Source organism: Aedes aegypti, chromosome 2, assembly GCF_002204515.2.
Source record: "Aedes aegypti strain LVP_AGWG chromosome 2, AaegL5.0 Primary Assembly, whole genome shotgun sequence".
Classification (NCBI taxonomy): Eukaryota; Metazoa; Arthropoda; class Insecta; order Diptera; family Culicidae; genus Aedes; species Aedes aegypti.
The window spans coordinates 76878850-76950938 of NC_035108.1; the positions used below are offsets into that span (position 1 = coordinate 76878850).

The 72089-nt window shown below is 38.3% G+C and overlaps 1 protein-coding gene across 1 annotated transcript; it reads right to left on the reverse strand.

Moving 5' to 3' along the window:
• Positions 1–14157: 14157 nt before the first annotated feature.
• On the reverse strand, positions 14158–43915 carry LOC5568893 (protein anachronism). The gene is made up of 6 exons (XM_001658168.2): positions 43262–43915; positions 22529–22756; positions 22325–22452; positions 22024–22248; positions 15003–15081; positions 14158–14832 (listed from the first exon to the last, which is right to left on the reverse strand). The coding sequence occupies exons 1-6, from the start codon at positions 43576–43578 to the stop codon at positions 14388–14390; spliced, it is 1422 nt and encodes a 473-aa protein (XP_001658218.2). The 5' UTR covers positions 43579–43915; the 3' UTR covers positions 14158–14387.
• Between the last annotated feature and the right edge of the window lie 28174 nt (positions 43916–72089).

A 72089-nucleotide genomic window follows, 5' to 3' on the forward strand; every position in this document is an offset into this window, starting at 1 on the left:
ACCACTTTATGATTTAGTAAAAAAGGATAAAAAGGATTTCAGGTTTGCAAAAGAGGAAATGGCTTCCTTCGAAATCCTTCGAGAAAAACTTATTGCAGAACCAGTATTAAAAATTTATTCTCCTTTTGCTAGGACTGAACTGCACACAGATGCAAGTGCTCTTGGATTCGGTGGTGTTTTAATGCAGGAACAATCAGATGGAGTTTTACATCCAGTAATGTACTATAGCAAAAGAACAGATTCCCATGAATCAAAGCTACATTCTTTTGAACTTGAAACATTGGCAGTAGTAAACAGTATAAAGAGATTTCACATTTATTTACAGGGAATTAAATTTACCATAGTTACTGATTGTATTGCATTGAAAGAAACACTAAATAAAAAGGACATTAATGCGAAGATTGCTCGATGGGAAATTTTTCTTTCTGAATACGACTATGATATAATTCACCGTAGTTCTTCAAATATGAAGCATGTAGATGCCTTATCACGTTTGCCAATTATTTGTGCATTAGGGAATGAAAATAATAGTTTTGAAAGAGCATTATTGGCTAGCCAGATGTTGGATTCTAAAATTGAAGAAGTTAGAGCTCAGTTAGAAAATAGCGAAGATAAAAATTATGAGTTACGAGATGGAGTCGTGTATAGGAAAAGCAAAGATAATAAAATATTGTTCTATGTTCCACAAAATATGATAAGTCAAATTTTGAAAATATATCACGATGATTTCGGCCATTTTGGTGTAGAAAAAGTTTATGAACTTATTAACAAATCATACTGGTTTCCAAACATGAAAGAGCAAATTAAGAAGTATATAAATAATTGTTTAAAATGTATCGTATATTCTAAGAAAAATTTTAAGAAGGATGGCCCTTTGAATATAGAAGAGAAAGGAAATAGACCTTTTCATACGATACACATTGACCATTATGGACCAATAACGCTAAGAAATTGTAATTATAGATATATTTTTGTGGTAGTAGACGCCTTTACAAAATATTTAAAACTTTATCCTTGTAAAACAACAAACACGAGTGAAGTAATTAAGCATCTTAAACATTATTTTAGTGTATATTCAATACCTGATCAAATTATTTCTGATCGTGGAAGTTGTTTCACTTCGAATAGTTTTAGAGAATTTAATGTCGAATGTGAAATAAAACATATTTTAATAGCTACTGCATGTCCAAGAGCAAATGGTCAGGTAGAACGGTTTAACAGAGTTTTAACACCAGTAATAGCTAAACTTGTTGAAAGTTATCCTACAAGAGGTTTTGGTCCAATTTTATCAGATGCTGAACATTTTATTAATAATACTTTCTGTCGGTCAATAGGTAATACCCCTTCGCAAGTACTATTTGGAATAAACCAAAAGAAATCAACTATTAGTATTATCGAGAGAAGTATTAATGAAAATAAAGACATTGAAAGAGATTTGATTAAAGTTAGAGAAAAAGCAATTGCCATAAATAGAGCAATTCAAATTTACAACAAAAAGAAATACGACTCCGAATGTAAGATTAACACAAAATATCAAGAAGGTGACCTAGTTTATATACCACATCATGTTATACCTGGGAGTTCATCTAAGTTACAAGCACAATTCAAAGGTCCTTATATTGTCAGAAAAACGCTTCCAAATAATCGTTATGTTGTTAGTGATGTTGATGGTATTCAGCTTACACGTGTACCCTTTACCGGAGTTTTTGATCCTGTAAATATGAAGTTATGGGATATGAAAAACGAATTAAATGCACATCGGGACGATGTGAATGTCAGGATGGCCGAGTTGTAGGAGATTTAAGTAGGCAATGAGGTATTATATAATTGAAGCAGGCTATGATTAGCAGAATAGGGACATTCAATGTTTTGTTATTCATTAATCCTCGAGACGCCAAATATACAAGACGAATCACTCAAAGCTCTCCACTGTGTTTCAATACTTCACAGGGTAACTCCAATTCAAGGTGTCAAGCGAAAAACCGTGCTGAGGAATGAATGGCCGAAGGGGTGAAAAAGATGTTCGGCCATTTACGGAGCCTGTGGGGCACCTGGGCACCCCTCACAGTATCTTGTCCCTTACCACGTTAATGCAGGGCTCTGGCGTGGGGGACCTCTTTCCCGTGCTACTCGTGGGATCCAAAAATGAGTACAATTTCAAACATAAATCAGAATAGTAGTGGTAGTGCAGGTAGTAGCAGTAGTAGGGAAGCGAACCCCTTCGCAAGAAGTGGGCTAGCTAGATCTCCTTTGAGGAGAGTACGAGCAGGAGGAGGCAGCAGTGCACGTAGTGCCTGGAAACCATATTTCATCCCCGGCTAACGCATCGGATGAAGTTATGGATGGAGCGTGGTTGATGAGGGCCATCAATAAAAGCAGAGATGGGCTTTCTGCGATGGATGTGGCTGCACAGCAGCTCGACTCCATAATTGACTTTGCGTCCTCGAAGTCTACCATCAGCAAGGACCTCAAGCAGGCCCTGCTCAGACTTCGTAAGTCAATGTTGGCGGCCAAGCAGAACCATGCTGAACCCATGGTGACTGTGGCTGCGGCAGAACCCGTGGAATTGAAGGTGCCGAAGTCTACCCAGACGGAACCCTTCGTTTTCGCGGGTAGCCCCAAAAGCGTGGAAGCGAATGCTTACAACAAGCAATCGCAGAAGCGCGCGAGGCAGCCGTCAGGGGAGGAGCTACCCGGCGGCGCTCGTAAGGCCAGGCGGATACTAACCCCGAAAACCGGCAGAAATGCCGGAAAATCGGACCCCAGCCAGGCGTCCCGGAAAGCCGAGAAGGGTGGGCCTGAAAAGGCTGGCCCATCACGGAGTGATGGGAACAGGGGGTTGCGAACTTTGCGAGGTCCTCCATCACCACAGGTCAGAGCGGAACAGGGGGGGGGGGGTCGCCCCCTGGACAACCGTAGTGAGAAAGAAGAAGAAGAAGAAACAGGAGAATCAGGAGCGCAGGGATACCAGGCCTAAGAAAGGTAGGAGGGTAGGTGCCAAGCGCGAAAAGGGTGATGCGATCATCATCAAGACGGAAGAGTCCAAGTACTCGGAAGTCCTGAAGGCGATGCGCAGTGACGCGAAGCTTGCGGATCTAGGAGCCGACGTACGCAGTGTCAGACGCACTCGTACAGGTGAAATGATCCTCGAGCTTAAGCGCGACAAGGAGCGCAAGGGCGCCGCCTACAAAAGTTTGGCGGAAGAGGTCCTTGGCGCTGGTGTTGAAGTGAGGGCTCTGACGCAGTCAGTGACTCTGAAGGTGATGAACCTTGACGAGATCACCAACGCAGAAGAGCTCGTCACGGCACTGCGGCAATAGTGCGAAGTTTGTTGTACTGTGTAATCCGCCCCTCGTTGTCAGCACTCATAACAATAATACTGGCCACACTATACATACTCCCTATGACGTATTTTGTTTGATTTACATTCCATTGTCAATTCATTCTAAAATAAATCGGCAAGAAGTGCAGACGCGTTTGATTTAACAGAAACTGTTCCATGTGTTATTCCGCCTAATCCGTCCGATTCCGTCCCGACTAGTTTCCACCTCTGCCAACAGGTCATGGGCTCAGGCACGGGTGGCGCGAACGGATCGTGTGTTATACGGATTTGAGCTGCTGTTTTCAATCGCGATTTCTTTCGTTAGTGACGCGTTCGGAAGTTTCCTCGACGTTAGTGAACGACAGTCAAAATGTCGGAAAAAGTCGTGTTCGAAAAACCTCGGTGACCATAATTGGCCGCTCTGGAAATATAAAATCGGCTTGGTGCTTGGTGAAAAAGGATTGGCAGACGTCGTGAAGGGAAACGTTCCAGAAGTGCCGACGAAAGAATGGCTGCAACGCGATGGTATGGCGCAGTCTGTAATCGGCTTGGCTCTAGAAGATTCGCAGCTGTGTCATGTGATGGAAAAATCATCTGCGAAGGAAATGTGGGATTCCCTTCACCAATACCATGAAAGGCGATCTATGTGTGGCAAAGTGTTCCTTTTGCGGCGTTTGTTGTCAGTGCGATTGACAGACGACGGCAGTATGGCTGATCATTTGAGTCAGATATCAATGCTAATGAATCGCCTAGTCAGCATTGGGGAGAAGATGGCAGATCACTGGTTGGTGGCGATTATTCTATCAAGCCTTCCAGAATCCTATAACATGTTAATAATGTCGTTTGAATCGCGCTCGGAGGAGGAGCTGACACTAGATTTTGTGAAAGGACGACTTCTCGACGAGTGGCGTAGGCGGTGTGAAGAAAACCAGCTCCCAGAACAGTCACAGAAAGTGTTAATGAGTGGAAAATCGAAGAAAAATTGACATTACTGTGGAAAAGAGGGGCACTATCGGCGTGAATGCAGAAAGTTGAAACAAGATCAGGAGAGAAGAAAGAGTGAAGATTATGAAGAAGCAAACGCTAGAAGAAGTGATTATCGACAGAAAGCGAACAAAGTGGAATCAGTGAATGACGAAGTTTGTTTTGGTTTGCTGGATAAGGCATTCAAGGACGAATGGTATCTGGATTCCGGTTGTACATCCCATATGACTGGAGATGCCACAAAGCTTAGTTTTGTAGATGTGATGCGACGTGAAACGATTTGTCTTGCTGACGGCAATGAAGTGGTATCGGAAGGCGTTGGCAACGTTAAGGTTGATACCGTAAATGGTGATGGAAAGCGAGTGAATTTAACGGTGAAACATGTCCTACACGTACCTGCATTGAAGAACAATTTGTTGTCAGTCAGTAAAATCACTGACGAAGGGTTCGAGGTCGTGTTTGGCATATCTGCCTGCAGCATTGTGAAGGGAGAAAAAGTGGTTGTGTCAGGTGAGAGATGTGGAAATCTTTATCGTCTGAAGAAGCCAAACGAAAAGTCTATGTTGGCGGAGGCTGGCCATCGCGATGGCTGTCAGCATATTTGGCATCGCCGACTTGGCCATCGAAACCACGAAGACATCAATCGCATCGTTCAGGATGATTTGGGAAAAGATCTCATAATCCAAGACTGCGGCATCCGATCTGTGTGTACAACATGTTGTCAAGGTAAGCTAACACGTTTACCCTTTCCTAAACAATCTATGACAAGAATGGAACAAATACTAGATCTCGTGCACTCTGACCTATGCGGTCAAATGGAAGTTACTACTCCCAGCGGTAAACGATACGTTCTGACCCTAATTGACGATTATTCCCGCTACTGTACTGTATATTTGTTGGAACGTAAATCTCAAACTGCCGACTGCATCGAAGATTTCATTAAGTTGATGCAGACTCAGTTCGGCAAAGTGCCGAAAACGATTCGCACAGATGGTGGCGGAGAATTTTCGGGGTATGCGTTCAGGAACATGCTTAAAAACTATGGGATTGAACTGCAACAGACTGCGCCCTACAGTCCCCAACAAAATGGGCAGGCTGAACGTAAAAACCGATCGCTAATTGAAATGTCACGGTGCATGTTGATTGAAGCTAACATGAACAAGCGCTACTGGGGTGAAGCGATAAATACTGCTAATTATTTACTTAATCGTTTGCCAGCAAAAGCAACCGGTCGTACGCCTTATGAGCTTTGGTATGATAAGAAACCCAGTTATTCCCATATGAAAGTCTTCGGTTCACCAGCATACGTACATATCCCGAAAGAACGTCGTCGTAAGCTTGACGACAAGAGTGCACGTTTGATCTTTGTAGGCTATGCAGAAGGCAGAAAAGCTTACCGCTTTCTTAATCCTGAAACAGATACAGTGGTCATTAGTAGAGATGCAATGTTTTGCGAGGAGCTTACTGGTCAGGAAACAATTCGAAACGTGATTCCTGTGGATGCCGTTAGCATCAGCCGAGCAGAAAACGAGTTAAAAAAAGAGAGACCAGTACTCAGGATTGGAGAAGATGCGGAAATCCTTGCGAGCTGTTCACCTCAACATGACGTCGTGCCTGTGTTAGATAGTTCACAGGAATATGATAGTGCAGAGTCTCATATCGAGGAAATCGAACAGAGTGAATGTATGCAGCGACGCTCAAAACGGTCCAACAAGGGAAAGGCTCCAGTGCGATTGATTGAAGAAGTCAACGTGATGAGTGGCCAGGAGGAGGTTGAGCCGTCGACGTACCAGGAAGCGATGAGTTGTGAAATGAAGAAACAGTGGTTAAATGCAATGGAGGAAGAACTTAACTCACATCGACAACTTTGTACTTGGGAACTAACGGAACTACTAGCTGGACACAAGCTTGTAGGAAGCCGGTGGATCTACAAGATCAAGAAGGATGCGAGTGGTCAAATTATTAAGCGGAAAGCCCGCTTGGTAGCCCAGGGCTTCAATCAAAAGCCAGGTATTGATTTCATCGACGCTTATGCTCCGGTGGCTAAGCAAGCCACGCTTAAAGCACTGCTTGCCATAGCAAGTCAACGGAAAATGATCCTTAAACACCTTGACATAAAAACCGCATATTTGAACGGCGACCTCAGTGAAGTAGTACATATGCGGCAAGCACCCGGATTCACCGAACCAGGAAAGGAAGCGCTGGTGTGCCGTCTTCGAAAGAGCATATACGGTCTTCGTCAGTCGGCGAAATGTTGGAATGATCGTTTTGATGAGTCATTGAGAAAGATGGGGTTTCTTCCAACTGTAGCAGACCCGTGTTTGTACACCCGTGAGCGGAATAAGAAGAGGGTCTACATTGTAGTTTATGTAGATGATGTGATTGTGGCCAGTGACGATGAAAACGAACTTGACTCCGTGTATGAAGAATTTAACAGCTACTTCGAAACAACTGCACTCGGACAGCTAAAGTATTTTCTCGGTTTAGAAGTTGAAAGAGACAAAGGTGGAGTATACAGTGTCAGTTTGAAAGGATATATCAAGCAAACAGCCGAACGCTTCGGCCTTGGCGACAGCAAACCTGCTCGCACTCCCATGGATGAACAATACGCTCGAGGAGAATCAGAAATCATACTGCTGCCTAATAACATTGAGTTCCGCAGTCTGGTCGGTGCTCTTCTTTATGTAGCAGTGAACGCGCGCCCAGATATCGCTGCAGCAGTTTCTGTGTTAGGCCGTAAAGTTAATCAACCATCACAGGCTGACTGGGTGGCCGCTAAAAGAGTAGTGCGGTATCTTCGAGGTACAGTTGACAAGAAGCTTGAATTCTCCGGCTCATCGCTCGACCTGATTGGTTTCGTTGATGCAGATTGGGCCGGCGATCATACAACGCGCAAATCGACCTCCGGATACGTTTTTGTGATGTGCGGAGCAGCTATTTCATGGAAAAGTCAGCAGCAAAGTGTTGTCGCACTTTCATCTATGGAATCCGAATATATCGCCCTTTGTGAAGCTACAAGAGAAGCTATTTGGTTGCGGCAATTGCCACTAGATCTTGGAGTACCTCAGCTGAATCCAACTTTGCTATATGAGGACAACCAATCATGTATTGCCTTCGTGCGGTCGCAAAGAACGAGTAAGCGTACAAAACACATCAGTGTTCGAGAGATGTTCGTCAAGGATTCATGTGATAAAGGCATTGTTCAACTGCAATATTTGTGATCTGAGGAAATGATAGCTGATGCGCTGACGAAACCTATTGGGCCGACCAAGATCGGTCTATTTTCGCAGGCTATGGGACTAATAGGAAGTTCTAAAACAACGAGTGATGATTAAGGAGGAGTGTTGTACTGTGTAATCCGCCCCTCGTTGTCAGCACTCATAACAATAATACTGGCAACACTATACATACTTCCTATGACGTATTTTGTTTGATTTACATTCCATTGTCAATTCATTCTAAAATAAATCGGCAAGAAGTGCAGACGCGTTTGATTTAACAGAAACTGTTCCATGTGTTATTCCGCCTAATCCGTCCGATTCCGTCCCGACTAGTTTCCACCTCTGCCAACAAAGTTCAGGTGCCCACCACTGCCGTTCAGCTACGGAAAGGTCCGGCAGGTACTCAGGTGGCCTTAGCACACCTACCTGTGGCGGACGCAAATAAGTCCGCTAAGGTAGGTAAGATCAAGGTTGGTTGGTCAGTATGTTCACTGAACATACATGAGCAACCGGTGATCTGCTTTAGGTGTAGGGAACCTGGACACAAGTCCTGGGGCTGTAAAGGCCCTGATAGGACCAAGTTGTGCAGGCGTTGTGGTGAGGAAGGTCATAAGGCACTAGGCTGCAAGAACCCTCCCAAGTGCTTGATTTGTTCCGGCAAGTCCGTGAACAACAATCACCCAACGGGAGGCTCAAGGTGCCCGACCTTCAAACGAGCCATTAACGAAAAGTCACAGTGCAGGTAACGCAGCTGAACCTGAACCACTGTGACGCAGCTCAGCAACTGCTGTATCAGTCAGTTGCTGAGTGGGGGACGGACATCGCCATCATATCGGACCCATACCGAGTACCCGCCGGCAACGGCAACTGGGTCGTGGATGGATCCGGAAAAAATGGCGGCGATATGGATAACGGGTAAATACCCTGTCCAGCAGTTGGTGTCTACTACCTACGAGGGCTTCGTGATCGCCAAGGTAAACGGGGTCCTCTTCTGTAGCTGCTATGCGCCTCCGAGTTGGTCGACCGAGCGGTTCACGCAGATGCTGGACTGTATGACGACCGCGCTGACAGGGCGAAGGCCAGTTGTAATAGCGGGTGACTTCAATGCCTGGGCCGTGGAATGGGGAAGCCGTAACACGAACCAGCGAGGTCAAATCCTGCTATAGGCACTGGCCGTGCTAGATGTCGATCTGGCTAATGTTTGTACCAAAAGTACTTTCAGCCGTAACGGAGTGGAGTCGATTATCGACGTTACTTTTTGTAGTCCTGGCCTAACGAGTAGTTCGAACTGGAGGGTAGACAATGCCTACTCTCACAGCGACCACCTGGCGGTTCGCTACAGTATCGACTACAACAACAGCAGGCAGCGGGTTGAGGAAGCGGCTAGGTCAAGGCCAAGCCCTCGTAGGTGGAAGACATCGTACTTCAATGATGAAGTACTTAGGGAGGCGCTCCGCCGTGAGCGTAACCTACTCGGCCTAAGCGGGGACGAACTGGTAGCGGTGCTTACGCGTGCATGCGATGCGACCATGCCTAGAAAAGTCCACCCTAGGAATGGGAGACCACCGACGTACTGGTGGACTCAAGCTATTGCAGATGCTATAAACTCCTCGTTGTAGATCAGACGAGCTTCGGCATTTCCTACCTCTTCATTGCAATATGGTGTGGCCGGCCACATTGTAAGGCCATGCTTCGGGAATAGACCGTCGACGATGGCTCTCAGTTTGTTCGCACATGTTTCGACTGGCATCGACGAATCCTTGATTTTCGCCATTATTACTCAGTTGGCATCCCCCCAAGGATTAGCATCTGCTGCACGGCATAGCTCTTTGAAGCAGTTAGACTTGCTCAGCTTAATCTCACGTTTGAAAGCCACAATTCTCCGCTTTTCTCGAACTATCTCATGTCTCACTCTCTGTGTATTGTCTCCTGGCTTTAAGACAAGCGGTAAGAAGAGAGAGTGCTTCGTTCCACCAGTATACAGGACACCGGTTGTTTGATGGCTTCCGTTTTCTTGGCATTATTATGTCCCACGCCCTGACCACCGCCTTTGTCTTAGTGATAACGGTCTATAGAATATGCAGGTTGGCTACTGGAAAGGAAGGTCGACGGTGGGTGTCATCCGGACGGTTGTGAATACCTTGGAGACAGTAAAATAGGAAGAACGCAGATTTACTGCTTATGGATGGCATGGAAATCCTTGAATACCTCTGCCGAATTCTGTAGAACTACTTCCAGAACCAGATGAAGGAGTAAGGATTCTCTTGTTGCGTCCATTCTCTTGGGGATATGATGTATAGTGTTGTAAGAAATGTTGAAAATCAATCTTCCCAGAGGTGTAAAGATTGTTGATTCTTAAGTTGATTGTTGTCGATTCTCGGGTATACAGGTGGATGACTGCACTGAGGACCGAGAGACCACGATCTCTGCTATTGCTATTGCTGGAGACGATAGATGATAAATCATAGCTGAGAGATGAAAGCTAATGAAAGACTCTCAGATTCTAAGGAAAAATGTTGGAAATGTGATATTTCAATGCCAGTCTCCACAAAAATTCCGATTAAAATTTTATTTTCGACATGCTTACAACTTACACAGATAGGCAAAGCGTCATGATCGCTTCTTGAGACGCTTTCGCAGTAATACACATTTATACTCGGATAGGTATCACTACTGAGCTGCTCAGAAGTGCTACTCCTGCTCGTTTCGCAAACGGTTCGAAAGCCATGTACACCCTAATACTAGAATTGTGCTCTGTCGGACCGGTAAGGTCCGGAGAACTGCTCCTTATTACATCGAATATTTACAATCCATTGTACCCCGCACCACCCCGTCTAGGGTTTACAAATGCAGTAGGAAATAAATAAGTTACGATATCTAGAGTACAATCTACTTACTGTAGTGCCTAATGTATGCACCACGTGCCTAATTTTCATCGTTTTCCTCAGCTATATATACAAATCGAGACAGCGCCTGTCCGTTTCTACCGGAGACCTTACCGACTAAGAATCATTTAAAGCTCGTACTGTGCGCATCATTATTATAGACTTATTGAATAGTTGGCGGAAGCTTAGTGTCTAACATTTCATAAATAAATGCTATCGTATCCCACTAGCCACAAGTGCGAAACGGGAAAATCCCGTCGCACTTGCACGTTCTTATCAGAAACTGTCACTAGGTCTACATAAGAGTAAGGATGTAAAGAGGGATTATCTAAGCGTGTTCGTTTTCAAGAATTGTTTCTGTTTGAGGCAAAAAAAAAAAATCGACGCTTGAAATATCCGCTTAAGTACATAGTACACATATACAGTGGAAACGCCTACGTGCTAAGCTCACAGGAACTCTAGGACTTATATCAAAAAACGCACACTCACATACACATTCTTTTGTGAACATATTCGTAATCGATCGACATTTCACTGGTTTATCGTTATATTCGTTGCCGAGGTCTACGTCACAATACTTTTCGTTAAATTGGTAGGGAGATTTTGAATCACTTAGTTTTTCGAGACAAATTGTAAAAGGTACGTGAAATATATAAAATAAGAAACTGTGCTACGCCAAGACATATCATTCTATTTACTCAAACCATCTTACTGTTATTTGCGTTGGAAGAAATTTGCTGAAAGTTTTTTTTTGGGAAAAATTTTGAAACACCATTGCTACTTTTTCTACCTTCTGATCCCTTTTCCATACTTGGGCCAGTGCCTTCGAGTTTTCGTTGGACCCGTTAGCGAAAGCTAGCGGTGGTCATCCTTCTTGAACACCGTTATAGGAAAAAAGAAACTCTTAGAAGGTCACTTCTCTTATTCACTTAACATGGTTGTAACCACGAACAAAAGGAACGGTGAAGCACTGAATTTATAGCTTCCTTAAAAAAAGTGGATTTTAAAACGTTTCTCCAGGATGCACGCTTTCTTCCAAGGGTGAAATGGATAATGTTGATAATTGCATCGAAATGAGCAATCAGTTCGATGCTCTAGACAAATTTTCCGAACACCAAATCGAATCAGTCTCTAGCCCAGACTCTTTGATTCAAGTGAGGAAGCAAAGAGTGCCGCCTATCGTGGTCAGTTGTTTCGAATTGGGGGAATTTAGGCAGGAGATCTTGAACTCCATTAGGGGAATCAAGGTTTCCTTCCAAATCACAAAGAAAGGAGACTGTCGCGTTTTGCCGGAAACTACTAATGATCGCGATTTTCTTCTCTAACATTTTGAAGAGAAGAAGCACTTTACGTCACCTGAAGAGATCAAAAATGGAATAAATGATTTACTTGGATTACCCCAATTCAAGTAATCATTATGAAAAAGAGAACCCAATCTGGCATTGTTCGGAAAGAGCTTTCTCAAGAATATTATTTGATTCCCTTTAACAAAAAAGATCAAGATAATATTGAAGCTTTAGAAAAAGCAAGACTTATGTTCGATGTATGTGTGGCATGCGAAAATTTCCAGAAACCTGTGTCAAAAGTTAGAACATGGAACAAAACATTGCCGCATAGATTTGCGGAGGTTCTTCTCACGCTAAGGACGTCTGTCCTGAGAAGGAAGATACCGAAAAGTTTGCATGCGCAAATTGCGGGGGCGACCATAAGTCTAATTTTTTGGGATTGCCCTTCGTGTAGGCGAGTCGTAGAGGCTCGTGCCAGGCAGATAAACGGTAATGTTCGTTACGATAACGGTCGTTTCCAGAATTTCCCTGGTAGAGTATCGAACAATGCTCATTTTTTAGTTAACGATTGCTTGATTAAGAATCATACCCATCAGGAAGATGATAATCATGCTCATTCACAAACTAATTTTATTCCGTCGGGTAGCCGTTCAAATCTTTTATTTTCGAATGGATCTACCCAAGGAAAATCCTATTCCGTTATCGTGTCGCAGGTAATTGAAACTCCTCCCCTTTTCATACTATGAGTAACCGTGCTAACTGTTTCAAATCAAATGAAATAAAAAAAAACCTTGTCGCCACAGGGAACTTCGCCTCTTCGTCTACCGAAAATCCTAACGGAAAATCATCAGAAAATGTACCGACTTCAAGTGATATGTCTCCCTTTGATTTTATTTTTCTAACTGAAACATTGAATCAAATGATTGATGCAATGTTCAATACCACCACTATGACTGAAGCAGTCCAAGTTGGTGTAAAATTTACTAATCAAATTGTTATTAGATTACGTTTTTCTAATGGATCCAATAAATAATAATTTAAATATTATAAATTAGAATGCTCGTTTCTTGAATGGTAATGAAGACGAGCTGTTTAATTTTCTTACAGCTAATAACGTGAATATAGCAGTTATTATTGAAACATATTTAAAACCTGGATCAAAACTAAAAAAAAATCTCAATTTTTTTGTTTATCGTAATGATCGACTTGATGGGGCATGTAGGGGAGTTGCAATCATCATTCATAGGCGTATGAAACATTAACTGTTTTCGTCATTTGAAACTAAAGCTTTTGAAACTTTAGGTGTTTCAGTTGAAACACATCTCGATAAATATACTTTCATAGCTGCTATTTGCCTTTTCAATGCTCTGGACAGCAAGTGATTTGCTCCAAACTGAATTGCGAAAATTGACTCGCAATAAGTCAAATTTGTTCGTAATTGGTGACTTTAATGCCAAACATCGATCATGGAATAATTCGCAAAGTAATTCCAATGGCAGAATTTTATTTGATGAGTGCTCTTCAGGATATTTCTCAATTCAATACCCTGATATCCCTACATGTTTTTCCTCATCTAGAAAACCATCTACGATTGATTTGGTCTTAACCGACTCTAGTCATCTTTGTAGCCAATTAGTTACTCATGCTGATTTTGATTCTGATCATGTCCCTGTTACATTTAAAATATCCCATGAAGCGATTCTCAATCCTATCAGCTCCCCTTTCAATTATTTTCGAGCCGACTGGAATATATATCATTCTCAGTTGATATATTTAACAAATGTTTTCAGTTGGCATATTTTCCTGACAAATGGGAAAATGCTAAGGTTGTAGCAAATTTAAAACCAGACAAAAAACAGAATAATTCAAAGTTATCTGTCAAATCGTACACTGCAGGTTAATTATCAGAACTCCAGGTCTGAAAGACTTCCTGTAAGAGCTAGTGTCCCTCAAAGCAGCTTTCTGGGACCAATATTCTACAAAATTTTTACAGCTGACTTTCCTGAGTTAGCTCTGGGATGTCAAAAATCCTTGTTTGCGGTTGATACAGGCCACTCCGCCAAAAGACGAAGTCTGCGTTTCATATGTAGAAGATTGCAAATAAGTTTGGATATTTTTTTTTCATACTTGCAAAACTGGAAGATTTTTCCTAATGCTTCCAAAACTTAACTTATAACATTCCTACATAAACTCAAAGCTCTTTATTTGAATTTTTCAAGTAGATATGTTGTCACGATGAGAAGGGTTTCAAAAAATTGGTCAGATTAAGTATCTAGGGCTCATGCTAGATTAGCAAATTTTCAAATTTTTTTATCCACTTACTTTACTAGATTTTTTTTAGAAACTACTCAAAAAAAATGTTTTAATAATTTTCGTTGAACTCAAAAATATGACATCCCACACTAATTTTCAGCAAATTTCCTCACCTCCATTGGAATTACCTTCTACGCAATCACTCATCTTGCCGCACCTGATTCAACTCAGTCACAATAGAAAACATAAGAAAAACTGAAACTTCAACAAAAGAGAATAACGTTTGATAGCTAACTCCCTATGTCTAACACCTAATACTACTTGGAGAACCGCGCCACCAAACCCACACGGCGTGTCATGGCATTTCTACACACACTCACACTCACTCACAACTCACGTTCCCTTACTGCGCGTTCGCCTTCACCTCCAACGTGAATCAGAGCTTCCTCTCGAGCGCCTCGAGCGAGGCCGATGTCAGATAGTGTTCATCGCTTTCCGCCGAGTCTTCGACGTCCACCATTGTCTTCACTGCTTGATGATGCTGGTGCGAATGCTGCTGCTGTTGCTGCTGATTCAGGTGTCGCTTCTTGTGCGGCTTGGTCAGCGAGTGGTGTGCGTGAACCGACGGCTGGTGCTGCTTGATCTCGACCGTTTCGTCCATTTCGTACGAGTTGCCGAACGTGGACGATGACGCGGAGGTGGGCGCTCCGGAGCCGTTCTCCAGCCGGTAGCGGACGCTGCCTCCGTAGTGGAACTTCTGCTGCTGCTGGTGCTGGGGATGCGGACGGAACATGCGATGGTGCGGGTTGTGGTGGTGCGCGCTGAAGTAGTGCGGATGCTGCGGGATCGTCTTGTGCATCATGACGTCTATGCGTGGGACGCTGCAATGAGAATGGGATGGAGGGTTAGCCCAATAATAAGCGAGTTACCGAGCAGGGAACCGAAAAGCCGTGGATCTGACGGCTGATGTAAGGCTAATAAGCCTTCAAGTAGCTCTACATTAGCCGTACATTAGGCCCAATATACGGCTTGAATTAACCAGGACACTTACTGTGGCACATCGTCCATTTCATCAGAGGTCCATGAGAGTGAGTTTCGGAAAAAGTTCCATGGAAGTACGGCTGCTGTTGCTAGAAAGAAACGGATGACAAATAGGAAGATTAGTAACGACTAAAGTATTAGATTTCCGTAGGAACAATTAACGGGGCACAACAAACGAGCAAAACACAGTCATTCGGAAGCACTGCCGTGCTCTCCTTTTACGGTGGAGAAATATAGAAGCGTTTGCGCCAATAATCAAATGCAGCTGCGAACTCAAATCGGAAGCTTATTTGCTAAATCTGGTCGTGCTGGCAGGTTAGTTCAACAAACAAAATAAAAACGATCAAACGGAAGATTACATCCAAACAACAACACTACACGGCATAGGTATTATTAAACTTACAAACGATGGAGCGTGATTTAGTTAGTGCCGAAATCACACATCGAGCGGAGCAAATTAAAACTGAAAATTATGAGTAGTGTGGGGTTGGAATTTTCGACAATTACCTTTGGAGATTCATCGGAATGAGCTAGAACTGTATTGTAATGGAATTCGTTGGATAGGTGACTGACTTAGCTTGTTTTCATAAAAAATCGCAATTAGCCTTATTACGTTCTACGATGACCTACTTCTTCGGGGAAGTTTTAGATTTTGGTCATAGGGGCTGTTTTCGACGCAGGATTATACACTAAAATGGGTTATTATTGTTCAGAGAAGTATTGAAAAGACTTCTCGATGAGTTTTACTAGGGAAATTTACAGAACTTAAGTTAGAGTGACAAAGAATACCTGAAAGCATTCTTTCAGGAAAAATGAATACTCCGCGAAATTCAAAATTGATTTAGGAATTACTTCACAATTTGTGTATTTGTTTTTTAAGTAGTATCATAGAGTGATTTCTCAAGTAATTCTTTCTGGGATTCTTCCACACGCTCAAAAAAAGCGTTTTGGAAAACGTGAACTGTCAAAAATACACCGTGAACTAGTTCTAGTTCACGGTGTATTTTTGCTTGTGAGCGGTTCCATTTGAATTCGAATGTCGGTTTACTTTTGTATATTTTGATTTGGCTGAAATTTGGCATATGCTTTCTTTATACCCAAAAATGCCTATTTGCATCATCGGTTCGCCATTTTTACCCTAGCGTTACTTTTGAGAAGGGCCTAAGAAAAAAAGCCTTAACAATTTTCAAAAAATTAAAACTCAGAAACTATTTGTCTGATCGGTTTGGTGTCTTCCGCAAAGTTTAAGGTTATTGTTGGAACTATCTGGAAAAAAATATACACAGTAAAAAAAATTGTATTTTTTTACTTCGAAAATAAAGCTTAAAAATCCATTTTCACAAAAATCGTTTTCTTGATTTTTTTATATTTTTATATTTTAAAGTAGACAAAAAATGGAGTCTTTTGCACAGTGGGTCAAGATGGAGAAATCATGGATAAAAAAGTTATGATTTTTTGAAAAAAGGTGAATTTTTGAAAACGGTCATAATAAACTTTTTAAATATTTTTCAACTCGATTTTATGAAAGTACGCAAAATTTACAACAAAAAAAGGTATACGGAAAAATCAGGCTAACTTTTACCGTTTTAAAGATACAGCGATTTTAATACAAAATTATGATATAATTTTCAATTTTCGGTCATTATAATATAACTTAAAAACGGTTTGTCCGATCAGTTTGGTGTCTTCCGCAAAGTTTTAGGTTATTGTTGGGACTATCTGGAAAAAATATACACTGTAAAAAAATGTTGTAATGTTTTATATATCGAAAATACAGCTTAAAAATCAATTTTCTCAAAAATCGTATTTTTGCTTTTTTTTTTTATTGTTGAAGTAGACAAAAAATGAAGTCTTTTGTACAGTGGGTCAAGATGGAGAAATCATGGACAAAAAAGTTATGATTTAAAAAAAAGGTGAATTTGTTGAAAATGGTCATAATAAACTTTTCAAATGTTTTGGTAGCAATTAGCAAAATTTTCTCATAAACCTTTTTTGTTGAAAATTTTGCGTACTTTCATAAAATCGGGTCGAAAAGCATTCAAAAAGTTTATTTAGACCATATTGAAAAATCAACCTTCTATTTTTTAAAAAAATCATAACTTTTTTGTCCATGATTTCTCCATCTTGACCCACTGTGCAAAATACTTCATATTTTGTCTACTTTAACATATAAAAAATAAAAAAAAATCAGAAATAAGATTTTTGAGAAAATTGATTTTTAAGCTTTATTTTCGATATATGAAAAATTACAACATATTTTTTACAGTGTATATTTTTTTCCAGATAGTCCCAACAATAACCTAAAACTTTGCGGAAGACTCCAAACTGATCGGACAAACCGTTTCTAAGTTATATTATAATGACCGAAAATTGAAAATTATATCATAATTTTGTTTTAAAATCGCTGTATCTTTAAAACGGTAATAGTTAGCCTGATTTTTCCGTATACCTTTTTTGTTGTAAATTTTGCGTACTTTCATAAAATCGAGTTTAAAAATATTTAAAAAGTTTATTATGACCATTTTCAAAAATTCACATATTTTCAAAAAATCATAACTTTTTTGTCCATGATTTCTCCATCTTGACCCACTGTGCAAAAGACTTCATTTTCTGTCTTCTTCAACATCTAAAAAAAAAAAAATCAAAAATACGATTTTTGAGAAAATTGATTTTAAGCTTTATTTTCGATATATGTATAAAAAATTACAACATTTTTTTTGACAGTGTTTATTTTTTTCCCAGATAGTCCCAACAATAACCTAAAACTTTGCGGAAGGCACCAAACTGATCGGACAAACCGTTTCTATGTTATAATTTTTTGAAAATTATTAAGGATTTTTTTCTTGTTCTTGGTGAAATCCTTGATTGAGTTTCATTGAGATTTATGGCGAATTCTTAGTGAGATCAGTGCGGTAGTTCTTAGTGAGATCATGTAGATTTTATAACAGATTCTTGGCTGATTTTCATTTAAATTCTTAGCAGATTCCAAATGGTCACCGGGAAGCTAATATAAAACAATTGTTGGTACATTTTCTTGGGGGAACTTGATGTTTCCCTACTGAAAGCCTATGTTAAAATAAGTTAAGATTTTTCAAGAGTTCCTGTTTGGCGGATTCTTGGGTATACTCATTCTTAGTTAGAATTTGTGTGGATTACTAGTCTGACTAATACTTGATCTATGACAAAGGCCTTATAAGATCCTGAAGAGTCTTTGAACAGATAACTACATATTTGCAGCGAATTCCGACAGCCATTTTCTCTTAGGAGATCTCTAATGAATTCATGGCGAGATACTTTAGGTACCCTTAGGCAATGAGTTCTAAGGCGTTTAAACTTTGCTCTTATGTAGGACTATGGTTAATATTTAGATTTTTACCTAACAGAAAATAAATACCTAGTGGAAGATTATTATACCATGCTATTTTTTTTTTCTTTTCATCAGATTCACAAATTTTAAGTAATTGTTTTTAGCAAACATTTGGATTAATCTATCTAAAATATCGAAGACCTGCCTGTGAATTCCGGCGAACAACGACTTTGAAGAGAAGAAATTTTCTTTCATTACTCACCATCAGGAAAATTTTCTTTTCTTCGAAGAAAATACGTGCTGGAATTCGCCTACTGGTCTGAAAGTTATTTTTAATTCTGACAATTTTTGAAGTTTGCTATAAAGATCTTTAGTGTTGATCTTTTAGACTTTCCAATAAATCTTCCACATCTGTTTGTCCAAAACTGTTTCGAAATTCAAATCGATATTGTTTGGAACCTAAAGTATTTTAAAAGTATTTAAACATCATTTAAAAAATCATAAATGACTTAAAGTGACTTGTATTTTCGACAGATATGTTCTCTTCTTTATTAGTGGTTTTCTAACTACTATTGAGCTTAAAATTAGTATCAAAACTTTTATAATTTGAGCGCATCTTACTGCAGACTTCCAGAAGATTTGGCTGACGAATCCCCTAATGACGAAGGAAACAAATGGCCAAAAATTTGTAAATTTGCTTAGATCAAGTCCGGAATTCGAACATATGGTATGAAAAATAAACAATAAAGCTGCGAATGCTTTGCTTAATTCTGTAACATTCTAGAGCAAGGAGTTGCGGAATTTATCCCATTATTCTATCTGTTAGATTAGATTCTAATATCTGTTAAATTCTCTTCTTCATTTATTCCAATATATATGTAACTAAAATGGTATTGCTTATAAATTGTCAATTTTATACATAAAAAATGAAATGATATTCTAATGCGAAAAACAACAAATTTAAACACTTTTAAATTTATCGTTTACGGCTAATCAGCTGAATGGTCAGTCGTGTTACCCCTACACCATAAGGTAATGCGCTCTCGGCTAGGCATTGCATTTAAAATAGAAAGCGTATTGTTTGGATGGACGTCTTTCTTCCGATAGAGGTGCGCTTTGCGAAAAAGGGCCACGTAATTATTGAGTTGACATCGAATTCAGATTGACTTCTGCGCCCATGAGTCCTTTCCTGGTGTAAGGGTAATGCGCCATATCTAGTGAACAGAGAGTCGTAAGTTCGATTCTCACACAGAAGACGTGTAACTTTTTTTTGCTAATTTCACATCAATTGCGAATTTTATGTAATGTTTAGTTTTACGGTAGCTGTTCAACAATTTTTAAGTTAAATAAAATACGTAAGTGCTGGTATATACTTTACTAAAAAATTTCTGGAAAATGTCATGCCGAAGGATCATGATGTAACCCGGTTTGAAAGTTTTAGGCACCCGGGAAAAATCCGGGAATTGGAAAAATAATTTTGAATGGACACCCTGATAATGCGAAGATAGCTCGAGCCAGAGAAATCGATCATCGTAGACAAGCTTTAATGGTAAATCAATGTCGTAATAAGCTATACGTCCAATTTGAAAATGTTTCTAGTAATATTATGAATAGCAAGACGTAACACTAAAGAAATTTCCATTGAAAACTGTAATTTCAAATTCGTTCTGTTTCAAATCTAACAACCAGAGGCACGAGCATAGTTTTTCTTTGTATTTAACGTTTCATACTACCGCCATCTGCATGCCTTTTTGGCATCAAACAGTATATCGTGCCATATGCCCACCAGATGATGATGGTACGAACTGTGCGATGGAATTTGAATAAATGTGTTATAAGTGTTACGTCTGTCTGTCTGTGGTAGAACAGTCACTTTCCTGTAGGAACTATGTTTTTGGAATTTGACAAATGGCCTTGTTCAAAATTGAATACATGTCAAAACCTGATTTCTAATGCTGGGACCAAAATACCCTATTACAGTGTTGACCAGACTCATTTCCCCGAAATTCGAATTGTGAAGCCATGAACTGTTATAACTGTGCGTTGTATTCCTGAGATGGAGGGGGAGGTGGTTGGGCTTGAGTGTTGCACATGGTATCCGACAGTTTCGATCTCGGTGGGCCGCAATCCAAGTTTCGGTGAAATGATTCGCACTCACTCACTCACTCATTTCATTTCACCGAAACTTGAATTGTGGCTCTCTGGGATCAAAATTGATCGATTTTGTGTGCAGTACTCAAGCTTAACCATCTGCTTTTCTATCTTAGGAGGACAGAGCATGGTTGTAGTAGTTCGTAGCTTCGTAGTTCGGAAAATGTTATTTTCGGGGAAATGAGTCTGAACAACACTGCCCTATTATACTTTAGAGTGTACCAAAATCATGTATTGAAGATGATGTCCTGATAACCCGAGTATTTGGGAGCAATTGTTCCAAAATCGCTTAAATAGTGAGAAGACATGATTTTTTTGAATGCCTTACTGAAGATATTGCAACTATCATTAGATTGTCTTCTCTGAACTTTATCGTCTTATGACATTTCCGTCTGGAAACAAAGTCCGATACAGACTCAACACGTTACTACTGTTTTCCGAAACCAGACCGTTCTCAGACATAAACAACTGACCGTACGACCGGAGGTTATTGATTGATAAACCATCTCGCAACAAACAAGCGCCCTTGTTTGGTTTGGGGGGGCCACAAAGAGTATATCATTCACCTGTCTTCGCGTTCACGGCTGGGGTCAGCAGTTTCCAACTGGCAGCAGTCTAAACCATCGGCCGGACCAATAAAATGTGTTTGCCCGAAAGCATGGGCCCATAATGTGAATGAAAATTCCACACCGGTAGCGTAAACAAAGCCGAAAATATCGTTTCCTGCACCGGCGAGCACAATTTGCGCATGGCGGACGGCAATTAAGCAGGAGAAAAACTCGGAAGAGAAAGAAGCCATCGATCGACGTAAAACTGCATCGCACAGCGAATACGGTCGGAGGCCTTTGGCAGAGAGGACCACTGAAGTAACGCAACTTGGGCAACCGATTGACGGTTGTTGCCGTTTTCTATGCGAGACGTTTGGTCTACGGTAGCACAGCAGACTTTGAAGGAAATAAAACAGTGTGTTCGCGAACAAGGTCACACTTTCGATGATCACTGGTCAGAAATGATCAAGATCGTGGTTCAAAATCACCCAAATGTTCGGTAGACACCTCACCCCTGTGGCGTGTTCGATTTTTTTTTACCGAAATGTACAGAAAATGAAAAATAAGCTGTCGCATCGGATATTCAACACCTCTCGGCATTCGTCTCCGGGCACGGTAGAAGTTCCAGGTATGGAACGCCGGCTCCGTATCGTGCGCGCGGTAAACAATCGTGAGAACGTCCAAGCTCTGGAATGTGTTTTTGCACCGCACTTTGGCGGTGTCCGTTAGCAGGCAACTGAGTGAAGGCCGATCGCCACGCTACCTGACCCCAGGCTGAAGTCTCGTCTGACCGTTCGCCATTTCCGCGACACCCGAGGCGTTACCCAGTTCCCGTTTCACGTTATCGTTTACGGAAGAATCTGTCTTGAGAGAATGTGATCCCAACCCGGACGTCCCGGTTCGGTCACGTGGACTTCTCATCCCTATGCCCCTGTACGACGTAGTATACTTCTACTTGCGATCATCGAGGAGGAAGAAAGTATAAGAGTTATAATGAATGAAAAGCAGAAAGCTCACACACTTACCGTTTGCTTTACTTGCCTCGGAGCAATCGGTCGCTTGGAAGTACCGAGCCGCCGGCAATGGGTTGTCATCCTGATCCTGAACGTCGATGGCAATACCGAAGTTGCGGTTCGGTTTGTCCCACAGCTTGACGGCCAGCAGCGTATCAAGTGCGATCCAGCCTCGGAAGTTGCGGGTGATCGTGATGCTGCTGCAGATACGCTTCTTACGCTCGGTCGAAAGGTTGTCTGCAGGAGAGAAGAAGCGACCGATCGGCGCCTTAGTCGATCAAGTTCCACGTGACGATCGAATTTCTCCACTTACCCTTGCTCTTCTTGCGCCAGTACACGGAAACGGTAACACGAATCATCTGCTCGGCGGGGTTCTTGCAGTTGTCGGAGTCGCGACGGTTCCACGAATCGGTCGAATTGTCGCCGCCGATCATGTACAACCTGAAGAAGGGGAGAAGTCGCCATTGGTCGGCGTGTTAGATTACGGAATTACGTTCTGGATTGCGACGCAGCTTACCTCAACATTGCCGAATTAACCGAAGTGTAAGGCTTGCTATGGGGAAGACGAAAGTAAAGATTCCAGGTGTAGTCGTCGTCCCAGAAGCTCTGGTTGGTATGCTTGGGCAGGTCGCAAACCGCGGAAAATGCCATCTCGTGGGTGGCTCCGACGTGACCGAAGCTATCGTTACGCATCAGATTCGACTCGATGTTGTGCCTGATGTTGCCGATGATGTGCTTCTCGATGCTGAAAAGATCAAGAGAAAGAAGGGATTGTTGACAAGTAGAAAGTCATCTTCTTAAATTTAGTTAGATCCAGTTGAATCATCAAAAGTTCGTCACCACTTGAATCATATGATTTTCCACCTCAGAAAGTGGGAGGAACACACCCACCTGCGAAGCGAGTTATTTTTGGACAGAAATATCCTCACACGCTCAACCCATTTGCCTTGATTGAAATATGACCCCCACTTAGTGCTAACAGCAGGTATATCTACATACCAATCGATACAGCTGAGTGTGCTAGTCAGCTTTCCGATTAACGTTTTAACTTCACCCGGAGAAATTGCTGACCGGCCGACTGATTCGCTTGGTAACAGGCCGATCGTTTTATGGATGAACCCAGTTCATTTTCAAAATGGAAATCGCCCAATTCGCTCCATCTAGCAAAACTAACCTACGTCATCCGGTCACCATCCGGCCTCCTCTCTCAGATCGTAAATCTCTCGACGGGACAAACTGCTGACAAAACACGACTTTCACAGGTAATTTACGATCCGGCCCGGCTTCTTACTCACAGCTGATCTAACAGCAGTTTCCCATCGCATTCCACACCAACCTCACAAGATCGTCCTCTGTCGCAGTGTTGGCGGTAAAGCAACCTAATATTAGACCCGGGGCACGTTGATGGCCAAAAGATTCCACGCTCCTTGGACCAACACAGCAAAAAATGAACTGTAATATCACGTCATTTCAGTCATTTCAGCTGCACATAACTCCCGTTGCAAATACATATTCTAAACATATAAACCGATGACTGCTGAAAATTGTGGCCTAGCTATTGCCAAAATTGGTTTGAGAAGATCACAAGAAAAATGTAAAAGTTTGATTGGAACCCTGATGTCTAGCGAGTGAGAGTCGCGTTCGATACCTCTGGGTTATTTCATCATGCGTGGATGTGCAAGTTTCACGCAGCTGTCGAGAATTCTTTTGTTTTCAACGCAATTTTGCGTTATGACAGACCTACAAATTGATGATGTGTAGATCTACCATAACGCGAAATTGCGTAAAAAGACAAAATAATTCTTGATAACTGCCTAACAATTACACTTGCAATAAGAAACTGAAGTTAAGCATTTATTGGCATTTTATTTCTTTAAATTGCCAAAAATTACGTCGGCAGATATCAATTTATTTTTTGCAGTGCATTGCATGGCGTCACGCACGTTCTTAACCTAGGTAGGTACAGCACAAAGCGAGCGCGTCCAAATGTCTGCGCGAGCGTGGTTCTAATTTAGCGGACGAATCTGGCTTAGATAGTGCACCCGTGTTGGCACTAAACTGTTACCGTGAACCGGATTGCGGTGGATTTTAGTGTAGACGACGCCGACGGCGGTGATGAGCAAATTTTCCAATTTAGGATTGGTGGTTTGTCTCTATGGATGACTTAGGTGTAGATGACTGAATATGGCAAAACATTTGTACTAACAAAATAGATCTAATAGTCATTAATTTTCATTTGTTGCTTTCGTTTATCTGAAGATAATTCTAGTAATCAATCTATGTATAACACTCTGGAAGGTCAGTTGAATTTTGAAACTTCACAAATATGTTAAGAGATTCAGCATTATCGTAATATCCTATATCTTTCAGACACCATAATGTGTTAATGAGCGGCATGAAATTTATTCGCTTTTGGCTGTTTAATCGTCTCATTCAATGAGATCCCAAGAGTGCATTATTTTTGGCGCGGCCAGAACCTATGCTAAGGAATTTGCATGTGAAAAATGTGTCTGGGTACCACCAGATCATCATCGTGGCAAATTTATTGTAAAAATAATGCAATTTGATAAATTTTCACATTGTTTGTTTCAATAAATCTACGAGCTACATATCTTCTGAAATGGATGCACTCAGAAGTGCCCAAGTTCCCAAATAGCACTTTAATTCGCCCTGCATGCTACTGAGGTGCTATTATACAGCTGATATGCACTATATTAGCCGTAGAATAGCACTATAAGGCCAAAAAAGCGAATTACCGGGCTATTGGTTACTTGGGCGTTCACCTTTAATGCCATGGATAAGCCAGCTGTTAACACTTCATGCGCAAGAACGTTTTCAACCTGAAGAAATACTGAGAGACTACAACTTGAATCCAAACATTCTCATAATGATTGTGTTTCAATATTGTGGTCATTCCTCTAAGATTTAAAATGCTAAAAAGATTATCATTGAAGCAACGTCTTTGTGGGAAAGAAATTAATCAAGATATCGTTCAGATTCCATCAGGTATGCTTTGAGTTATTACTCTATGGTATATTTCAACAAATATTCGAGAGTCTTCGAATATTCTTTAATTAAGGTCCAATAATTTATTAAGAACCACTCTTTTAGAAATTCTTATGGGGAGATTAAAACTTCGATACACTTTACTGTATGCATTTAGTATGAAGTGGACGGAATTTGATTCATGTCTTAGATGTACGGATTTTGGTTCTGCCCTATATTTGAATCAAGAATTACTGCGGAAGAATGATTCTACACTGGAAAATGATCCTAAATTAGTCAATCAATAGCTTAGCCGTAATTTTGAAATATTATTTCGATAGTTAAATCAGAAGATGAAGATTAGGTAGGATTCAAAAATTTAGTTTCAATTATGATTAGTCGAAAGAGATCAGAAATTAGTGTAAACTATTTTCTGTAGTTATAACTATAAATTTAATCTAGTGTATTCACATGGGAGAATTAAGCTTATTTTTAGTTTCATACATCTAAGAATATATTTTAAAGAAACCGAGGTTAAATCTTTCCTCCATCTGAATTCTCAGCATTTTCGTTATCCTGAGGCATATCTGTGTCACTTAACATTAGATTCCCTTAATTGACCGTAATTCAGATTTTCATGAATAATCAGAATTGTTTTCTTTCAGTCAATCTAAATCTTCACAATGGATCATCGAAGGTAACTTATTCGACACTCACTGCATTAAAGCAGCGGCGCTACCATATATGCGATTTATCATTGTGACAGCATCGCTGTTGTGTCAAACAAACAAGACTACGGTGGCGCTATCTGTGCTTTTGATAGCGGCCGTTTTGGTCATTTTAATGATCCGTAATAATATATTGCTTATTTATTTTTTTCTAGGTGTCAAGTGAGTTGAGGTCTTCAGCAAAGTTGTCGCATTTGTTGTATCATACTACTCTACTTAAAAAAATGGTTTATGTCATACCCAGAATAAAAGAGGCATGGTAAAAATTGGCCACTTACTCTGGGCACCTATAACCTATCTTAATGTGGTCATAGCAGCTATTAATTCTGTACATCACCTGAAAGCATCACCTTGAAAAAAATTGATATGGTGCCGAGCTAATTCGGTCACATCCATCGAAGCACCTGAATACTACAAAAAAGTGAAAAAAAAAACGAATTAAGTACTATAGGGTCAGTGTTCCCTTAGTAGACAGTCCCCTATAGTCGCACTAGTGGCTTTTTACGACCGTTTCGCTATTAAACGTTTCAAAATATTTTTTGACATGAAGGTCAGGAGCTATTTATCTAAGTACCATTGATACACAGCTTGATTTTATTCAAAAAATGATCGAAATAATTAGTTTTGCTTAAAATTTGAGCTCCCTTGAGCCTATAGTAAACCTATTGTTCCTATAGTAGCACTACTGAGAGAAACTATTTTTTATTATACGAAATTATTGATAAATTAAGAACTTTTTATACACCAAACGAAAGCTTCCGATCCACACTTTAAAGGAAAAATATAAAAGTTTTGTAAAATACAGTTTTGATTTGTATTTTGCCAACGCTGTGGTGCTAGTGCTACTATAGGAACAAAAATTAGAAACAGTGCTTCTATAGGTACATTTGTTTCGCAGACAGACGTTCAAGTTAGACTCGACCGCTTGTGTAAAAACATGGCCGCCACAAATCGCCAAGGGGCAATAAGCTAACAGATGGCGTTAGTGGCGTATGCGTGCCGCCACTACCCCGATCACATTTCGTTGACAGCATGACAAAAAACCGCTCCTACAGCCGACGTGCTTGAGCTTGATTGGCCACCCGTACATGTTACTCCAGAATCGCCAGATCAGCTGCACTTACACAAGGAACCAACCGAATGACTGCTTGGGACTAACAGGCATCCTCAGTGTATAAGTGCTGGTGATTCTTCTTTTTAGGCAACAATGGCACCTGCCACGTCAGAATGCAGACCAATGAGGGGAAGGGGGAGGAATTGATGATGCATTGAACTGGCTCCCACGTAGACCGTATATTCCACTGCATCTACGCCAGTTCATGCGGGAGTGTATGGATTGAGGGAAAGGCATGGCAGAGAGGTTTGCTTTTGTGGTTAGCAGACTGCCTATGTACCAGGCGTAAGGAAGGCGAGCGCGTGGAAGTAGGAAGCGTTAGGGAAACGGTTTCTTGTCCGTCTCTGGTTCTAGCGTTTGCTATGAACGAATAGTTTGAGTGTGATATATTTAGAACGGAAGATAGAAGCAAGTGAGAGATATACAACTACAAAGTACGAGGAAAGGGACGGGCCTGGGATTGAACCCATGACCTTCTGCATATGAAGCAAGAGCGGTAGCCATCAGACTACCAACCCCGTCTTACTCCTACAGCCGACGTGCTCAACGCTAAAAACTATGCACCTCTCTTTTGCGCTGGGTGGGTGATGTTCCCTTTTGGATTTTATTTCTCATGTAAAAGTTAAGTTAAGTTTAATTTTTTCCACAAGTTGGCATTCAATTTACTCACAGATTCATGCTGGTATACACCCTTGAATGATCGTTACTCATGTAAAAGAAATTGGCGTGAATGTATCCCAATTGTGTGAATCATTTTTAAAGTGATTGTTTTTATATTTTTGTTCAGTGGATGGTGGACTGGGTGGTAAGCGAGAAGATGAAGCCACGTGCTTTTACGAACTGTCACTGTACTGCAGCAATTTGCTCCCTAGGTGACACCACGGTAGAATTTACACAGGAATTTTGAATAAATTTGTTCCTGCTTAAACGTCTGTCTGCGTTTGCTCCTTAAGTGGCATAAGCGATAATAAATACAAATATATCAGTTTTCGTAGTTTTCATATTTTTCCTACAAAACCAAGATAAAAAGCTCTCAGATGATGTATAAATAGTGTCGCTATCGTTATTTTTCGATTTCATATGAATATTTGTTCTTAGCTATGCGACTATTGGTACATCGACCCTACCATTTAATTGCACTAGAGTTTGCATCCTTTGACTGATACGCGTATTTCGACCTCAACTGTAAGGCCGTCTTCGGTGTCGTGTACTAGACTCGACTCGTCTAGTCAGCTGTCAAAGGATGCAAACTCTAGTGGAGTTAAATGGTATAGTACTAAATTCGTTTTTTTCATCTACTTATAGGTATTCTACTAAACAGCTCGAAGACTTATTAACAAAAAACTGGTCAATGCAATTGATGATACTGAATATGCTCTCGGGAGCATCTCGTTAATAATCTAGAAATCGATGATATGGATCATATGGTTTTGGAGAAACCATATACAATTGGAAAGAGAGACATGGTTGACCAAAATTTCCGAAACCAATTTCACGGAAGTGACCTTATTTACGAAGTTTTTAATGGATTTTAATGTGTACGTCAGAATTGAACTCCGCTGTCCGATGTATTTTGGGTCATGGTCATGCATAGTCAAGGGTGCAATATGGCAGCAACAATGAATAATGGTGAAAATTATCTTAAGCTAAGTAGGTAGCTTTGTTTTAGAAATGACGTGATGTCGAAAACGAAAATCACCTAAAATAGTACAAATGTACTTGCTGAAGACTCTCGCTAAATGAATTAATTCTGATGTGATACATCACTTCTCCAATATTTGAGCAGGGAACCCAATTAAATTCAGTATTAGTATTAAAAGGTGGACGTAGTTTGCGCTTAAGGGGAGTATCAACATACGCAAAAAATCCGTTCCCATTCTCATGAACAAAAATTCATGGTAAACGGAAGGCATTTCTTGTTCTATTCGTGATTCAGTTCCAAAAAGCATGATTCATCATATTCCGTTTTCATGAACGTAATCACCAATCCAGGAACACAGTTCATGAACAATTCTCTTGCACGCTTTCTATACCATGACACTGAACTCACGATATCAAGAAACCATCAAATCGTATTCATGATATAATTCCCGATAACTCTGTTTCAAGCTTAAGAATACCCGTTTGTTCTAATTTCCAGCACTATGGGCAAAACTTGATTTATGTTTACAGGAGGTAGAAAATGCATGATTTGTTATAAAGATAGTTAACGATTTAAATCCTTGCAACATTTCTAGAAGGATACTAAGGGATTCCAGGTTCTTAGGTATCTTGGTGAGATTGATGTTTGATTTCCATTTAGGTTCATGGCAAACTTTTTTTTTATGAGAATCAAAAATTAATGCAAATCGAGTTGATAATTAAGCAGTTTCTGAAAAAAAAAATTCTAGCAGATCACTGAAAAGATTATTAGTAGATTGCTTAAAAGGCTTCTATTGGATTCTAGAGAAGATCCTTGGCAGATTTGGCTTTAAACTTTCAGTAGATCCTTGGAGGTTTGCGAAAAGTAGAGCCAAACAAATATTTAGCAATTTCTTCAGAGATCTACTGAAATCTTGGATAGATTTATTAAGAATTCCCTGTGGTGGATTTGAGGTTATTGATGATACTGATTTTTGTGAAGTCTTGTATGGATTACTGGTTTAACTTGTCCTTGATATATGCCTAAGTTCTTATAAGACCCTTGACGCGATTTTGCATGGATTAACAGAGAATTCTTCCAATCATCCCAGCAAATTTCTTGTAAGATTATTTATGATTTTATGGCAAGAAAGGTCCTTTAGATATTCTTGGCCAGATTTGTGTAAAGTTCTTGGCGAGATTCTTGACCAAATCATTGATATATGGCTTGGAAGATGATTTTTAAATTTATTTCAAATTTTTTAGCCAGCTTTTTCGGAGAACAATGAAATGTTTACGGAGATATCGTTTCAGTTCCAACATGAGTTTCATCAGATCGAGGATTTCTCCATCAACCAGACATGGGCCATGTCTAACACATTATTCCGAAGGCATTCTTATAAAGTATTAGGTTTGTGACTGAACTTTGTCATTATGTTGGAATTTAGGCTAAATTTAGATACATAGAGCAAACATAGGATCTTATAATTCCAAAATCTCTCTGAACTTTCCATAAGTTCTAGGAGTCGGACGGTTTTTTAGATATTTCAACAAAAGGGGGAATTTACGTATTCTCGGCAGTATAAGTTGATGCAGCACTACTTTTGTAATTTTCTCGAGCATAAACAGATAAATTAAGTGATTGTCTGTTTACATTTAGCGCTGTTCAATTCTCTATCGATTCAAACCGTCAGACTTGACAAAAGCTTTTCAGAAATGTTTTTTCGACGATTAGAACATCTCTTCTCAGTGTGACTATTGTCAACAGTCTCATCCTCTTCAGCATAATTCATATAAGAACTGCAGGCGAATCTATTTGGCAGCTCCAAATCGGTTGTGCTACTTTTCCCCGAATGTCGGTTCCCCGAATGTCGATTCCCCGAACGCCAGTTCCCCGAATGCCAGTCCCCCAACTACCCCGTTTCCCCGAACAGCCCAGTTCCTCGAAAAATGTTTAGCACTCATAATTGTCATAACTTTTTGTATATCAAGGCGGTGAAAGAATCGGTCATCGGATATGCACCCTTCTTAATTTGATTGGCGGTTCTTTCTAGTTTTACCGTCCTCAGCATATTTGGCAATATGTGTTTTATCGAGAATGATCACACATATCTTTCTTTTGATTGGTGATCGTTCTTTCTAGTTCAGCACCCTGTCACTAATGACTATTCTTGAACTTTTTTAAACTGCAACATTTTTCGGGGAACCGAGTCATTCGGGGAAATGGATTTCTGGGAAACGGGTCATTCGGGGAACTGGCATTCGGGTAAATGGCATTTGGGGAAACGACATTCGGGGAAAAATAACAAAATCCTCCAAATCAGTGCATTTTGAGGCCTGTTCATTTGAGATGATGACATCTCTGCGATATTGTTTGTTCACTCTCGGAAATCTCGTCAGCGGGAAGCTGACGGAACAAAGTGCCGAATATCAGCGAAAACGTGTCGACTACCGAGATTGCTCACAACACTGACCGCTTATATATAAAGAAACTGACCATAGAGAGTTTTTGGCGTTATTTAAATTGAAGAGGTATTTTGTATAATGATCTTTGTTATATGGTTTTTTTTTGTTAATCATATAATTTCAAAAATTACATTAATGTCTTGGTGTTCTGTGCTAGGCAACACTATCATCCTAATTTGATAAAACTAAACTATGCCTTTATAAGCTTTTCATTAACATATTATGTAGCAATTCAGATTTTTTACAGGTGAGTTGATTTCACCTGCTTATAAGATAAAAAAAAAATCCTTTCAGTTAACTTAACGAAACATGAAAGTATAACCAAACATAAAATTATTAACCATGGTAATAGAAGATTGCAATGATTAATAGAAGATTGCAATATCTTAAATTATTAATATTTTTGTTCGACACTTGTCCCAATGTTTCAACATTAGATGTTTTATTTATCTCATTAGTACTATACCACGAGGTAGCTTAGGAATAATTTCCAGAATTTTATTTTGAATCCTCTGCAGATCTCTCTTTTTTACTTGTATTGCAACAGCATCATTACAGCATACAACATGGCTGATCTGGAAATTTGTTTGAAGATCAAAAGCTTGTTTTAAGGATTTTTGTTTTTGATTTTCTGTTAATAAGAGGATACAGACGTTTTATTTATTTGCTATATTTGGCTGGAATGCCCTCAATGTGATTTTTGAAAGTTACATTTTTATCTTGTATGAGCCCAACATATTCAACTTCTACTTGAAGGTTTCAAATAAAGAGCTTTTGGTTTATGTGGGAATATCATAAGTTGAGTTTTGGAAGCATTAGGAGATATTTTCCATTTTTGCAAGTAGGAAGAAAAAATATCAAATTTCTTTTGGAATCAACTATAGATGACACGCAGGATTCGTCCTTTGGCGTCCTTTAAGCATACAAAGATTTTTGACATCCCTGAGGTACCTCAGGTAAGTCAGATGTGAAAATATTGTATAATATTAATCCCAAAATGCTACCTTGAGGAACACCAGCTCTTATAGGAAGTGTTTCAGACTTGGAGTTCTGATAATTAACTTGAAGTGTACGTTTTGACAGAAAACTTTGGATTATTCTAACAATGTATGTATGTTCGATGTTGAGAGTCAAAGAATGAATGTTGCAAAAGCCATACGTCGTCACCACGCATCCAAAATTACCAATCGTTGGAAAAAAACATGAATCACTTGGCCTCCATAATGCATCCAGCCAGCGAGAACACCTTTCGGGAATGCAACCAGCCGCCAAACACCCGCTCTCTGTATGGTCTCTACGACGTGGTCGATTTTCTCACATATCCACATTCCACGGCATACCCCGCCGACAGAGACACTTGTCCTCCCTTCTCCCACACGCCACACCGCGTACAAGTAATGCTGTTCCACTTGTGGACCGCTGCCTTCACCAGCCGGCCGGATTCAAATTCGTCACATCAGCAGCCGCCAACAACGTCAATTCCCATTCATGATGTTGCTCCCAGACAGTGGCTAGACGACTACGCGGTAAATCCAGCGTAGACTGACTTCGCCGGCAGCCTCCCTGTCTGCCTTTTCTCCACCACGAGTCCCTCCAGACCGGACAGAAGGGGGGCTCGCAGTGAAGAACGGAAAAAATGAAACCAACATCGCCGCCCGGTTGAGCTATAAATACCCCGACTAGTTGGCCTATCGGAAACCTTTGGTTGGGCGTTGGAACGGGTGGAGGCTGCCCTCCGCGCGCAGACTGGTAGTTCTTCACGATTAGAGTGCGGGCAGGCAAACTATCGTCTGGAGCATGGCGTTGGACTAATCTGCACTTCTCGACGGCGAACAGCCTGCTGTCTGCAGTAGCCAGGGTTGTAGTCACTGGTGGAGGTGTTCTACGTGGGACGATGGCAGGAGCGTGCGGAAAATTCCATTGAAATGGCGACGACGCCCAACGAGTGGAGTTGAAACTATCCATTAACTAACGATGTCAAGCAGGCTCATTAGGAGTGCATTTATGCACACGGGAGCATGTACAAGAGTGTGAAAACTGCATACGTAAGTAGTCTGCTCTATTGCCGTCTGGCAGTGGGGACGATGTCTGGTCCCAATGATCAAACTAGTGCGACTCAGATATGATAGTTTCCATAGGACGACGATGGAAGACTCTCTTTGATGTCTTTGTCGGTCTTTGGCGATACTTCTCCAGTTGCCCCGAACGTGTAGAGTCGCCAGGTCCTCTTCCACTGCGTACAGCCAGTGTATTAGTGGTCTTCCACGAAGTTGCCGATCTCTACCTGGTTCACTGCTGAAAATTATTTTCGAAAATCTTTCTTCTGACATTCGAACTAACTGACCAGCCCACTGTAGTATGCCGTATTTGAAACGCTTAATCATATTCGCATATTTATACACTTCATACAACTCGTGAAATCGGATGGCCTCATACGCCAGGTATCTCCATATTACGCTCAGAATTATCGAAAATTGTCACCTTGATGGAAGTTGGTGTATACTGCCTTTTAGATCGTTCAATTTAACGCCACCCCCCTGATGAAAATCCTGGCTACTCCAATGTGCTCTCATCATGCTGAATTGCACCTGAAAGCAACGAGCGGACCAAATTCATCCCCCTGCAGTGTACATGGCTACTGTTGCGTCGTTTGCCATCGTCTGCTTCCCTAAACACACTCGAGCGACCTTGACATTGGAACTGCATTTCAACGAGCCGAAACAGCTTGCATCAGAATGCAGACCACGGCGACGATACGGATGATGCTGATGTTGCCTGCATACGTCGTGTCGACGACGACGGAAGGAAGAACGCTGATTACGGTCGGGCTGACAGACGATTGCCGGCTCAAAAACAAAACAGAAGAAAACCAAAGCAAGGGGTCTGTACAAGGCGGGGTGCAGACGGGGTCCGGGACAGGAGAAGCCCACTAAGTATGTTAATAAGAATCACGCTGTCTAGCCATCGTCTGGTTCGGAGGGGGTTCTCATACGAGTTTTGCTCCACATCCACCGCTCCCGGCATTCCGTAGCCCCAGTTTTTGCTCGCGGCATTCTCATCGTAGTAGTACAGATGAACGTCGAATGTTGCGACTTTCAGTTATGCGTATTGCGAGCGTTGTGGCTTTGAACATTTCAGTCCGGAGATTGGTTCCCATTGGGAAACGGCTGTAGATACCTACCAGCCGACTGTTGCATATTAAGTCGCATACCACGCGCGACTACAGCAGTCCTCTCGTTCCAACCCATCATAGTCCTCCTCTTGACTCTGGATATGCAACCTCTAGGGTGTCCCAGAAATAAGTAGGAAACCAATATATTTTTGAACAGTCATGGTACTCAACCCTAGACTGGAAGATATACTTATTCATTTAATCTCTTTATGCGATTGTTGAATGATTATTGAGCTGAAATCGAATTCAGGTTAACTTCTACGTCCATGAGTCCTCTTCGTGATGTAGGGGTAACGCGCCCTATCTAGTGAACAGGGAGTCGTGAATTCGATTCTCACCGAGAAGACGGGTAACTTTTTCGCAAATTTAACATCAATTTGTGCATTCGATCCAATTGCAAAGTATATGTAAAGTGTGTTCTGAAACACCCTAATGTCCAATCCATCCGTCCGTCTAAAACCGTTCGGGCTGCTTCAAATTGAAAATAAATCACACATCCTCAGGGAACACGCCTCCCAGACGATAACAGTAGTGTGCAGCAGCAGCAAAAAACGGCAATCTCTGGTTTCTTAGCGTGGGGCCATCTGGGGAGGAAATGTATGGCGATGGGGGCTGTTATGCAACTGTGATTCGCGAGCGGTATCTTCTCAAGGAATTTAACCAGCCGCGGCTTCTGATACGGGGAAGACAAGACGGGCGGTAGCAGACACAGATTGAGTGATTTAAATACGCAGACACGGCGATATGTGCAGTATGCATCCCAGAACTGGATGTGATGGAGGAGAACGATAGCAAGAAGTTGATGATGCAATTGTATATCTGCGCTGTGAGGCAGTTGATTAAGTTGTTGGCGTTGCCTTGACAATCAATTTGTAAGATTTGGGTTTTCCGTTGTTTTTTGATAGTCGTCCGAATGTGGAAGATGAAACGGTGAATTTGCCAAAAAAAATCCATTGGTATGTAATGACAATTTCAGTTAACAGGACGAATTCTCAGTTGAGTAAAGTGGGGCAAAAGATTGATCTTAGTGGAATAATCAATATTTCCAGAAAAAAAACTATAACTGTTGAAAAGAAATTAATACCGCACAGTGAACCGTCAACGTATTTGCTACAATTTTTCTGCACACACTTGTGTATTTACCAATTTTGCATTATAACAGTTTTGAAATTGATTGTCTTAAATAAAACTTTGCCCCACTGGTGGCTAAAACCGGGTTAGTTGTAATAAACACAAAAATATAAATTTTGCAAAATTAAATAAAACGAGAAAATTTAATGACTTTTTCAGCACATACTTTGCCAAATTTAAAGATAATATGTGGTGTTTTAGGCAATTTGTAAATTTTCCTGCGAGATAGTATTTGACTCGAACTTTTGCTCCACTGATTCAAACTTTTCCCCACAATAGGCCAAAAATGGTTTCCAATCAAATTTACCTCAAACGCCTTTACATAAGAATTCGAGTAACATTTTATTGTGTTCCATACAATGAAAGTTCGACCGAAAACTACAATTGTCACGGCCTAAAACAACAAATAGCCACTTTTCCAATTCTCAATCGATTTTTTTAATATTTGGAGCAAAAGTCTCTTGCTTGAATAACATTCGAACCACCATAACATTTGTAACATATGGTTTGAATTGAGCAAGAAATCTTGAAAAGAAAACATCTGCCGCAATTTATGGGTGTTACAAAATTTAAAAATAAGAAAACTAGCAATACCCAATAGCAGGAATTTGCTCTAGAAAGGTGAATAATTCCTATCAATTACATTGCAAGATTCTCAGCAAAAGATTAATTTTTTGTATGGTACGTGTCTTCAATCTAGTATAAAATAATCACTAAATAAGGATTTTTTTGGGATTCCGTTGTATATAAGTTTATCCTTTTAAAAAATGAACAACAAGACGGACTACTTTTCCCAACAACGAAAACTATAATAAAAAGTGCTACTTTTCAGCATTGTTTCATAACGTTGCTGTACAGTAGTACTTTTAAGTTCTGTTCTGTGAGTTGGCAAATTCAAATCTAAGTGCCATCGAATTGCTCTGAATTTCTCAATGACTAGCTCAGCAAGCTTCTAATCATGCATCCGTTGAACGACCTAAATTCAACTAAGTTGAGGGATTCTGAGTAAAAATAAGATCGATCAAAGGAAGTAATCCAACTAGGGGGGCTGGGGGCAAGAAGGACACCTTAAGATATATAGGTTCAAATCATGGTTGATTAGCATAATTTTTGAAGATCATTCCAGTGTAAAAGAAAGCTCACCTCTTGTTCTAAATGATGTTATCGATAGATTTCAAAAATATGAGAATTACATGATGATCTGAGATTTTTGAAAATGTCCCTTCTTATAAGGTTTTTCAACGAGGCACAGTAACAATAATAATAAAACATTTCAGAAACCGTTTTGAATGTCCAATATGATTTATTTTGATTTTATTTAGTAGGAAACATTGATTTATGGCAATATTAAACAAGAAAAATAAAAGTTCATTTGATTTTATATCAGAAAATTGGGGTGTCCCTCTTGCCCCATAAGACATACTGTTTTTATATATGTAAAACTCAATGTCAAAAGAACTTTTTTCGAAAAAATTTCCTCACAGCTATATTAAACAATTGAAAATCATCAATACTGTGCGGAAAAATATATATGTTTTGTATTTATTGGAAATCAAACCTTGTTTTCCAGTCTTACATTCTTATAATATTTCGCATTTTTTGCGTTGGTGAGTTAAATAATGAGTACTCAATTTATTCTTATCCTGCGTTAAAAATCAAAAAATTGATTTGAACTACGATAAATTAGAGGTGGAACTTTGCCCCGGGTGTCCTTCTTGCCCTATGTCACCCTATAAAGACAATTTTTCGTAGCTGCAAAAATTGTTGTATGCAACTCGTTGCAAAACTTGATTTTTTCAACATTCGTCATATATATATCCAACGTGACATGCCTTGTTCTATAAATCTGTGACTTGTGATGAAAACATTTTATTTCGCAACTTTTTATGCACATAACTTATGTGAATAAGTAATTCAGATTATTAAAATATTCACCCAGACGTCATCTATCACATCTATCAAGTGTTCGTCATGGATATCGTTTGAACCCAACGATAAAATAAAATATAATAAAATTTTTACGTGTTATGTGTACAATCTACATAGAACTAGAACAACTCGAGTGATAAAATTTGTTGAATGATAAGTTTGCTCGCATTAAACGCTATTTTATGAATTTGAAAATAAAAAACAGTTTCTTTTCGTATACTCGTACAAAGCAAACTTTAATAGCTTTCAAATCAACCATTGTTATTAAAAATCGAGTCACATAGTTCACAATTAGTTCTAAACTGAAAAGATCTTCGTTCGGTGAAATTCGAATCCATAACCCTAGCTTGCTCTTGCTGAATAGATATGCGTTTACAGCTACGAGTATTTGTTGAAGTTGTAAATGATTACGTTTTTTTTAATTAAATCAAGAAACAGGGAACACTGTTCATAGTTTAGGGATGGTACACAAATTATGTCACGCTAAATTTCAACTTTTTTGACCCCCTCCCCCACCTTTGTCACGTTTTTTGTATGAGTCCTCCGAAATTTTTGTAAGACTTGTCACGCTTGGCTTGACCCCTCCCCCCCCCTCGGAGCGTGACGTAATTTGTGCATGACCCCTTACTTGTTTTATTTTTAATTTTTATTATGTATATTAGTGGTACTCACTTAAAGTTGCGTAAAATGAGAAATTTATGATGATATATTTCAAATTAAATATTCCTATCTCGACTCAGTGCAGTAAGAAATGCGAGGGTAATAAGGCAATCCATGAGACAGCTGTGATCAGCTGTTTTTTTTGTTTACCATATGCTTTTGACGTTTCGCGATCGGAGTGACTTTCGATTACAAAGGAAAATGTAAAGCTCCGATAACACTCGCATGATTTGTTTACTCTTTCATTTCGGTTGCATTCACACTTTTAGTTGTCAGTCCAATCACGAAAAGTCCTCATGGATAGCCTTATAATCTAGTAACCATGGTATATTAAAGAGAGGTAATTCAATCTGTCAGATTTCTCATTCCGCCATTTTGAAACACCACGTGACTGCTGGCGGCTATATGAACGTCATTGATCCTCAATTTTCTACAATAGACGCTCTTTGTCTTCTGATGTTTGTTTTCTTCATCTACTTTTGTGCTATCTTCATTGGTACAATAATATGGGTGGTGGTGCGGTTACTTTGATGGAGGGATAAATGTCAGTGTATTGAGTATAGTGAGCATGATTTTTTTTTCGTTTATGGTCATGTGAGTGTATTTTTACATTGAAGATGAAGCCACAACAGAAAGACCTAAGAAGGCACGAGCAAATTTTTACTCAACTGCATTAAACGAACCTTTCACGCATTGAACAAACCCTTACAACACCATAGAAACGGTAGTTGAAAAACAGTGTACGCAAACCAGCCAGCCGCCAGCTGTCACTTTTACCTTCCCCGAAGTTGACTACGCCCCGCACCCACTGACTGCTCAGATTGATGAGCCTTTACTGATGTAAATATCGAGTTTGATTGTAAACATTTGACGTCACTCCTATCGTACCATATACCTTCCGGACCAGTAGATCATTTTTTTTCGCAAATTTGTTCGAGGTATATAGGAATGACGTTGTCAAGTAGTTGTCAGTTTTCGGAATATATCACCTTTTTAATATAGTACACCGTGACAGTTTATGATCTCATTTTGAGCAGCCTAATTATTGGCAACTTGACCGTTTTCTTCACGGTACTCAGAATCTTTTCATCACCAAGTGTAGAACTAGCCCTCGTGCGTTAAAATACACTCAAATAAAGATTTTAAAAAAAAAAAAAATTTTTCATCACCAATGGACGAAAGTTTATTTTGATGCTAAAAAATCTTCACATTCTGCATACATTTTATATGTCTGTCATGTGATTGGGTTTGTATATTTTCTTGGAGACGACCGATAGTTTCTCAGAATGTTTAGAATGAAAAACAAACTTCCTGAGGGATTGAATACTCAAACAGCCAGAACCGGACTTTTTTATTGACTGGACAAAATTCGCTAGTAATTATCTCATTAATTGTGAGATGTGTCTCATTTTTTCTGTGCGCCACAGAAAAAATGAGAAAAATCGGTTGAGAAACGATGGAGATATAGCTCCCTGAAGTTGACCTTTTTGCTTGGGAAATCGGCTTTGGTGCATTTTCTATGTCCGATACTGTAGTGATGCCTAATTCCCAGATAGCCTAGATAGTCGTAGCAGTAAACGCGCAGCTATTGAGCAAGAACAAACTGATGATCGTGGATTTGAATCCTACCGGTCGAAGATCTTTTCGGATTTGAAGTTTTCTTGATTTCCAAGGGCACAGAATATCTTCGTTTTTGCCACACGATATGCAAAAATGGTCAACTGGGGAAGAACACTAAGCTGAGAAACAAGCTCTGTCCCAGTAGGGACGTAACGTCAAAAAAAAAGAGAAGAAGATTCTGAGGCATCTTCAGCAGAGTTTCAAAACGTATGACGATATTGAAGGGACCATTGAGTTTGGAAGGTATCGAGTTATAGAACAGAAAACCAGTGTGAATGCGATGGTCCCCCATGTTGCCATAAAAACCAACTTTAACTATGGTTCTCTAACTCCATATCTAGTTACAAAATATCGAGTAAGGGAGAGTTAACTGTATAACTCTTCATATGACTTTTAGGGTTCAATCTCAGGGTTAGAATTCCGCAAAAATTAAGAGATTCTCTTATTTATCGTTCTCTGCAACAACCATGATTCACAACACATCATGAGAACCTGTTTATCGTATTTAGCTACAGCTTAGATCGGGGATAGGGGACACTATTAATATTAGATATTCGGTGATTTTTATAACGGCAACGAAATAAAACACCTGTCCCCAATGGGAATAAGCGTGAAAAAATGATTTTATCATCGCTCTCTCTTTGGTGCTCGCATTAGCTGCTGTTATTTGTCATGCTTGTTATAACTTGCGAAACAATGCTGATTATGGAGCGATAAAGACAATGTGATATGGGGCACTGTACTGTTTTGATTTTGTATAGGATTATGACGTTTTCGTGGCAGAGTGAAATAGAGAGGATGGTTTTTGTGCAGAGCCCCATAGAGCACGTTGCGATAGGAGGTTGTTTCGTTTGCTTTAATCGCGCTTCAAAACCAAATTGGAACGAGTTCTGCAATGCCTGTTCAATAGGTACTATTTATCAATGTGACAAAACTTTGGATTTCGAGAGTGGCTCATACCATGAGCTACACATGTTTATTTTAACTGGGAATAATCAAGAAAAGTTGTCCAAATAACCATAATAGCAGCGTAAAGTTATTCAGCAAGATCAAGCTGGTCGCGGGTTCAAATCCCGCCGGTCAAAGATCTCGGGTACCCAGAGCATATCAAATTTATTCGAGATTGCCAAACGATATACGAATGAAGAACTGAGCGACAAAGAGAAAGCTAAGAATGAAGTTCGCTCTCAATTGAGACGTAACGTCAGAGAAAAGAAGAAAAATCATGAAAAGAGACATCAGTGAAAACATAAACTAATGTATCGTACAGCTTTGGAAACATTGTACGTAGCCAGTTAAGTTTATAATATGGTTTGAAATTGGATATTTTTTAAACATTTTCACATTTAAAAGACTTCCTAAGATTGGATTCAACATCAATTTGGATAGAATAAATCTATATTTATGATCAATCGTTGGCTGTGGTTTAAAATTCTCTAAAGCAAATCAACTGAGCAATCTACCGACGGCAACTGAAATTGCAATATTCTGCGTTCAAATGCAATTTCAGAAGCATTGCATTTGGGTACCGTAAAACGGGGTAATTTTGATAATGCGGATAACTTTGATAGTGCGAGACCCACCACATACTAAACGAAATATCATAATTTCTGTTAATCAGTTAAGCAAAACGAATGCAAAACTAAAGAATATTAGTATGACACTTCATGTAAGAGCGGTTTTCATTTGAATCAAGAGCATGTTAGGCTTTTTATACGAATTAAAAAAATTACACAATTTTAGCATTTTTGAAACGCTTACAAACAATCTGTTCTACGATCACTATTTGATGTAGTTTTGAATTGATGGCCGCTTATCTTTGATAGCCTAGTTATCATCGAACTTGAATACGGTCTCAAATCTCTTAGCGAAAAGCATTTTCACAAACTGGGACCATTTTTATAATCTAAGTCACAAATTTCCATATAACGTTAAACGCCTAGAGGTATGCAATGCCCTATAAATGTTCGTTATTCATTCAATTTTGTTCGAATCATACTCCATTATCAAAGTTACCCCAAAACAGAAAACCAACTTTCGATTATATGAAAAATTATATATCCATTCATAATAAATCTTTTGCCAATCTATCGACAGTAATTGATAGTTAGGATGCCAGTACTTGTTTTAAAAATATAAATTGTACATCTTTGAAATAGCATGCATAAATATTGAAGTTTTCTTCGAAAAAACTATCAAAGTTACCCCGTTTTACGGTACCAAAAACTGCTTCCTTTCATTTCAAACCTGAATCATCAGCGCTTTCTGACTTTTTTTCTCCACTCCAGTGCAAAAGCGACACCGAACGCAGAGGAAATTCGCGTGCGACCCGTTTTGTTTTGTATGCCGCCGCCGGCCGGGTGCAGTTACCTTGAAGTAGCGCATCTTTTCCCATTTGTCCTCGGACAGAAATTCTTCACTGACTGCTGTGTTTCCACGGAGATAAATTTTCCGCACCCACCCCGGTTCGACGATTTCCACCAGGTTTCCCCAACCTGGGAACAGACTTCGGTGACCGGTATATTTCAACCTGTCACCAGTGTTTCACCCAATTAATAAAAAAACGGCCAATTTATCACACTGTGCTCACTTCTGGCTGCATTTTACACATCGAAAGCATCACGAGCGCAGCGAATCTATAAATACCGGAACAACTCGAAGGAAGGTACAAGGCAAGTTGTCCCCCTTGCGTCTCTGGACGCAACTCAACTTCGAGCAGCCTCAACAACCCCAAAGTATTTTGCGTAGAGCAATAACAAAACACAAAACAAAATGTCATGGCTGTTCTTCTAAATTCTTTTCATTTCGATAGAGGTTTCAACATATTAGGAACTTGAAACCCTCAAATCTGCCTATTTGACTTTTTATCAACCGAAAAGCCCAACGGAAAATCATCAGAAAATGTACCTACTTCTAGTCATATGTCTCCTTCTGATTTTGATTTTCTAACTGATCAATTGAATCAAATGATTGATGCAGTGTTCAAAACCACCACTATGGCTGAAGCAGTCCAAGTTGATGTGAAATTTAATTTTTCTTTAATGGAATGCTCGAACAAACTTTTTTGTTAATTGTAATGATCGACTTGATGGAGCATGTGGAGGAGTTTCAATCATCATTGATAGGCGTATATACCATTAACTTTTTTCGTCATTTGAAACCAAAGTTTTTAAAATTTTTTTCGTCATCAGTGACTTTAATGCCAACGACAGAATTTTGTTTGATGAGTGTTTTCAGGATATTTCTCAATTCAATTCCCTGATAGCCGTACTTGTTTTTCCTCTTCTAGAAACCCTTCCACGATTGATTTGGTCTAAGCCGACTCTAGTCGGCCAACTGATTACTCACGCTGATTTTGTTTTTGATAATGTCCCTATTATATTTCAAATATCTCATGAAGCACTGCTCAATCATATCAGCTTCACTTTCAATTTAATCTTGATGTTAACATTTTTTTGCAAAAAAAAACAGGATATTGACAATTTTCTCGAGACTTCAACAAATAGGGGCAAGGGGCATTGGAATTCCAAAATATGAAGTAAAATCCGAATCCGTGAATATAGACGATGGCCTTAAACTCTTGATCCGTCATAAGCATTTTATTTAACTCATATCCGTTTAAAGCAGTATAATATACAAACAAATAAACAAAAAAAGTTGTACTTGATATTTTGGTTTTAGTGGGAAATGAAAAAGGGAAGATTCTACTTTCATCGGCCAAAATTTGAGACATGAGAAATTTTTCGTTAAAAAGTTTCATTGAATAGCCAACGTGGCTGAAAGAATCAGTCCCACATAAAACTACAAATCAAAGTAGGTACTCACTTTTTCCGGTTCTGCACGTGGCTGGAGATGTTCGGCTCGCTGGCACTTTGCTTGATGGCCATCGGAGCCCCGGCGCGTTGCATGTTCTTCTGGGCGGCCGCTGCCCGTAGCAACTGCTGCTGCAACTTGACCGCCGTTATATTGATCTGATTGCGGAGCAGGTCGACCCGCTCACTTTCGGTCAAATTATCGAAATCGAGCACCTTGGACTCGGGAACCACCATCTCTTCCATGGCCACATCTGAGGCGTACGGGGCACCCCGCACAGCGCCATAGTTCCAAGAACACGATATCACAAACAGAAGTAGAAGCTTCATTTTCTCGTTTTTTGTTCGATTATTACTTTATTGCACTTGTTCAGTTTTCAGTTGTTGCACTTGTCACCACTAACTAATCTCTTCCGGAAACATCCGGATTCACGACAAAAATCACTCTGCAAAAATATCAATCTTCAGTCGTTCAGACCTTCTTCAGGAATCTCCTGAAACACCTTTTTAAATTCTTCGCTGTGAACTAAAGATTGTCCACTTTAGGAAAAAGAGAGTTCTTGCTGCTGACTACTGGACACTTGCGTTGTCAAGAGCTAGGTACGAAGTGATTTCTGCCCAAGGAGGTATTATATTTATACGGGACCCCGAGTGGGCCCACTAACACATTGATTCTCCACTGGGAGACGTTGGTATGTAGAATCGCTACTCTTGAAGGCAGCCAATCGACCAACCGAAATATTGTAAGAAAAGATATGCTTCTCAGGATAAAAGTTAATATGGAAACCGATCATTTTCGCGCCTCTTGCTCGCCCACGAAAATCGCGAGAGTGAGAGAGAAAAGTGCGAGGCGTGAGATTTTTCACTACCGTCAGTGGCGCCGGTTTCGGTAGGCTCGCTCTAAGTGTGCGCCTGGCGTACGTTTTGAATATTCAAATTTATGCTCTCGGTTCAGTGAAAGCTGTCTTATCGAGAACATAGCTTTCAATGTGACAGAACGTTAATTTGGCTTTTAAACCAGGTGGCGACCGAACTTTCAAAAGGATGTTTTATGCAAATGAATTCATGTGCGTGGAATACAGTTCGGTTTGTTATCCCGTCCGGTAAATTCGCGTGTGCTTGGTTGGAAAAAGTGTTACATAGTCTGCCCTACTTATATATGATCAGTGAAATCTGAAGAAAAAAAATGTGCGAAGGAAAATACGCGGTTAAGCGTGAATAAAAAGTGAAAATTTAGGCAGCAGAAAATCTGAAATTCGGAGTCATAAAAAAAAATTGCTGTAAGTGAGAGTGAAAAATACCGTTGATGTGAACTACGAACTGGGTCCTAAAATTTTTAATGAAATCTTGTGTTTATTTAATAACGTGAAAGAGCTTGGTACTGCAACTAATTTAGCAATTTTTCCCACTTAAATAACGGCTATATAACGTTTAAACTTGAATTTAAAAATTGGGTCCATAAATGAACCTTGACACTTTTGATCATGTTTGACGTTCGCTTAGTCGACGAAAACACCACAGGGGTTTTAGTTTTAACACTGGGGTTGTTCCTATCTGACATTTCAAAAGGGTCACGGTAAACAAAATTCATCCAAAATTTGAGTTTAAGTGCCAATGACCAGTATGAGGTTCTGGCCACATCCGGATACTCTGGAATCGGTTCCGGTAGGGCCTTAGAGGGACACTTTCGTAACCCTTCTCACTCATATCGCGTGACGGCTCAAAATTAATGATTTTTTATCCTGAACATCATAGACATAATACCAATGACCAATATAAGATTCTGGCCGTATCCGGATATCCTGGAATCGGTTCCGACAGGGCCTCAGACGGATACTTTTGTAATTCTACTCACATAAATTTTTATTTTGAACATCATAGCTATAATGCCATGGAATAATATGAGGTTCTGGTCACATCTGAATACCCCGGAATCGAGTCCGGCAGGGCCTTAGAGGGACACTTTTGTAATCCTATTCATTCATATCGTGTGACGGCTCAAAATTTATGAATTTTCATCCTGAACATCATACCAATGCACATTGGTCCCAGAGCCATATCTAGGAAGACAAAAATGTTTGCGCCTAAACCGTCAATTTTAGATATATGGTGTCTTCGGCAAAGTTTCTCCATATTTTTTAGACATTTTTTTCAGAGATGTGAAATTAGGGTGGCCCACATGGTTTACGAGATCAGCACATAAACTTTTTTGCTGACGCATTTAGGACTACACAATGTTCTACAATATTTTAGAACAACCGATTTGGAGCAACTTTGCCGAAGAACCCAAATTTCTATCTCTTATGGTTCGCGAGTTATGATTTTTTTTTAACAAAAAATTTAGTGTGGTACAGAAAACTCAGTTTTTTCTTGATAACTTTTTATACCATCATTTCTCGCAAAAACTTTGTTCCGAGCACTTTTAGAACTTTTGATTGCGCAACTTTTTGCCGAAGAAACTACTGTTCTATCTCCTATGGTTACAGAGTAATCAGAAATTTTCTTCAAAAAAATGGTTGTTTTCAAATGCCGATATCTCAGAAAGGCGCAAACGGATTTTCAATCTTTTGTCGGCATTAGAAAGATTCTTTCTTTCTCTGTTTATGGTGAAAAAACTGTGAGGACGTTTTTTGTTTGAAAAGATTGACAAAATTTTGAAAATGATATGTTTTTAACCGAAAATTGTCTATAACTTGAAAAATATTCGAGATAGCTCTTTGGTGCCTTCAGCAAAAATGTGCAAAATTGAATGTTCTGATTGTGCTTCATACAAGGTATTCATGAAAAATCAACGCTTACACATATATTCACCTTAAACCAAATTTTATATGGTAAAGAAAGCGAAAAAAAGAATTATTTGCTAGAACAATCGAAATAATTGTATATATGTCATTTAAATTGAATACACATTTATTGATATCGATCATAGTAAGCGGAATCTAAGGAGTTGAAAAAAGTAAAATTATTTGCTGAAGCAGTTTTCAAGTGATCAAGGCCCACCTTCTGGTTCGTTACCTTAGACAAATATTTGAGATTTATATCTGGCTCATGTTCAAGATTCATGCATTCTTCAACAGGCGAATGCTGCCCTGACTACTTCGTTGTGGCAGATTTATTGGATTTGATTGAATTGAATGGGATAAGTTGGATGCCCAGAAAGAATAATTGCAGATACTTTTATATTTCTATGGGAGGGTATCACGGGAAGTAAGGTTTGGTAATTTGAAGGAATTCTTCAAAGTATACGTTTTGTTATCGTTTGGGGTTGATAATATAATGAACGGAACCGGTATTGAACGCATGACCTTCTGCTTAGTAAGCCGAAGCGGTAGCAATTTATAACCAACCACGGCATAGGTTAGCTGGACAAACATTATGTCGCGTGAAATAACAAGACACCGTTTATGGATTAATGTTCCATGGATCACTGTTAAAACTGCTTCAGCAACTAACTTTCCCTAACTCCAAACATTTCCCTTACTGTGATCGATCTTATTTCATTACATATATTTTCAATTTAAAATGACTTTACATACAGTTATTCCGGTTGTTCCAGCAAATATCTCTTTTTCGCTTTTTTTTACCATACAAAATATGGTTTATGGTGAATATATCATAAAACAATGATTTTTTTTTATGAATACTTTGTATGAAGCATTTTCAGAACTTTCAGTTTTGCATATTTTTGCTGAAGGCACCAAAGAGCTATCTCGACTATTTTTCAAGTTATGGACAATTTTCGGTTGAAAACATATCATTTTCAAAATTCTATCAATCTTTTCAAACAAAAAAAGTCCTCACAGTTTTTTCACCACAAACAGAGAAAGAAATAATCTTTCTAATGCCGACAAAAGATTGAAAATCCGTTTGCGCCTTTCGGAGATACCAGCATTTGAAAACAACCATTTTTTCGAAGAAAATTTCTGATAACTCTGTAACCATAGGAGATAGAACAGTAGTTTCTTCGGCAAAAAGTTGCGCAATCAAAAGTTCTAAAAGTGCTCGGAACAAAGTTTTTGCGAGAAATTATCGTATAAAAAGTTATCAAGAAAAAAAAATGATTTTTCAGTACCACCCTAACTTTAAAAAACAAAAATCATAACTCGCGAACCATAAGAGATAGAAATTTGGGTTCTTCGGCAAAGTTGCTCCAAATCGGGTTTTCTAAAACATTGTAGAACATTGTGCGTCAGCAAAAAAGTTTATGTGCTGATTTCGTAAACCATGTGGGCCACCCTAATTTCACATCTCTGAAAAAAATGTCTGAAAAATATGGAGAAACTTTGCCGAAGACACCATATATCTAAAATTGACGGTTTAGGCGCAATCATTTTTGTCTTCCTAGATATGGCTTTGGGACCAATGTGCAATGATGCCGTGGACCAAATTCTGGTCACATCCGGATACCCCAAAATATGTTCAGAAGGGCATGGGGGAAACTTTTATAATCTTTTCACTTTTATCGTGCGACGGATCAAAATTCATGATTTTTTTTCTGTACACCTCAGCTATAATGTACCAAAATGAGGTTCTAGTCACATACGGGTATATAGTACGAAATACATATTGTTTACCCAACAGCATCACGCCAAACTACAATATAAAGGTTCTGTCCAGATCCTTGAAATGGATACTCTTGAAGTGTTTACGAGGTGCTAAGGCTGGTTCGAAGTGTGACCATAAGGAAACAGAACCCTGGTCCAGGTTATAATAATACTGAGCCTGGACGTGGAAGCAGAACCTCTTCGTTAAGATATAGCCTGGACACTGAGGTAGCATGGACGAGGAACTAAGATTTGAAGGTCAATACGCGTCGAACAAATATAGTGAGAAGCGGATGCTGACTTATCTAAGGAAGTGGTCAACAGTGTTGGAAGCTAATTTCAATTTCAATATTGTCATCAGCAGCTGTTATAAGGGATACAACATGTAAAGAAAGCCTTTATTTTGAGGACGAATTCAAACTAAAAAATGTATGTGATTTTTTGGCCAAGTCATGATTCCAAGTTTATTCATATTTATACTAACAATAAAATATAAACCACATAAATTCTCGCATAACTTATGATCTTATCTTAAAAGCCATTGGTCATTGATTGTGTAGCTCATTGTTTTCAAGTACATGATTGGACAAAGCTAAAAGTTATCATACTGTGGGATAGAGGAGGATCTTCTCTTAATAGTAGAATTGTTAAATAACATGAAAACTCATTAAGGGAAATGGTGGAAAAATGAACAGGGGTAGCAAAATGAACGACGTGCCTTTTACCGAGAAAAAAACAAATTTCAATGAATATTTATCGCGCATTGTCGATTTAGCGCATAAATTGGAGTGTTCGGGTTGATATGGAGGTCAATTACAGTGAAAATATCAATAAAAACTAAGATAAAAAAAAAACAGGTTTGAAAATTAGATCTGACGTAACTTTTAGCTCGGAGGCCTTGAGGATTTTGAGTGAGGTGAATATCGCATGTTCGATAAATACTTCACGATTGGTTGTTGAAGGAAATATCTGTCAGACTTGTTAAAGGAATCAGTGAAAGGATTGATTTGTTGCTTTTTGAGTAAAAAATCAGAGGATTTTGAAAACAATTGGATAGAAATTCCAAACAAATTTTAGAGGAAGCATTAAGTTGCTTACAGTATTCTATACAAGCAAGTGCAATAACAAGGTTTGTTTATAGAAGATTGTAATGAGGTTCCTGTTAGTACCTCAGGGATGTTAAGTTTAGATGTTTTTTATTAGTATTATTTTAAACATTACATTGATTGCTTATATCTTGGTGTTCTGTGTTATTAGGAAACATTATCATCCTAATTTGGTAAAACAAATTTAAGATTTTATTAACATTGTGTTAACAACATTTGCCGTAGCAGTTCAGATTACAGGTGTGTTGATTTCACCTGCTTGTAAGAGAAAAAAAAACACGTTTTTAATTTACTTAACCTAAATATGTTAAGTTTAGTTATTATTCATATCAATTGAATATAATTGCTGGAGCAAATTGTAGCAGAATTACAACAATTTAAGGCAAAATTTTTAATTATTTTTGGATTGTTACCCGTAGAAAAATTCACATAAAAAAAGTGTTGGCGAATTTCTATACAAAAACCTACAGAGATGATTTTTCTTTCTTCCCAGTATTCTTTATAACAATCTTTCAAAAATACTTCTTACAATTTATTCATTATTTGTTAGCCAGAAGTGTCTCTTTGATTTATCGAAATAGATCCAAAGCTATTTCAATGTATTCTACAAAGATGGTTTCCATAGTGTAACCTCCATGAGTTGATATCCTATCCTACAAAGGATACATATGAAGCCTTGCCAAAACCACTTCTAGGGTAATCGCTTAGTAAGCTTAGTAAGCTTTGGCATTATAGCTATGATGTTCAGGGTAAAAAATCATGAATTTCAAGTCGTCGCACGATATGAGTGAGTAGGATTACAAAAGTGTCCCTCTGAGGCCCTGCCGGAACCGATTCCGGGATATCCGGATGTGGCCAGAACATCATACTGTTCTTTAGCATTATAGCTATGATGTTCAGGATAAAAAATTATTAATTTTGAGCCGTCACACGAAATAAGTGAGAAAGGTTACGAAAGTGTCCCTCTGAGGCCCTTTCGGAACCAATTCCAGGGTATCCGGATTTGACCAGAAGCTCATATTAGTCCATGGCATTATAGCAGTGGTGATCAGGATAAAAAATCATGAATTTTGAGCCGTCGCACGATAGTATTCTTTAAGTTTCAGAAAATGTCCTCATTGGGTACATTCAGGAACCGGTGCCAAGTGATCGGGTACCCGAAATGGCCAGAATCAGTGAGAACCAATGTCATTCGACCTTCTGGCATCTTTTTATTCATAGAAAGTACACAATGCATAATTTTCTTACCGCTAATCTTGAAAAAACTACGTGAACCATCACTTCCGGAACGAATATACCCCATTTGAATCCGGAATAACTCCGGAACCAAGTGGTCAATCTTATTTCTTCTGAAACATAACAATTCTTGAAGAGTATGCGGTTCGTTTGAGACCAAAAACGGTCCATAACTGGCTAAGCTATGATTTTTTGAAGTTCATTTTTTATGAAAAGTCAGACGTTGGGGGTTTGAGAGTTAATCAGCAGCGTATAGTGTAGCGTGAATGACGGCACAAGCACCACACGTGAGAAAAGAAAAGGATGGAGCGGGAGGGAGCAGAAACGATTTTTGGTAGGACAACAATTTCGCGGAGAACTCGAAGCTAAGTATATTTACATTTCATTATGTTTCCGTTGTAATATAGTTTACATTTTAACCTGGCAGAAAAAATATTTTTATATTATTCTCATTACAGCAATTTATTATTTTGTCCGAATTGTTATGCCGGGCAGTATCCGTCATTGATTTCAAAATTTTTTAAAGCAGTTTTTTCGTTCAAAATCAAGAAATTTTACAGGAAAATGTGTTCACTGTATTCTGTTCTTGAACAGTGAGCACATTTTCATCGAATAATTTTCAGTTTTGAAAAGAAAAACTGCTTTTGAAGTTTCGATGATGATTATGGTTACGATGACGGAGCGTTAAACGTTAATTTAAAAATAATACCATTTAGCTCCCTCTATCTAGCAAATTATGATATAACTTCATTGGATAGCTGGTGTACACTTCCCAATTTCAGCGCGGTATACGGCTTATAAGATTATACAAAACTGTCAATGGCGTACGGAGAAAAACTGCGCCGTCTCCCGTCATGTGCAATGACCGCGAAGGTAACTTGCTGACAGACAAAATCTTGGTGGTTGCCAGGTGAAATGAACAATTTGAGCAATTGTTGAATGGAGAGAACACGAGCGCGTCTGAAAAACAGATTAATCATCAGCAACGATGGACAAGCTGTGGAGCCCCGACGCTAGATGAGGTTAGAAGAGCGATTAAGGAGTTGAAGAACTGTAAGGCTGCTGGAAAAGACGAGCTCCCGGCCGAACTTTTCAAACACGGTAGTGAGCAGCTGTACGAAGTACTGCACCGTACTCTGTTAAGGATATGGGAGGAAGAAGAATTGCCTGCTAGCTGGCTGGAGGGCCTCATAGATGATCTGCCCTCTGTATAAGAAGGGCCACAGATTGGAGTGCGCAATTACCGAGGAATAACGCTCCTCAATTCGGCGTACAAAATAATGTCGCGTGTTCTGTTCAACAGATTGAGACCGCTGGAGGAGTCCTTTGTCGGCGAATACCAAGCTGGTTTTCGTGAGGGCCGATCAACGACGGATCAAATGTTTACCTTGCGATAAATCCTTGATATGTTCCGGGAATACAACTTGCAGACTCACCATCTGTTCATTGATTTCAAGGCGGCGTACGATTCAGTAAAGAGAAATGAATTATGGCAGATAATGGTAGAACACGATTTTCCGACGAAACTTATTAGACTGATTCGTGCAACGTTGGATGGATCGAAATCAAGTGGGCGGGTTGCGGATGAGACTTCAACCTTATTCGTAACCTTAGATGGATTGAAGCAAGGAGATGCGCTTTCGAACCTTTTGTTCAACATTGCTATCGAAGGAGCTATAAGGAAAGCGGGCGTGAAAAGAAGCGGTACCATCGTCACCCGGTCGCATATGCTCTTGGATTTTTCGGACGATATTGATATAATCGGAATTGATCGTCGAGCCGTAGAAGAGTCATTCGTACTTTTTCAAAGGGAGACAGCGAGGATTGGACTTACCGTCAACACCAGCGAAACTAAGTACATGATCGCTGGTAGACAGCGTGGTTCCAATCGTGACGTTGGTAGTGAAGTGGTGCTAGGTGGTGAAAAAATTGAAGTAGTGGAAGAATTTGTGTATCTTGGTACTTTAGTGACTTGCGATAATGATGTTACCCGCGAGGTGAAAAGGCGTCTTGCAGCTGCGAATAGGGCTTTTTACGGGCTCCGTAACCAGCTTAAGTCCCGCAGCCTGCAGACGAAAACAAAATTCGCGCTATATAAGACTCTTATCCTTCCGGTTGCTTTATACGGCCATGAATCCTGGACGTTAAAAGAGGTCGACCCGAAAGCGTTTGGAGTTTTTGAATGCCGGAAGAACGACAAGCAAAAATAACATTCAGTAGAGAACTCGGACGAGGCCGTCGGCTTCGTGGTAGGCCGCGCACACGTTGGCTCTTTGCAGTTGAAAAGGACTTAAGGGCACTTAACGTTCAGGGCGACTGGAAGCGATTGGCTACCGATCCCAGTAGAGAAGAATTATCCATTCGGGGTAGATTCAACGTAGCGGATTGTAGCCCATTAAGTATCAAGTAAGTAAGTAAGTATACGGCTTATGCTCAATCCCGTTACCACGACGAGTATAGAAGTCCTCCATTAGGTACCTACTTGCGCTGTTAGCGCTCTCGCATCTTCATAATCATCATTACCGTCATTAGTTTTAGGCTGAGACCTATTAACAGAAATGAGGTGGTGTGCGTGATGGATTACCGGTCTCCCTCTCAATTTTCTCTTGTATGTAATTTTTTGAACAGAGCGATGCTCTCGGTCTTGTTGGTCTGGTGGTGGGAAACTAATGCCTCTTTCACTCCCTTGCGTCGTTTTGTCCAAGGCGGGTTCAGCCCCTAAGGTGACACATTATGCTCACATTATAAATATCTGAGACAAGTAGTCGGACGTTTGGCTTTTGATTGATTGGACAAAAAGTGGTGTCAAAAATTATTCTCATGCAGCCACATCTGTGCGTAGCGTACTCTACATTTATCTCTCCTTTTAACTTTTTCGTTCGCACTACTAGCAGTACGGTTAGTTTCAGTTTCAGCATTACCCAGGCCAGGCAGTAATGTTTGTAAACAAAACAGCCAGCAAGTTAAAGATGGCCTCCTAGCCACTTTCGCCAAATAAAACCACCTTACTCTGGCTACAGAGTACAATGAACCAGTCTTGGTTGTGCCGTGTTGGTAAGTCTCCTGTGTGTGAGAGCGGGAGAGCTTGAACAAGGGGCTCGCAAGGAAAGTCAAGAGATGAAGAGAATTATGGGCCCCTTTCCTTTCATTATTTTGACTTTTATTGTGGGCCGTGTGTTGGTGCTGTCTCGCGCTTGCTCACGGGTAAAGTGAAAACGGAGCGAGCAGTAAAAGTCAAACGTCTTATAGCACGCAGAGGCTCATAGCAAAGTACACAGTCTGACAACGCTTAGAATCAGTTCCGCAAATATTGAAGGTTTTGCGCAGTGTTGTGGTGCTGAGAGCTTGAGATGTTACTGAACTTTAGGAAACGAGCATGTTAGGTCACTGAATGAAAAAGAAATTATTTTGAGGCACTAATTAAAAGACACGGACACCGTCTTCAGCCATTTAGCTGCACAGACTGTAACTTAACACTAGACAACGGACAAGCATGCTCCAGTGGCACAGCCGAGAAACATTCCTCACGAAAAGTTTCTATGGCTGACGCGGGAATCGAACCCACACCCCATGGCACGATGCAATTACTACCTGACGACCAGTGTTGACCAGACTCATTTCCCCGAAATTCGAATTGTGAAGCCATGAACTGTTATAACTGTGCGTTGTATTCCTGAGATGGAGGAGGAGGTGGTTGGGCTTGATTGTTGCACATGGGATCCGACAGTTTCGATCTCGGTGGGCCGCAATTTAAGTTTCGGTGAAATGATTCGCACTCACTCACTCACTCATTTCATTTCACCGAAACTTGAATTGTGGCTCTCTGGGATCAAAATTGATCGATTTTGTGTGCAGTACTCAAGCTTAACCATCTGCTTTTCTATATTAGGAGCCCAGTAAACACATGATCGTATATAATAGGATATAAGAGTACAAACGTGGAGGCGATACATTTTGCATGTATCCGAATGGCGCATGTACGTATATCGCCTCCACTTTTGTACTGTTATACCCTGTCGTATATGAGTTTGTGTTTACTGGGAGGATAGAGCATGGTTGTAGTAGTTCGTGGCTTCGTAGTTCGGAAAACGTTATTTTCGGGGAAATGAGTCTAAGCAACACTGCCTGACGACACTAACCGCACGGCCACGAAGTCCTCATGGTAGAATATGTTCACGACAAAGGATTTTTGCGTCCAAACCCAGAGCAACCATTATTTGCAAACAAATTCTCTTCAATCGAAAAAAATTCGGCTGCGCCGCTATCAACACGCTATTTAAGCTGTTTAATGAGGATACTTTCGAGTATGGCATTTTTTGATATATGATAACATATGATAACATGATTGACGTTTTCAATATCTTTATATTTAATCAGTGAAAGATTAACATATCATAGGTCGGTAGCAGTTTTTTTCAGAGAATAAGTCTTTATTTTTAGACTAAAAGGTCCCTAATTTTGATGAAAGGTCTCTGAAGTCTCTATTTTAACCAAAATTTCTTATCATATTTCTCAAAAACATCTCCAGATATTTTTTCACTAACTTTTCAACCGAATTCTCTAGTCGTTACTCTAAGAGATATTCCAAAGATTTCCACAGATTTTGTTTCCAAGAAAGCCCGCATAGGTTGATTCCAGAGCTTTTGGCCAAGAAACCCGACAAGAATTTCTAAGCCATTTCAACTACGATTATTCCAAAGAATTGCTTCAAAAGTTTTTCGAGTTATTCGACTGAATCTACTAAAAACAAAATAATTCCTTAAATTCAACCTGTGTTTCATTATTGAGTTTTCTTAGATTTTTTCTAAGAATTAATCCGGTTTTTCATTTAAGGATTCTTTTAGAGTTCTTCCAAACATTTTTCAATGAATTACTAAAAAAATCCCCAAGGAACATTCAAAAGTTCATTTGAAGTTACACACGAGTTAACACTACAACTTTTTTTTCAAGAAATCCTTCGATCATTCCTGCACAGTTTTTGGGGAATTCATCCTATGCTTTTTCAGGAGTTCCTTCACAAAATCTTGTGGGATATCAACCAGAGATTCAATTGATGTTTTTTTCAATTATCTTAGCGATAATCTAGAAAATCTTGTTAAATTTCTTCAAAAGCAAGTTATTCTAGAAATCCTTATTCATCAAGAGTGACTTAAGAAAATACACAAATTTAAACAGAAGTTATCCGAAATTAGCTTTAGGAATACGTCACAATTTTTTTTTCAACGAATTCTCAGCTTTCTGAAAAATGTCATTTACATTTCCTTGGTGAAATACATGGAAATTTCTTTAAATTGAAAACTTCCTTGAGAAATCTTTTAGAATTATTGAATGATTTTCCAAAGAAATCTTAGGAGCAATCTTTGGAGTAATTCCTGAAGGTATCCTTAGATAAATTTCTAGTTAAATTCTTAAAGAAATTCTGATGAACAATTTTATTCAAAATCCGGAGAAATCCTTGGACACACCTGGAGTTGTTTCTGGTTGAATATTTCAACATGTTTTAAAATTGAGTGTTGGAGGATGTTCTAGAATAACCGATTGGAGGAATAACCGGATAAAACCCTGGAGGACTAAGGGATTCCTTGGAAAAATAGCAGAAATAATATTTGAAGGAGATCCTGCTGCATTCTCTTAGGTATTGTTAGCGGTGTTTTTTTTGAAAAATCCTAGTTATATTTTGAGACATCAAAAAAAAAATTATTTTTTTTACCAATTTCTTAGGAAAATGAAATGAAATTAAGAAATTTCATCGGAAATAATCACTAAATGAACTTCCGAAGAGAAAAGAAATTCTCTCAAATAAAGTTACGTGAATTCTCTCAAATAAAGTTACGATGAATAGATATTCATCAAACCTGAAAAAAATATTTGTCGTTATGTGACGAGAAATTTCCAAAGCAAGTTTAATAAATATTCTCTGAGAAATGTATGGTCGTATCAAACTTTGATTACCGTTTGGTCTCTTTTTGATTGGTAGTCTTTTTATTTCAGGAAGGAGTTTTTTGAATTTCCTAGCTTTTCTAGACATTCAGTCGCTACCAAAAATGCTCAATGCACAATTTTTAAAATTATTGGAAAATATTTGAAATTCAGAAAAAAAAGCAGTGGAGATAACATGGGAAAGAGAGGGTTAATTTAACACTTTAACATTTTTGAATGAAATGTAACAATTTATTTTCTTAATTGCCACATTTAAATGTTATACAGGTATCCGGGGATCCAAAAGTCTAACGTATTATTTGTGTTAATTAAGATGGGAATATACTTGAGCAGATGACTTTTGTAATAACCATTGTCACGATTCAATGAATTTAAAATATTTTTAAGAATTTGCAGGTCAGAACTGTATGCTTAGCTGCGAAAACATCGGTAAACCTAGTTTTTATCTTAACATATTGTCATGAATCCAAATAAAATTTTACTTTTGCGCCCATGAAGCTGTGCTTGGCCGATGGAAATGAATGGTGCATAATCTTATATAGCACGAGAACACAGTACAAAAAAACAAAAGCACACTGTTGTATTTGAAAGATCCGTTCGTTCAGTTAACGACGAATTTTATTACAAACGCGATAAAAGACTCCATCATCGGCAAATAAAATTAATTTGCTTCACCATTCTTAGAAGTGTATAATTTGCTATTAAATCAAAACCACAACAATTTGTCATTATCTTATTTTAGCTATATAAAATAAGAGTACTTCTTGAACCTGGAATTATTTTATGAAACCTGGAAAAACCTGGAAATATCAGAGAATTTCATTTTGGTAAACGAGTAGACACCCTATACATTAATTTCTTAATCGTTATCAGTGATAACTTTTATTTGATTTATCATTTATTCCGATCTAGTAAGTCCATTTACATACACATTTCTAATATCAAATACATGAAATTTAAGTATTATGCCTATCAATCCCATATACAGCCATTCCATGAAAAACCGATCTAGTGGGTCACCGAATTCCGTGAAAATTTGCTATTTTGTTCCTTATCCGAAATAAGGATACACGTATTTTTGGATTTTTTGATTAGGGTGACTATTTCCAAAATAGGGTGACCAGAAAAATCGCGATTTTGCAAAATTTTTATTTTTAAAATAATTATAACGTCGAACGGTTCGACCGATTTTCAACTTTTTTGGACGAAATGAAGGCTAGAGATTTTGACTTTTCAGGAAAAATATAAAATTCCACAAAAATTGTGTTTTTTACATGGAAAAACTCAATAGTTTCCGTTTTTTCGTGTTTTGAAGGCCTCGGGACCAAAGGGGCTATTGCTGTTCTCATTTTTTCTTGAAAGTTCAGAAATTTAACGTTTACTGTCAAATTTTCAGCGATGTATGTTTTTTGGATTTTGAGATATATTTTTTTGAAAATAAAAAATCAGTCATTTTTCATCGGCACACACTGTAGATCTAAGCGCATTAAATTTTTAATGTTTAAAAAAAATCATAACTTTTGAACAGCTCAATGGATTTCCAATCTTTTTTTATGGAATGAAAGCTTAAAATTTAAACTTTTCAGAATAAATAGAAAAAAATAGAAAACTTTGAAAAGTTATTTATTTTCCCATTAAAATATATGAAATATTCTAAAACAAATTGGAATTTTTATATTTTTTCACGTTTAAACATATTTTTATCAGATTTTTCAATTTTGTCTGAAAAGTTGAAATTTTAAGCTATCATTCCATAAAAAAAGATTGGAAATCGGTTAAGCTGTTCAAAAGTCATGATTTTTTTTTTAAATAAAAAATCTAATGCGCTGAGACCTACAGTGTGTGCCGATGAAAAATGACTGATTTTTTATTTTCAAAAAAATATATCTCAAAAACTAAAAAAACATACATCGCTGAAAATTTGACAGTAGACGTAAAATTTTCTGAACTTTCAAGAAAAAATGAGAACAGCAATAGCCCCTTTGGTCCCGAGGCCTTCAAAACACAAAAAACGGAAACTATTGAGTTTTTTTTATGCAAAAAACACACTTTTTGTGATATTTTATATTTTTCCCGAAAAGTCAAAATCCTTAGCCTTCATTTCGTCCAAAAAGATTGAAAATCGGTCAAACGGTTCAAAAGTTATATTTTTTTTTTAAATACAAATTTTGCAAAATCGCGATTTTTCTGGTCACCCTATTTCAGAAATGGAACAAAATAGAAAATTTTCACGAAATTCGGTGACTCACTAGATCGGTTTTTCATGGAATGGCTGTATAAGAGATAGATATGACTACAAAATAATTCGTCCTGCAATGGTTATCGCAGACAAAGCAAAATTTGGTGATCATTCATTGTACAATTAGTAATCAAATGTTTCGACAAATAAATCAGTGATGTCCTGACGGACACCATTATTATAGCACCAGTTATAGTAGAGGTATTGTTGTATGTTTTATAAGTCTTCTTCGAACCATTACCCTTACAGTACAAAATCATTAATAACCATTCACCCGTTGATATTCGCAACCGAACGGTTCTTCAGTCTACATTACGGCTCCCCAGCGAGGAGAGCAACACAACATTCAAGCTTAACTCTCTCGCTCTCTGGCAGCCCACTGAATCACCCAATCACCGCCTTCTCGCTCTGATCATCTCTGTTGTTTGTTCGTGGATAGAGATTTTCTCGCAGAATTTCCCTGAACCGATAGGAACACGTGACAGCATAAGCCAACCGTCGGTCGTCGTCGTCGTCGTCGTCATCGTCGTTTCGCATGGGTTGGTTGAAGTCGGGAATTCTGCATTTATGCTGCACCAATCACGCTCGTTCCGTCGGGAGCACATGATGCTCAGTGCAACATAATCCTCCATGGGATGCCAACGAAGATCCATTACTTCGGAGTTGTTCGTTCACACGAAGTTTTCGTATAGCAGACTCGCGCGCAATTTTCGATTAGCATAATTTGAAATCCAGTCTACAAAATAGCCAAATTGTTGCGCGAATGATGGGTGACTCTCTAGTGTCTAGAGTCTAGACTCCGGGACATTAAGTAATCTACGAGTAGGCTAGACTATGACGACGGGTCATCTGCTCTAGAACGATAACAGGAAACAGCGAATATTTCATCGTTAGACCGGCCAATTGGAGCAATTCCTGAGGTGGTGTCTTACCGGTGTGTTGAGCCACCCGCCCGACGCAATAGTCTAGTCGTTTCTAGTTATCGTCCAGACAGAGTCGTCAGGAATCGGAGTGGAATATGTGATGCTTATGTGATGAATTTGAATTGAAAAAGTTTGTTTCAGTTGACTTGACATTGTTGTAACTCTGTTGTCTATATTAGCATAGCTTGGGTGTTTTTTTTCTGGTGGGCGGACCTGCGTATTCTGGTGTCACATATGTAATATCCGTCGCTAAACTGTTATTGTAGTTTTATCGTCGTTAAATAACTCTATTTTCTTTTTAAAGCTACAGAGCTCATATTTGGCCACAATATGCAGCGTACTGAAGCGCTTCTTATTGCAAAGTTTCAAAATTCGGTTTTAGATTCGATCGAGAATCCCATGCCAAAGTGAATCATAAAAGTGCCCAAGTGGTTCTGCACTCTATGTGAAACAACTTCTTGTGGAATAAAGGAAAATATATGTAGAGCAGTTTCTTCAGAAGTTATTTTATTATTGGATATAATGGAGACGAACCAGGCACAGGCTGAAAGTCTCGATAATAAAGATAATAATATTTATAATTTATAATTTTATGATGAATTCTTAGAGGTATCGTTGGATAAATTTCTATAATATGTAATGAAGAAGAATCGAAAGATTCTTGGAGAAACTGCTAGACGAATTCCTGAGAAATTGTACTAGCACATTTCGCGCAGACTACTGAAAAAACCTTTTGTAAAAACTTGTTGGTGTATTTCCAAGAGGCAATTACGATAAAAAGCTTGTTGTAATAAGTATAGCCATTTTATGCAAAATCAAAAAAAAAATACATTCTGGGATAACGAACTCCCTGCATTGCTCGTTGAAGAATTGCTGCAAAACATTCAAAGGAATTTTTGAAAAAAAAAAAACTTTTGGATTCTTGAAATATTTCTAAATATATTGCTGCATGTATCACAGGTAGAAATCCGGGAATAAATCCCAGGCGTATTCGATAAAGGATTTCTGAAAAATCGAAAGACGTTTCCGAAACAGATTGCCAACTACCTTTAGGATTCCTACAAACTTTCTGTAGGAATACCAGACATAAATACCCAGACCTATCTCAAAGGGTACACTTAAAATAACTAAAATAATTCCTGGAAAAACATTCGTAGAGAATACGTGGAACAATCCCTAAATAGATTTCTGAGGGTAAATCTGAAAATTTTTACAAAAAACACAACAACAAGATGGTGCATCGTTATACTTCACAATTGGATTAAATGGACAAATTGAAAAATCATTTACGAAAAAGTTACACATCACATTACGGTGAGAATCGAAATCACGACTCCCTGTTCACTAGGGCGCGTTACCTCTACACCACGAGAGGACCCATGGAAACAGAAGTTATCCTAAATTCTATTTCAATTGGATTTTTTTTCCTGGAATAGATACTTGTCTAGATTCTGAAAGAATGCAATATTGTTGAAGAAAACTGAAATAATTCTGGTTATAGTAAGTGAAGCTACAAAAAATAGGTACCTGAATGGATTTTAGATCTAGAGAAGTTTTTGGAAGATTCACTTTGCATTACTCGGTGAAACTTGGTAAAATCCATAAAAAAATCATCAACACACTTCCTAAAATAATAAATCTTCGAGCTGTTTAGTGGAATACCTATAAGTAAATGAAAACCCGAATTTAGTACTATACCATTTAATTCCACTAGAGTTTGTATCCTTTGACAGATACGCGTATTTCGACGTCAACTGTGAGGCCGTCTTCAGTGTCATGTACTAGACTCGACTTGATCTAGACGGCCTTACAGTTGTGACAAAAGAAATATGTGAAGTTTTCTGTAAAAGGTTTGATTTGATTTCCCATTATTTATTACAGTTTATGTTATTTGTGTGTGTTTAACAAATTTTACTCTAATTACATGTATGTGCGCTGTTATCAGTGCTGGAAAACGTTAATGTCAATAGAGTGTGTCGTAATCGGACAGTAAGATAATGACGGACATTTTCTTCAAATTTTCGTTCTTTTTCCGTCACTATAGCTTTCGACGGAATTGTATATTAGATCATTTTTATCAGGTTTCATTGTTTTTTGTATTGCTGGAATCATGGAAAGATATCCACTTAACTCATTTAACACATTTACTTCCCGAAATTCCTTTAAATAGATAGAAATTTTGATAGTAAAACAACATCAACTAGCTCTGGTGAGAGCTCCGTCATTGCGACATGACGAAGTGAGCTCATTAAATGTAGCTTCGTCTAGTGACAGTTAGACGGTCAGTTTCATTAGCCGGACATGATACTTAACAGTCCTGACTGTGATACCGTCCAAATAAGATATGAGTTTTGAAAGCTAAAAGTTATTTACAGATTATTTTAATGAGCCACGTGCCCCTTCAAGTTATAGTTACCTTCAAAATCGGGTAAATTTTGTTGTAGGATTTTGAAAATCTTACGTAGAAAACAAATTCCATTTTGATCCCCCTATGAATCATATTCCCGAGACATTCCCACGTCCAAAATAAACTTTCCAAATGAAAAATTGCCCCACTAGCCAACTCGTCGCCATTATGTCTAAGCAGGAAGCACCAGTTAACGCACAAAAGTGGTCCAATTTTTGACACGCACTTCTTCTGAATCTGTCCAGTCTCCGACATCGCAGACCTGCGTAGACACGCAAAATCCGTTTCCATCAATTGACTAAACGACGATTGACATCATCGTATTCGTCGTCGCTTTCATGCTAACTGAATTCACCAGAATTTCATTAGCCGAAACTATACTCTATCGAATCAAATGATAATCAATTTAACCTGACAGTCGATCTACGAAATGAATTTGTTTTCGAATGCCTCTCAATTGGCTGCACGCAGCATTCAGCGGATTCCTGCCTTCTGCAACAATGTAGTCTCTATTGGGAGAGTACGCCTTCAGAGCGTGTCGCGTCTAGCCAATCAATTGTGGTGAGCTACAGTCAAAATAAAATACTGACTCAGCCCGCCTAGAACTTGTCGTCGTTTTCTGCATTCGACAAGCTTTTTCGTCTAGCATCTGGCGGTTCTTGTCTCCAGCTAGATAAACACCAACCCCGCATCCAGTTTTGGGCTGTCCTAGGCCGACAGAGTTGCAGTATTTGCGCAAATGGGGCTCTATGAATGCCACTACCACTACTGAAGAGGGTTCTAAAATTGCAGACAAAATGTTATATCTATTTAATAACATAATAGACCGTATGCTTGCGACTACTTTGGTAAATTTTCCTGCTCAAATAACAACAGAATCAATATAAAATATCAAATTAAAAAAAAATCTCGCTTCATTTATGATCTCGCCCTAGAGGGCAACCTAGTGTTTAGCTTGTTGTTACTGGGCATACAAAAGGATATCCGCGTTATTCAACAATGAGAGGGAAGATCTTCTTCTATCCCACAGTGGTGAAAGTTTATATCTTTATCCATTCCAACAACGAGCAAAACACTTTGGTATGGCTTTAGGATGATATCATAAGTTTTGCGGGATATGACAAATAGGGAGACTTACGGCTTCGGCACCCTTCGACTATTATCGGCAACCAAATTTCAAACGCCAAATACACAGTATTTTTCTATTCGAGCACTGAAATGAAAACATTCAGTTGATTCTTTGTTCTGTCAGTTTCCTGCTGACAAGATTTCCGAGACGACACAAACAATTTTGCCAGAGATGTCATCAAATCAAATGAACACTCTTCAAAATGCGACTGATTTGGAGCTGCCGAACAGATACACCTGCAGCGCTTATGGGAAAGTTGCCGAAGAGAATGAAGCTGCCGACAATAGTCACACTGACAAGAGATGTTCGCAGCGTTGCAAAAACGTTTCCAGAAAGATTTTAACAAGTCTGTCGGTGTGAATCGATAGAGGATTGAGCATCGCATAAATGTAAACAAACGAACACGTAATTTGTCTGTTGATGTCCGAGAAAATTACAAAAGAAGCGCGGCATCGGCTTAGACTGCCGAGAATACGTAAGTTCCCCTATGTATTGCATTTCATTTTAAGACCTGAATATATTCATCATTTGTAGATAACTGCCCAAGAAGTTGTTTTCTGTGTTACTTGGGTATCTGATATTTTACGAAAAACAAAATTCACCTATAACTTAAGTTTGAATCTTGGTTTGTCATACATTTATGAAATATCGTTTAATTTCTGATCTGGCCCTGAAAGCCATTGGTAACCAAGTATGTAGGTTGTTACAATTGAGCTAACGAATGGATTTACACCTTTTTTTAACGATGCTACGATGAAAAGAAGATCTTTCTCAAACACTCAGTGTCGATAGTTTTAATTTTATTTCATTCATTTGGTTAAAAACAACGAACTGAACACTCGGTTACCAATGGCTTTTAGGGCGATATCATAAGTTTTGCGAGAAGGATAAGAATTTATCTTTTGAACCAATTTAATCAAAAATTAACAAAACTTGTATTTTTGACTTCAGCTTGAGCGTTGTACACAACAATTGAGATAAGGTTTTAGAACCCTATCGGCTGAGATTCAACCGCACTCAGACGTTCCACTTCCGTTCAAGGTCTTCTATGGTGTCTATGGTTGCGTCGACCGGCAACATAGTTGAGGACGATTGTTTATTGGGCGTTTCGTTTTTTTCCTTTTGGATCTTTCCAGCGAAATTGCTGATGTCGCCCGATCATTTTGGTTTATTGAATCAAGTGTGAAAAAGTGGTCGCGCATATTTTCCTATTAAGAGTCGCTGCGGATCAGTAGTAGACGAGTGAGAGCTGTTCTAGCGATCAAGATTGAGGATGACTTCTCGTGAGCAAGAATTCTTTATTATAAATCTTCGAGCAATTTAGTGGAATATCTTGAAGTAAATAAAAGCCGGATTTAGTACTAGACAATTTTATTTAACTAGAGTTCGTATCCTTTCATAGGTACGCGTTTATCGACCTCAACTGTTAGGTTGTCTTCAGTGTCGTGTACTCGAATCGACATGAAGTCAAGAAACAAGTAACAATCTTGAATTATGTGTGGAGAAAATCGATCAAATATATGATAAAGACTGTTCCAACCAATGTGCTACAAATAATGATCGAGAAGGCCTACCAAAGGCTATTAAAACTGACAACGGACCACCCTTCAATGGTGAAGAATATAAAAATTTTTGTACGATACGAGGCATAAATGCAATCTACTTCTACTCTGTGGAGTTCAGAATTGAAGTGGCAAATGGGAGTCCCACGAAGAACTTGACATTCCACTCTGACGTTGCTATAGGAGTGATGCGTCGAAGTAGTTCCATGCCTACTAGATCGTTTGATGTGCGATCCAATGCCACGTTCTTCTAATAGGCTTTTGATTGTCGCTGATCATAAAAGGGTTAGAAGCCAAGATCCATAACAATGTTTATTCAGTGCCACACATACTCCATTATTCCGTCAACAAAACGGGCTAGTTAACCCCCCAACGCCCAGTGTCACCTCTAGGTGACACCTGTTTTGTTTTTCTTGTCAAAAATCTCATTCTTCTTCAATTTCCGTGAAATCAGTTGTAAATGAAAGCTATACTTATCTAGTTTGATTTTTGCTTGAAGTGGTCCACATCAATCCGGAGTGGCCACCGGGAATTGACTCCAAGCAGAAAAAGTCCATTTTCTGTTTTCTATTATAACAGGAATTCAAAACGACATTTTATTTCAAAACAAACGTGGTTTGCATTGTTTTCAAGTGTGCTTCAAATATATTTGAGGTAGGGTAGGTGTACCAATTATGGATGCAATATGTCAACAGTAGTAATAAAAATCAAGTTGTAACCGCGTTTCTAAAACGCAAGCATGACTTGTTGATGTCAATTACTAGTTTAAAGCCTTGCGAATCTGTTGATTTAAACAGTTTTAGTACTAAATTGACTTTGAGCTTCTTAAAATGGATTTTAAAAAACGTTGTCTTTGTACCAATTATGACAATAGCGTTCCTAGCATTCGACATAAAAGTGTACCAATTATGGACTATCGAATATTTGCACGAAATGAACTCAAACGCCATGAAGAGCGAATGATAATGCAACGCTTATATGTAATAAAGATATCGCTCATAAAATTTTCCAAAAATTTTGGGTTAAATGTATGTTAAATCAATTTTTTGCAATGGGTTCATGGGAGAAAATTAATTTTCGAAAAAGAAGTCAAAATGTAGTGTAAATGCTAATTTTGATACAAAACAGCATTAATGATCTCACATTACCTTTCCAGTGCCAATTTTTAACGAAAAAAGAGGGAAAATTCAAAAATCGAGAGTCGCTGAAAACCCCTCTTTATCATGAAATTAGCATCTTCCGCTTGCGAACGTTTTCGAACGTGTGATTGAAAAATCTTAGTAATTGAGTACAAAACATGAAGATAATGGCTTACCAAACCGTCCCGTCGTGGAAGTCACCAGTAAAATAGCTTTACTTCTTTTATTTTACTGATCAAAAAATGTAAACAAACCCCCTCCAGAGTATTGCCATAATTGGGCTCTCATACACTCTTTGTACCAGTTATCGACATAGTGGAAATAACACGATTTCCAACTTAAAACAGTAGAATTGATTGCATACCAGCTAAATTTATTCTTTTGTTCTCACTAGGTAACATACATTCATCGGTTGAAACAGTTTATCCGGATGAAAACATACATTTCGTAACGGAGGTCCCTTAGCCAACTGCTAAGAAGGTGACATATATGTGAGGCAAAATTTTCAAATGTTCATTTTTCGAAGCTTATTGCACGAATGTTCTTTTCAAGGTTTAGTTACCATCAAAAACAAATAGTTTAATCATTCCTGTGAATATAAGCCATTATAGTCTAGTGAAACAATAAGAAAAATCTCTTTTTGTTCCCACTATTGCCATAATTGGTACTATAGCCATAATTGGTACTTCTACCCTATTATTTTTTTGGACACAGTATGTTTTTTTTATTCCGATTTTTTTTTATCTCCGCCAAATTTTCGTCTATGCATTTAACATGGCAATGGATTGCAATAATATTCAGAAAGTAACTGTAAGAAGCGATAGTCGTAAGATGTCGAGAAAAATCAGAAATGGCCACCGCGGTTTTTATAATCCATCCAGAATGAGTCGAAAAAAAAAACGGACTCGAAAGCCTTCGATTTGGATTAGATTTGCTATTTTAGAATAAGTGTTTTCCATAAAAAAATTGATCATTTTGACTCAAGAATAACTTTTGAAAATGGCCTATAAATGTTTGCAAGCAAATTATTTGAAAAATTCTAAATCCGAAACTGTTGATTTTAGAGAAAAATGTTGTATGGAGAAGTTGAAGATAACCGTCGGGACTATAAGAAAAAATATACACTGAAAAAAATTTCATTAAACAAATTAAAAAATTAAACTTAAATTTTAAATTACACAAAACCCTATTTTTAATATTTTCTAAATTTTCACCATAGAATCTTGATAGTAAACAGATGTTCGGGACAAAGTTTAATATTGGAAAATTTTTTATAAAAAAGTTTTTCTAAGCACAACTTTTGGTTGATTTTTTACAATTTAGATTTTTTGACAAAATAAATACGTTCTGATGATACAAAAAGAATCTTGAAATTATTCTGAACTATAATGATGATATGGATGATTTTTCTAGAAGTAACCATTTTTAAATTATATCGAGTTTAATGCAAAAAATATTGTTTAAATATTAACATAGGCCATTTTCATTTGTTATTCGCGATTCTCCATCAAGGAAAATAAGTAAATGGAAAGAAATATGGTCCATACTCTTGAAAACGTATTACTAATGATGGAGAATCGCGAATAACTAATGGAAACTACCTATTTCAATAATTATTTTTTGCATTAAACTGGATGTAATTCGAAAATGGCTACTTCTAGAGAAATTATCGTTATAATCATTATGGTTTAGAATCATTTCAAGGTTCTTATTGTATCATCAGAACGAATTTATTTTGACAAAAACACAAAATTTTGAAAATCGACCAAAAGTTGTTCATATAAAAACTTTTTTACTAAAAACTTCTCGATCATGAAGCGTTGTCCCATACATCTGCAAGATTCTATGGTAAAAATTTAGAAAAAAAATGGGGTTTTTGTGTAATTTGATATTTAAGTTTTATTTTTGAATTTTTCATGAAAAAACATCAAATATTTTTTCAGTGTGCATTTTTTTCTTGTAGGCCAAACAGTTCACTACAACTTCTTCATAGAACAATGTACGTTATTAAATTCTTATTATTATCAATATACAAAAAGTAATTGTTACAATTTTTTTATTACGTGCCATATGTGCCATATATAGGGACATATATTTCATATATAACGGGTTTGAAAGCGATGAAATGGACCGATTATTTGTTGTAAATTATGAATGGTTTCTTTATGTTTCAATATTGTTTGAAGGTTCAAAAGTGTACTAGGCCCATCAATCTGTTAAACAAATATGTAACAATATCAATATCACTTCTACTCAATAAAATCTTTTGAATCTTATAATTATACAGTGATAGCTCCATGAGTCGATGTTCCATGACTCGATATCGACTCATGGAATCATACTAAAAACATAATTTCATGGTTACTATGATGGTCCCTAGAAGCAGCTTTCCAAAGAATTGCTGTTCCATGACTCGATATTTCCATGAGTCGATGGTCCCTTCAATATCGATCCATGGAAGTTTCACTGTACCTCCAATCGAAATACAATCAACTTTCCCTAATTCTATGTTCCGTAGCTTGATATCAAAGTAAAGAACAAAAGCAAAAGTAAGTTTACATGGCTACCTCGCTGGTCACTTCAAACGCAGTTGCTCTGAACTATAACTATATCTCCCTAGCTCGATGGTCCGTTCAATATTGTGATTTGATTATAGAATCATACACATGATTTGGTTGATTTTATAATGGCATATTTGTTCAAACTGTTTCATAAACAAATCAGTAACGCATTTCAGTACGCATCCCGACTAGATGCTTGTAACAAAAATATAATAAAATTTTATCAGAATATGATATGCATATCATATTATGATATAATTTTGTTAGGCTCCGTTATCCATAGAACATAATAAAACAAAAATATAACATAATGTGTTTTATTTCCCTTTAAGATATTTTTTGTTCATTTTTAACAACTTTATAACAAAATAAATAGATAGTTATGCATTTCAATAATATACAATACTATCGTATATCAAACAGTATTATAATTTTGATACTTTGTATCAAACATTATAACTTGGTTTGATATTTTTTTGATATAATTAAAACACATTTTGTTATGTTTATGTTACCATTCATACACTTTTTGTTATAATTTTAGTTATTTTAACAACATCCTGCATCAAGTTTGTAACAACCTATGTTCGAAAAAAACTTATAACATAATAACATATGCTGATATAATTTTGTTATGTACCCTTAGTCGGGATTCCAGTCGTACAATCAAATTACTATTAGAAAACAGAAAAAAATACCAATTCAAGAGTTAATCGGCATGACTAATAAACCAGTTTATCAAATAACAAGATGTTATTACACTACGATGTTTACTATTATGAAAATACGTTCAACCGAAATAGAATCACAAACTGCACAACTTCCCTTAAATGCCGATATTGTTATTTTACTGGCTCAAAAGAGAATTGTGTAAAATGAACCGGTTCTAAAAGTTACACATTACAGTTGTACGACTAAACTGCTTTCAAATTATAACAGCAAACTTTAGCTGTCGTCTTCTGAAATAAAAATAATTTAACTGGATCAAAAGGGAATCGGTAAAATGAACCGATCAAAGAGGTAGCACGTTTCAGTTGTACGACTAAATATCCATCAAATAATGCCAGTAAACTTTACCGCTTACATTCTGAAATAAGAAATGAATGGATTCATCGGTTCAAAAGTGAAACGGCAATATGAATCAGTTCAAAAAGTTACATATAGGTTACAAACTTCCATCACAATAAAACAGCAAACTTTACTGAGAATCTTAAAACTACAAATGAAAAATGTACAGGATCAAAAGTGATGAACTAATACAAAGAGTACTACATTACAGTTTTATGATGATTTTGCTACCCAATGATAACAGTAAATTTTACGGGTTATCTTCTGAGAAAAAAAAAACAATACCGGTTCAAAAAGTTACACATTTCAGTTGTGCGATAAAACGTATACTAAATTATAGCAGCAAACTACAGCTATTATCGTCTAAACAGCGTTGCAAAAATTTCAAATGCACATACCTCTTACTTGAGATTTTTCACGAATGGATTATAGCTCAGGCAACTCAATAGCCAAAACGTAAAACATCATGGATGACTTGGCTAAACCGCCTAACCTACCATCTCCGCTTTAAAAGTAAACCGATTTAAAAAAAAAGTTTTTTCTCAACATTTCACCTCCTGAAACGGTTCATCTAATAACAAGATTAATCATTATACTTCGATTTTCATCATTATAAACATATTTCATCATTACCGTCTAACTGAAGAATTATTAATTGCACAAGTTTTCTTATATGCCAGCTTAAAAGTGAATCGGTACAATGAACCAGTTTGAAAACAACACATATTAGTTGTACGAATAATCTGCTATCAATTGGTAACAGTAAACTTCACGGGTTAATTTTTTGAAATGAAAATATATTACTTTACCGGTTTACAAATGTATCTGTGAAATGAATCGGTTCAAAAAGTTACAAATTATAGCAGCAAACTTTTCCGGTTATCATCTGAAATAAAAATTATTGATTTTACCGGTTCAAAAGTAAACCGGTAAACTGAAAACAAGATTTATTATTTCACAAAACGTCTAAATTAAATGTTGATTAAATATGTATAATGAACCAGTTCATCAAATAATAAGATATAACGTTACACGTTGATTCTCATTATTTTTAAAATACGTCCAACTGAAAAAGAATCACTAACTGCACAAGTTTCCTTATATGCTGGCTCAAAAGTGAATCGGTAAAATGAACCGGTTCAAAATATGTCACATTTCAGTCGAACGGCTTTTCTTCCATCAAAATAAAACAGCATTTTTTTCTAATTATCTTGTATACAATATTTTACCGGTTCAAAAATGAATCGGTAAAATGAACCGGTGCAGTAAGTTACACATTACATTTGTAGGATTAATCTTCTATCAAATGTTAACAGTTAACTTCACGGAATATTTTCTGAAAGAAAAAAAAAATCAACCAGTTCAAAAGTGAAACGGTTCAAAAGTTACATATTTGAGTTGACGATTAAACTGCTACCAAATTATCGCAGCAAACTAAAGCGGTTATCTCCTGAAATAAAAAAAATGATTGTACCGGTTCGAAAGGGAACCGATAAATTAAACCGGTTCATCAAAAAACAAGATTAAGCATAACGTTTCACCTCCCGTTGGAATTAAATTTTTATCTATAACAGTTCTTCTTTAAGCGCTGGAGGGTTAACGAAAGAGACCGGGAAGCAAAGCTGGCGGGAAAAAACCGTGAGGACGAACGTCGAAATGCACGTCAAAGCCGAGTCAAGCCAGGTGATAGGGTTATAATTGAGCGTCAATCGCGGGGAAAATGAGAATCACGTTTCTCTTCCATCAAATATACAGTGATAGAAGAGAAAAATGGAGTCCTTACCCTAAGTGATGGCGAGCGTCACGTATTTAAACGCCACATAACTCAAGCTAAGAAAGTTTTCGCAGTCCATCCTGTAGTTTTTCATTTAACAGCGCCTTCATAACATATTTTTGGAATTCCATCACGACTGTCAGCGAAAAGGGGGGATATTCTCGGCCTTAGCAGTCTATATGGTAGTCAAAACAGGGTTTTGTCTTCAATCCGACGGTTTTGGTTATTATTTAACTTTTTTCAAGGATTTTATAGTAATTTTGACGGTTGAGTGCTTTATCTACCTATACTTACAAAGAAAACGTTTTCTTGTTAAGTGAAGAATTCTATATACAAGTGTCGGCATTGAGAAATGGCGTCCACTTAGGCTGTAATATGGTAGGATGTTAACAATTTCCAATTTAGTATTTTTTTTTCAAGGATTTGAACTTACTGCTCCAGTTTCACATTTTTTTTTGAGTCTCACTGTACCGTTTTCTAGAGCTTTTGCGGTTGAAAGTGTGCTTTTTCCATTCGTGGTTCTATCGGTGTTCTGTTTTTATCGCCTACGCTTTTTATCGCTTTTCGATGTTGATCGGATACGCTAACTCAATACAGAGCTTGAATTAGGGCGAAAGTGAAAAACAACACATTCTCAGTAAAATCGGTTCGAAGTTTAGCGGTATTATTTCAATTCTTATTATGTTTCCGATCGACTTAATCACATGACGCATTTTTTGTAGGATCCATTACAGTATTATTTCTGTAGCAAAACATTTAATTTATTTCTATGTTATGAAAAACATATATCAAAAAATAAAAATGTATTATGCGTCATTTATCAAGATTGAAAATTGATGCGCCTCTCGGTTTTCGCCTTATTCAATTTGACAGGAGTCTTTTCGCCTTGATGAGCTCGCCAGATTAAAAATGACAGCAGCTATATCGCCTCTCAGACCTCGTCCTCTTGGTTTGACATCATCAGTCTCGCCGTTTTGTTTTCGTTCTTTTACACGAAGTTGAGTCACTATCGCCCTTCTTCCACACACAATGATTTAGTTTGTTTTGTTGTTTTGTGGATTGCTAAAGGTAAGTATCTTGAAAATACAGCAATACGGCATTATAATCAGAATGTTACCTTCAAATGTAACAAAACATCCTCATTTACAGGAAACAACAAGCATGCAAACGATTTTGTGAGGGCCACAAATACGATTGGAGACGATCACTCTAC

Coding starts and splice junctions, on each gene's coding strand:
- LOC5568893 (XM_001658168.2), bottom strand. CDS start 43,578: ATGAAGCTTCTACTTCTGTTTGTGATATCGTGTTCTTGGAACTATGGC. Junction 15,082..22,023: donor CGAGGCAAGTAAAGCAAACG/GTAAGTGTGTGA, acceptor GTTTCTTTCTAG/CAACAGCAGCCGTACTTCCA. Junction 14,833..15,002: donor GAAATGGACGATGTGCCACA/GTAAGTGTCCTG, acceptor TTCTCATTGCAG/CGTCCCACGCATAGACGTCA.